Source organism: Hypanus sabinus, chromosome 9, assembly GCF_030144855.1.
Source record: "Hypanus sabinus isolate sHypSab1 chromosome 9, sHypSab1.hap1, whole genome shotgun sequence".
Lineage (NCBI taxonomy): Eukaryota > Metazoa > Chordata > Chondrichthyes > Myliobatiformes > Dasyatidae > Hypanus > Hypanus sabinus.
This window is the reverse complement of record NC_082714.1, coordinates 112,637,226-112,709,314: the sequence shown is the minus strand read 5'-3', so window position 1 is coordinate 112,709,314 and position 72,089 is coordinate 112,637,226.

Below are 72,089 nucleotides of genomic sequence, written 5' to 3'. Positions count from 1 at the left end.
TGAGTTTAGCAACATGAATAAGTCTAGGGTTCGGATACATAAACGGACAAGTTTGTACAAAGCTGAGAGAATAGCGCTTTCTGCACCCCTCCCCCAACCCCACCAACAGATGTGCAGAGCAGCTTGTCACGGAAGGAAGTTTTGAGGTTGAACAACACTTTTTGGGAAGGATCTGTGCCAATATTTGCAGGATAGGATGATCAATGTTTCTCAGTAAATGTACCATTTACTGTAATGTCAGCAGGTTCTGCTGCTTCCCTCTTGAACGATTTGATTTGACCTCTCAGATGAATCTCACCTGCTCTCTTCCTTTGTGTTTTTCAAAGAATATCATCAGCTGAATTGTTTTTCTCATCTTTACAGCCCTGTTTCAAATAATTTCAATAAAGTTCCTTTGAGAGCTGGGTTTTCATTGTGTCTTAAATTCCCAGTTCATTTCCCTCCCTCATCTTCCATAGGAATATTACGTTATCTCATAGATAATACACATAAAATTCTGAATCCATTAGTTCTGTTCAATTATGCATTTACTTAAAGTTACTCTGGGCATCATACTAAGGTAAAGAGTACCTTAAAAACCAACACAATGCCACCTCTCTTCTGACTGGGCACATCATGGTCTTGAGTCTTGCACTGAGCTTATCAATTTAAGGTAAACTCCCTTTTCTGTGGCTGTATCATCGTTTCAATGCATGGCATTTCAGCTTATCTCAGTACCATTTTGTTTCAACTGTCAGTATTTAAAGCAATTGTTACCTTGATAACAGCATCTCATCACAATCCTTTTCTGTGTCTTCTCCACCCTTGCCCTCCAGGCAGTTTGTCTTCCACCATTCCCAGTTCTGAACAAATGTCCGTGCCCTAAATGATGACTCTGTTTCTCTCCCTACGGATGTTGCCTGACCTCCTTATGGATGTTTCTAGCACCCTTGATCTTGTTTCTGAATTCCAGCTTGTTTACTTTTTGCTCTGAGGATTATTATTATTTTGACTAAATCCCCCTTGAGTTCACGTAGCTAGATATAATTCACCTCAAAGTATTGGTATTTTGTTTCTAGCAGCAGAAGGTAAAGCAGCTTGGGCAATTGGCACAAAATGCTGCAACTCAGCAAGTTTGGCAGCAACTGTGGAGGGGAACAAACGGGTGGCCTTTTGTGCTGAGACCCTTCATCAGGACTGGAAAGGAAGCAACTCGGGTTTGAAAAAGGATCAGGTGCTCTCCCGACGTACACGACAAATAAACTCTTCTCAGGCTTCCAGCCGGAACAAGTATCCACTATAACTGACGTTTCGATGACAAACTCTGTCAAAGATGGTAGTGTTTGTCATTGAAACATTGGTTACAATCAGTACCTGCACCCAGCTGGAAGCCTGAGAAGAATGTTTTCATCTTGGGTTTGTCCATATATTAAAATGAAGATTAATGAGCAGATACTACTACCTATAAATGACTATTATGAACTCTTGTCCTTGCCCTTGATAAAAACTCTTGTTTTTGAGCAAGGGAGTCATCTTCTTTAACCATTCGTTCCCTATGCTGCTGTAAGTGTCTCTACTTCAGATTGCCACTTCTCACAATCCAGTACACAAAGGGCATGTAGGATTTCGACCTGAAACACCAAAAAACTTGATTCAAGGTCTTGACTCGAAACATTGACAGTTCCTTTCCATCAGCAGATGCTGCCCGACCCATTGAGTTCCTCAGGTAGATCATTTGTTTCTATAAGACCGATGTTGCTCCCACAGCTGAGATCAGTGGGGATAGCCCCATCTAGTGGCTGGGAAAAGACAGAAATCGAGGGAAGCAGAATGAGGTGTGAAATAAAAACAGTAAAACTCACAACACACAGCTGGCCAGGAAGCTCCTGTAGAGAGAGAAGGACACAGATAATATTTTTCAGGCCAATGTCACAGCTTCAGAACTGTAACAAGCAGTAAGTCAGGAAATGCTGGACCATTTGAACACGTCTGTATACTTGGGTAGATCTGATGCTTGAAGGTGGAAACTCTTTTGAAATGCATGTTGTAAAAACACCGTAGGAGATACTTATAAAGGAGAGGGATGTGGCTGTGAAATAATTTTGGCCAGCACCTTATCAAAAACAAGATGGGACATATAAACCACTGAGGGTGCACAAAGTAAATGAAACAAATTGAATTCTATGGACCGAGGAGCCGAACCTGTTCAAATGAAACATTGCTGGAAGAGAACGACCACTGAATTAAATGGTAACTGAACAGTGTGACATAAGACAAAATATTGGCGATGACTGTTCCGTCCTGGGACTGAGAATCCCAGAGCAGACATAAATGGAAATCATTCACCTCCATGCCCATATCCTCAGATTCAGAAGTCATACAGTCATAGAGCACTACAGCTCAGAAATGGATGCATCTGCCATGGCGAGCTATTATCTTGCTCAGTCCCATCACTTGCACGGGGATCATAGGTCTTCATATCCCGGTCACCCATGTATTTATTCAAACTTCTCTTAAAAGCTGAAATCAAACCTACATCTACCATTTCTGCTGGTAGTTCATTCCACATTCTCCCCACTCTCCGAGTGAAAAAGATCCCCCTCATGTTCCCCTTAAGCACTTTACCTTTCAGCCTTAACCAATGTGGCTCTAGTCTCACTTAACCTCAGTGAAAAATGTCTACTTACATTTACCCTATCTATACACCTCATAATTTTTTATAACTCTATCAAATCTCCTCTCATTCTCCTATGCAGGAAATTATATCCTAACCTATTCAACATTTCTCCCAAGTCCTGGGAGCATCCTTGTAACTTCTCCCTGTATTCATTCAGTCTTTTTGATATCTTTATTATGGGTAAGCGTCTAGAACTTCACACAATACTCCAAATAATGTTCACCATCTCTTTGCATTAGCCATCCAAATAGTCCCCATATAACAATAATACTGCTATAGAGGATTGGCTGGTATAGTATTGAGTGGCAGAGAGACCTAAAGAGTCAAATTCCTGACCATTGCTGTTTTCTGTGTTTCGATGTTTACTACCATTCTGCTTCCCCACAGCCTTGTGTATTACTCCATTCCAAGTTTGCATTAAGTTTCCCCATTCACACTATTTTACCACCATTTCAAGAAATTTCAACCCCCACCCCTCCCAGTCATTGTCAACTTGTACATGAAAATCTTCTCATTGAAGTCTAGGATTGAAGTGGTGTTGCTAGGTAATACTTGCTTTGCTTCAGGTCCTACATTGGAAATTCCTACCATCATTATTTTTCTGCCTTGTTGAAAATACAGCTAAAAACTTACCTCTTTTCCCAACTGAGTAGGCACCTATCTTAGTGAGGACGTTGTTGAACTGACCCCACAGCTGTGGACTCACTTTCGGGGAATCTGCATGTTCTGTGTACTATTTGTTTGTTTTTTATTGAGTATTTGCACAATTTGTCCATATTGGGTGTTTGCCAGTTTTTGTAGTATGTGTTTTTTGTGGATCCTATTGTGCTTCTTTCTCAAGGTTATATATGGTATAGATACTTTGATGAAAGAGATCTTTGAACTTTGAACCTTGAACTTACATTATACTTCTTCTGCAGCGTCCTGTTAATGTTGGCCTGGAATGCCTAATCCTAGATGACTTCAGATACTAAGTGTCTCTGTTTGGTTCATACTTGGAGGCAGACTGTCTGGGAATACCAGGATTTCCCCAGAGAGTGGATTAATGGAACCTACTATGTTGTCCAAGAACCACTCCAGATAAATATGACCTAGGTTGTAATTTATTGATTGATTGAGATACAGCGTAGAGTAGGAGTAGTTTCTGTAGCAAGACAAAGGAGATGATAGTGGATTTCAGGAGACATCCACCTGTTATGTCCCCCCTCACAGTCCTCGGCAGCCCTGTGGCCACCGTGGAGAACTTCAGGTTCCTGGGAACCACCATCTCTCAGGATCTGAAGTGGGAGCAGAACATCAGCTCCATCCTGAAGAAGGCCCAGCAGCGGATGTACTTCCTGCGGCTCTTGAGGAAATATGGTCTGCCTCAGGAATTGCTGCTGCAGTTCTATACCGCAGTCATTGAGTCTGTCCTGTGCACCTCCATCACTGTGTGGTTTGGAGCCACCACCAAGCAGGATAGAACCAGACTACAGCGCACAGTGAGGACTGCCGAGCGCATCATTGGAGCCTCCCTGCCCTCTATTGTGGACCTGTACTCTTCCAGGTTGAAGAAGAGGGCAGAAGAAGAACATCATAAAGAACTCCTCCCATCCTGCGCATGGACTGTTTGAACTGCTTCCGTCTGGTAGGCGCTTCAGATCCCTCCAGACTAAGACTAATAGGCACTGGAGAAGTTTTTTCCCTACTGCGGTCACTTTGCTAAACAGTTAACTGCCGGTTAACTGTTGGCTAACTATTACTTGGATTGCACTACTTGTATGTATAATCTACATTTTCATTTATATTTATCATCTGTTATGAGCAGAGAGACAACATCTGCTGGAAGTAAATTCCTTGTATGTGCACAGGCACTTGGCGATTAAAGTCTGATTCTGATTCTGATTCCTGCCCTTTGAGCCACACCACATACCGATCTCCCGATTTAATCCTAGCCTTATCATGGGTCAGTTTATAATCACCAATTAGACTACCAACCGGTACATTTTTGGATTGAGGGAGGAAACCAGAGCACCCGGAGGAAACACATATGGTCACGGGAAAACATACAAACTCCTTTCAGACAGCAGTGGGGATTGAACCTGCATATCTTCTACTGTAAAGTGCTGCGCTAGCCACTATGTGTTGGTCTTGAGTGTAATTACAGCTGGAAATAGGAAGAGATAAAGCTTGTTCATTGTGGAAAAATTGCACATAACATGGGCAAGTTTTGCTGTATTGATATGGAGTACACCTCCAGGAAAAGTCGAACCCCTTGGAAAACAAGGTTAGACGAATCAGACTTCAATTTACTATCTCGTTGTCGTCATCTCCCAATATATTTTAAACACAATGGCAAAACTGGATAAAAAGACTGATCCTTTGCTTGACATCTTCTCTGAGGATCATCACCTTGTCATGATAGAGAGTTCCTGGGATCCCAAAAGCGATACTGTCTAGAGTTTAGCTCCAGGTAAGGTCGCCCGTGGTGGTATGGGCCAAGGGAGAGTTTACAGACAAGGGGCAATCCAGCCCAGAGCAAAACATGTGGATCCCAGATCGGCCTCTACAGCTTCCTGAGGACCCACCAATACACAACCCTCGGGAAAATATCATACTTCACTTGAGTGACAGCCTGACAGGAACTTCCAGTGAGACCAGCCCAGTCTCAATCTATCCCTCTGGGATGCTGTTTCTGTAGCTGGAAATGTTTCCTAGTGTGGTGAACTACATATACCTGTCTGGACACGCCCCTCTGCTGACTGCTCCTGTGGGTCCTCCCACAGACCCCTGTATAAAGATGGTTGGAGGCACTGCTCCCCCCTCAGTCTCCAGGATGTTGTGTGGTGGTTTCTTGCAGCTAATAAAAGCCTATCGTTCACCTCCCATCTCCGAGAGTTATTGATGGTGCATCACCTAGTAATTTACATTCATACACAACTCCTGCTTCAGCCAGCCCTTGGTAAAGGTCCAGGCATCTGTGAGTTGAGAAATATAGCTCAACAACACTCAGTAAAATGACTGCTGCTAATCACTTAGTCCTGAGAGAATCCACAGTCACTCTGCTCTGTAACTCCACTCTCCTCCACTCCTTATCCCTTCAGGGTTTAATATAACAGATGAAAGGGTAATGTCAGCATGCACATTCAATGATATTCCCCATATTTTACTTCTGTCTGAAACCAGGATTCGGAGTGAGAGAGGGAGCAGCCCATTTCTCTTATTAATGAAAGCAAATATAATGTAATAAGCATATATAAGGAAGCAATGAAATACAGCCACAAGGAAATATATAGTCCAAGTCCCTGAGTCCATCAATGTACTAGCCGTCTGCAGTTGAATCATCACAGCTTGTTTTCTGCCGTGCGAAAACCCGGGGGCAGCTCTGACTCCCACTTGGATGCTGCGCCACACCACTTCCAGCATTGCAGCGGAGTGCCCGACTCCACCACCTCCTCCAGAGTAGCTAGAAACAAGTGACGCTGTAGCCTGAGGCCTTGTCTTTGCCACGACCAAGGCCACACAGCTCCCCTTCTGTCTGCCCCCGCTATTCGTCAATAAACCACTGAATTGGACTGTAACATCGCACACCACCGATATTCACGTTTTCTTGTGATTACCGGAAAAGATGATCACTTGCTGTTAGATTGCACACCTCCTTTGTGCACCAATGCCTCTGTCGCAGCATCATGTTCCGCACCAAGTCTAACTTCAACAGTTTCTCCAGCAAAGAGCAAGACCTGCAGGACTTTAACTTCTTAATGTCCAACAGGACCTTGTGATCATAAAAAACATGTTTAAGAAGAGACAATAACACCTTTGGTTGATGCTATAGAAGCCATTGCATCTGAGCATGCCACCATCCTAACAGAAGGTGAGATAATAGGTTATGTGCTCCCTAATCTGCTGAGTATTCCCATTTTTTGCCACTTCTTTAAAATGATCTAGCTTCTCTAGATCAGGAAAAATTGGTTGCCACAAGAGTTGTGAGAAAGATCAAAAGATTTAGCTCCATTTTCCCATACGTGAAAACAGTTTTGGTTTCCGCTTCAAAATGAGCATCAGGAATTGTGCGTGTTCTCAGAACATGGTAACATGTGTATTTGTGCTTTTCCACTGACAGGAAATTAGAAGAACTTTGCAAAAATCTAGATAAAAGTTGTCACCACCATAAAGGGGAAGGGGGGAAAGAATGTTGAGATACTGAACTATGATCATTGTTGTGATTACATTGAGGACAAACAGCATAACTCAGTCTTTTAATGTGCATCCTGTGGTCAGTACACAGATGAAGAGTCCCTGAAAAAATCTCTTTAGTGCGTAGATCTGAATCTAATTTCCACTGAAAGGATCATTTTATGTTTTTACTGTAATGCACCAGATGTTTTCAGCCACAAATCATTACACCAAGAAAACTGCTAAAGCGCTGAGTTGTATTAAGTAACTTATCCCAATTCCAGCAATCATGAGCACACTACCACATTATTTTGATCCATATAGTCACAATAGCTCAGGCATTCTAAATATATCATATACCCTATATGCAATATTTATTGACTGGAGGGGCTACACTTTTCTCAGCAAGACATTTTAAATTTCCTGGAAAAAACGTTCTCCTTTTAATCATGCTTTGGCATTTTATCATTCCTCTTACAGAACTCTCCCTACTTCGTTATCATAATTTGGCTTATCTCTTTATATGTATGTATTGATGCATGGTAAGCATCTGGGAGGCGTTATGTTTTATAATTCCAAAAATTAGAAAGGAAGGAATGGGAGCCTGGGATAGTGTGTGTGCTCAGTTTTCCCTTTAGTAGGGTGTGCACACATGACATGGTGGATTAAAGGTGTATGCTATTCTCATACTTTTACATATAACCCATAATGAATTATGTAAGTAACAAAAAATGCTTAATCAAATAATATATTTACAATATTATTTTGACTATTATGAATATTAAATACACAGCACTTCTCCCTGCTTAGCTATAGACTCCAACTCACTATAGAATGCATCTCAACTTACATGCATATATTTCTTCCTCTTTCTTGCCTTTCCTGACAAGGGGTGGGGAGTGGGGGGGGGTCACTCTGCTTGACAGGTGAGACTTGTGGCTGTGAAGCAATCTGAGGTTTGGGGGCCTCCTCCGTGGTGGTTGTAGTGGTTGACTCTGGGACTGCAGGAAGTGGTTCTCGACACCTTTCTTCTCTTACAATTAACTCTGCTCTCCTCCAGTGATTCATATGTTAGCTCCAGATGACTTCAGGTACAGTTTCTACTGTGTAGGAGAGTGGCCCAATCTGTCATTAATCTTTCCAAGTACCCAAGTTTGATCACCTCTGCAGTTCCTCGCTAAGATTGTTTGTCCAGGAATGAAGCAACAAACCTCCTTAATTGAGGAGCCCTCAATCTGCCTCAGCTGTTTGTCCTGCATTGGGTTTGAAAAGATCCAAGTGTGACTGCAAGGGATGACCCAGGAACAGCATAACTGGTGAACTGTTGGTTGTGTAATGTGCTGCATTGTGATATGCAAGGGAGAAGTTGATGAGCTTCTGATTCAGTGGTGTGCTCTGCGGACATAACTTGCAGCTTATTCTTTAGACTCTGGCCAGAACTTTCTGTCAAGCCATTTGTAGCTGGGTGCTATGATGTAGATTATGTTCTAGAACACCAGTCCCTGAAAAGAGTCTTCTCAACACATCAACCATGTACGAGGCGATGGTGCATGTTATTGGGAACACTTCTGACACTTTATAGCTGCATCTACTACTACCAAGAAATGTATGTCCATGAATGGTCCAGCAAAGTCCATGTGAATGAACTGCCAGGTCAATGCAGGCCATTCCCTGGGATGAAGAGGCACTACTCTTAGCATCTGCTGGATGTGTTAGAATTCCAAATACTGCATGGCAAGCTGCTCGCTCTGCTTGTGTAACCCAAGCCACCAGACAAAGGTTCAAGCCAAAGCTTTCATTAGTTGACTGTCATGGAGTTCCGCCAACATTTTAGCTTTCAGCTCAGATGGTACAACTCTCAGTCCCTACACAAGGCAACCTTTGTCAAGGGCAAGTTCAGTTTGGCAAAAATGAGGGATTTGGAATTTCTGCTGCACTTTCCAGCCATTTTTGGTTGCAATGTAAACATGAGACAGCATGGGGTCTTTTCTGGTTTCACTTTAGATCATCTCTGCTGTAATGGTGAGATTTTTGATTTACATTAGAGAGAATACATCAAGAGGGGTGCCCTCTTTTGTAAATCCTTTGCCAAGGATAAACAGGACAATCCATTGACATTTCCATGATTAATTATCCTCTTTAATTTGATCTTTTAACCGTGTCCTCTGAAAAACAGAGCTCTTCTCTGCATTCATGCTGCTGCTGTTAGAGGAGTGTGTGGTTATGTGGATTGAAAATGGACGTGAGTGGTTGATGATCAGTTACAAGAGAAAACTCCTTCCCATACAAGTACTGGTTAAAATGTTTTACACCCTGAACCAGACTCAAGGCCTCTCTGTCAATCCGTGCCTAATTTTTCTCTGCAGCAGTAAGGGAATATGATGCAAAGGCTGGAAGTGTTCACTTCCATCACTCATAACATGAGACACAACAGCTCCTGTAGCATAAGGCAAGGCATCACAGGCAAGCTTCACTGGATGATGTTTATCAAATGGGTGAGAAGAGTTTCTGACATCACCATTCCCTTTGTCTTTTGAAAAGCCACATCACAGTGCTTTTTCCATTGCCATTTCTTCCCAATCTGTAGTAATCAGTTCAAGACTGGAGCACAGTAGCCAAGTTTGGCAGGAACCTGTTATGGTAATTGACAAATCACACAAAAGGACCACAACTATGGCATGTCCTTTGGCCTTGGGGCATCCGCCAATTTTGTATTTTCTAGGCACACTTTTGTAATTCTTGTGCGTGAATGGTGTGACCACGGCGAGTAATGCTTGGTTTAAAGCATATATGTCAAACTCAAGGCCCGTGGGCCAAATCCAGCCCGCGGTGGAATTATCTTTGGCCCGTGAGATAATATCTAATTATTATTAAAGCTGGCCCCAGTAATCGAAGCGCCTATGGCGTATGATATGGCTAATGCTGAGTTTATTCAGGTACCAGGTTTTCAGGGTTTTTAGTGTTTATTCAGCTTCCCTGGTTTATTTCCTGAATATCATTAATGAATAATTTTTTTCTCTATTAGAGCTGGCCCGCCGGTATATTGCATGCACCACTAATACTACAAATCCCACAATGCACTGCCAGTGCATTGCTCGTGCTTGCCTTACTCTCTCATCAGCATCCTTATGGCGCTAGTCACGTGTGGTCAACTTTCAGCTATCCCTCACCCCAAAAATGGCTGAACGAAAAGTGGACTTTGAAAACAGAGGTTTTCAAGGCAGGTGGGAGGCAGAGTATATGTTCGCAGATAGAAAGGGCAAACCTGTTTGTCTTGTGTGCGGAGACGGTGTGGTTGTAATTAAAGAATATAACGTAAGACGACACTATGAAACGAAACACCACGACAAATACAAGCACCTGGACAAGAAACAGAAGCCCGCGATGTGCGGTCAAATGAGTGGATTGGTGGGCAGGATCCGGGAGAAGATGCGGGAGGAAAACGGCACAGGTGAGCTGACAGCTTATCACTGCATCATACACCAGGAATTGTTGTGTGGCAAAGCCTTGAAAATGGAACATATAATGAGCACCATAACACGAGCAGTTAACTTCATAAGAGCCAAAGGTTTAAATCACAGCGAGTTCAAGTCATTTCTGGAGGAGTTGGGTTCAGAATATAATGATTTGCCCTATCACACAGAGGTGCGATGGTTAAGCCAAGGAAAAGTGCTGAAAAGATGTTTCGAGTTGCGTGAGGAGATCTGTCAGTTCATGGAAAGCAAAGGGAAAGACACAACAGAGCTCCGGGATAAAAAGTTGCTTTGTGAAATGGCGTTTCTGTGTAACGGTTATGTCTACATTTGTGTTTGCTAATGCTTGATTTCAAACGGTTTATTAATGGAAAAGGTATGGCTCCCAAAACAATCTTAGCCGAAACAGCATAGTTTCTTTCTCGTTGCCTACTTTCTTGTAATCTACGTCTGTAAGTTAATACCAATCATAAAAAGAATGCTTGCTAGGCAATCTGCTTCATAAAAAACAAAATTCGTAAAGTGAAACAATTTTAGATATAGCAGAGACTGAGACACATGAGAGCAGGTTGAAAAAATGAAGGCAACGAAAGCTGTGGGAGCACGCATGCACAACTGATCCGGCCCTGGACACCCTGGGTGTCCCTGGTGGCATCGGCCACCGCTGCAGCGGCCATACGAGGGGCCGTTTATGGTGCTCCGGAACAACGGGTCCACGTTCGTGCTGGACGTTGGGGGGAAAGAGGAGGTTTTCACGGTGGACCGCCTCAAACCGGCCCATGTGGACCTGGCGCAACCGGCCAAGTTTCCGGCACCTCGGCGCAGAGGCCGACCTCCCAAGCAGGTTCTGGCCCAGACTGTGGACATTGGGGGGTGTATCGCCGGTTCTGGGGGGGGGTTATGTGGCGACCCATTTCCTGGCACATCCGAACTGGCTCACAATTAGATAGCCTACGGGGGTTTGCGAGCACAGAGCTTTGGAGCCTCTGCGCCACGGGGGACAGGTCGAGAGAGGCTTAAAAGTGAGGCTGAGGATTTCGAATAAAGTTTTTCCTTCGACTGCAGTTACCGACTCCGTGTCGTAATTTTAGCGCTGCGTGTAGCACACCGCTACAATACTATAAATACATTAATAAAATATAATTCTAAATGCTTGTAGTAAAGTGCAGCATGGGTAAACAGTAAACAGGTCGCTGTCCTTGTAGAAAGACCTCAGTGGTGCTTGTGTATTCATTAGTCTCACAGCCTGCGTGAAGAAGCCGTCTCCAAGTCTGGCAGCCCTAGTCCTGATGTTTCTGTACCTTCTTCTGGACAGTAGTGAGTCAAAGAGATTGTCGGATGGGCGGTAGGGATCTTCAACAATTCTTCAGTCCTTCATCAGCAGTACTCCCAGTCAAAATCACCAACTGGAGGGGCAGGAGACCCCAGTGATCCCCTCGATAGCTATTACTGTCCTCTATATGACGATAAATACACTGTCACCACATACTATCTTGAGATTCATTTACAGTCAGTATGGGTTTGATTTTTTTTTTGAGGTGTTAATAAGAAAACTGCTGAGGGCTAGTGGTAAATACTGTTCACATGGGCTTCATTACAGCTTTAATCAAGCTAATCTAGAAAGTTAATGTGGTAAATATGGCTTACATGGGCTACACTACAGTTTTAGTCAAGCTAATCTAGAAAGTTAATGTGGTAAATGTGGCTTACATGGGCTTCACCAAGGCTTTAGACAAGCTAATCCAGAAAGTTAAAGCACAAGCGACCCTAGACATATTGACAAACTGGATGCAAAATTGCTTTGCTGATGGGACATGAATAAACTGCAACGGCTGTAGAGATGTTGCAGTACAGATAAACAACAGGGTGCTGGATTTAAACATTGTTGATTGTGAGGTCAATAGTACTTCTTATCACACTGGGGAACCATTATAACAGTCTTATATCAGTGGGATCGAAGCTGTCCTTGAGTCTGATGCTATGGGCTTTCACGCTTTTGTATCTTCTGCCCGATGAGAGGGGCAGAAGAGAAAATGCCCGAAGTGGCTGGGGTTTTTGATTATGCTGGCTTTTTCTCAGTCTGTCAGGAGCTCAGTGCTCACTCTATTAGATTCAGATGGTAGATGATCACAAATATCTGCAGTCCATTCAGTGAAGAGCTGCTCGCTGTGCCTTCTCAGCAGATTATGTATGTACTAGACAGTGTATGGAGAATCAGGTTTATTAGCATTGACATATGTCATGAAATTTGTTGTTCTATAGCAACAGCCTTGTGCAAAGTCATAAATTACTAAAGGTTACCAAAATAATAAATAGTGCAAAAGGGATGTAAAAAAGTTGAGTGCCTGAGTTCATGGAACATTCAGAAATCCAATGGTGGAGGGGAAGAAGGTGTTTCTATAGCATCAGTGTTGAGTTATATGTTCCTACAGTATACCTCCTCCCTGATGGTAGTGAAGAGAAGTGGACATGTCCCAGGTGGTGAGAGTCCTGAATGATGGGTGCTGCTTTACTTAAGGCATTATATCCTGAAGATGGCAGGGAGGGTTATGCCCGTGATGATGCTGGCTGAGTCTTTAATCTTCAGTGGCCCCTTGTGATCCTGTGTATTGGAAGCTCCATTCCAAGTTGCAATGCAACCAATCAGAATGCTGTCTGCTGTATATCTGTAGAAAATTGGAAGACTTCTTGGTGACATACCAAATCTCTTCAAATACCTAATGAAGCATAGCCATTGGCCTGCCTGCTTCATAATTGCATCAAAACGTTTGACCCTGGAAAAATTTTCTGAGATGTTGACACCCAGAAACTTGAACTTGAAGCTGCTCACTCTTTCCACGGCTGACCCCCTCCCCACCCACTGATGACTGGTGTGTGTTTTCCTGACTTCCCCTTCCTGAAGTCCACAATCACTTCCTTGATCTTACTGATTCTGAGTGAGAATTATTGTGACACTACTCAGACAGCTCATTTAATGTTAACTAATTAACCTACCAACCTGAATACCTTTGGGAAGTTCAAGGATACCCAGGTTAAACCCATATGGTCAGCGGGAGATTGTGCAAGTTGAGGATTAGGATAGAGTTGGATCAGTGTAACTATTAGGCAGCAGCTCTGCTGGCTATGAAACAGTGTCATCTACTACCTAGCTACCTTTCCAGCACAGAAACAAGGGAGGCCAGCACTGCTTGTGTATGGTCTCGAACTGAATCACTGACAGATCCTTTCGATCTACAGATTCTGCTTGACCAGTTGAATTCCTCCAGTAGACTGCTTGTTGTTCCAGGGATGTGTTGCGATAGTGTCAGAAGTTTTACTTCTCCTCTGGCTCTCTCATTGAGCTGAAAATTATTTCCAATCACTTCAGGCCAATCAGTTTATTGCAAGGTTTAGGATCATGAATGAAGGGTCATCCTTACTTATTCCATACGTATATAAGTATTAGGAAATTACTGTGGTATGTAGGCATTGCATGCAACAAAAATGACAACATTCAATGATTATGCAGAATGTACTGTAGAATTATATAATAATAAAGTTAGAAGTACAGATGTGGAATAAAGTATGTATACATACATAAATACCACCATGAATTTACAATATAAACTGCATTATTAAATGTGGTTTAAAATGTTGATGGTGAAGTGCAGTGACTGAGGTAATAGATAGAGGGAGGGAGGGAGGGTAACTAGAATGGTTGATCATATTAACTGCCTGGGATTATCATGGTCCATGAAACTGGGCAAGCATATCAGGTCATTAACACATCTCAGAGGTATGACTGTGTCCAAGGAAAATCAAATATACATGCCAAATTCTGACTTGTTTCTTCTTCTCAGCCTTTGGGAATGGTTTCCACTCCAATTCTACAAGTTCTGAAATGGTTTCTGAGGCCAGAGCAGGATCCACATAATCTTGCCTGGTTCTGGTAGGGAATGTTTAGTGGGATAAATGACTGGGTAGTTTGGAGGAGGGTGGAATTGGTAAGCAAACTTTGTCCTTATTACTGATCAGCATCCATGCACTCCCAATGAAGTCTTGAGGTTCTCAGCACCAACCTGGATAGTCTTCCATTCTGATTTGTCAGTCACCAGGGAATCCTACTAATTCCTGAGGATGTTTTATTTGTTGAAGGGAGATTTTAAAGGTCTTTTGCTCATTGTGTTCTGTACCCCAGTTAGAGCAGAGCATTTGCATCGGGACTCCAGGTTTGGAGATGCAGTGAGTGTAGCCTGCCCACTCCACTGGGGCTGGCCAAGTGTTATGAGGAGCTCAGTGTTAGCACAGAAGACAACACTGATATTAGTGCAGTTATGATCTTGTTAAGTTGGCATTGGAGGCATCTCCCTCGCACCCCTAAGTGCCTGCTCCCATTTCCCTGAAAGAAATAGGAGGACAGACACTACTGCTACCTCGGAAATAAAGGCAGAAAAACTTTGTGTTGCAATTGAGATCTTCATCTTTGAGCCCTCTTGCTCAGGGCACCAAAACCTGTGCTGAAACACTGGATTCATTGCTGAAATTTATCACCTGGTTCTACTGAGATGCCATGATACTATGTGCAAGAGCTGGGATGTCACATTTCAGCTATACAAAGCAATGGAGATAACCAAGTGCAGCAGCTGGAAATAGAAACAGTTTGGAGATACTAAGGATAAAGATGCAGACATAGGAGGTGGAGAAGGGCTTCCTCACTCACCTAACCCTATCCCTAATGCATGAGACACTGGAAAGGATTTACTGTAAGAGAATGCATCCTGGTTCTCAACGGCTGAAGTCACAGGTACAGACACAAAAGAGGACGAGAAGGATCTGTGGTGATTTTAAGGTTACTATCAACCCAATACTGAAAGTAGGTCAATACCTTCTGCCCAGGATAGAGGATATATTTGCAAAACTTTCTGGATAAAAACACTTCAGCAAAGTGAACCTAGCAGAAGCCTACTTACAAATGAAAGAGTCCAAAGTGTTTCCCACCATAAACACTCACAAAGGGCTTTATCGCTATAAAGGCTTTTTTGGAGAAGCTTCTGCATCTGCACTCTGTCAGAAACCTGTGGACCTGTGACCACAAGGCTGCCCAGCGCTCAGTTTTGCCTGGATGATATCATTGTTACTGGTGAGGATGACAAGAAACATATCCAAAATGTCAAGACTGTGTTAAAATGATTAGAAGACTATGGGCTTAGAGCACATCACAAGTGTGAACTCTTTAAACCAGGGGTGTCCAGGGATATCCAGGTGGCGATCAGGGCTTGGGCGCAAGATTCAGAGGTGGTGTCGGTGAGCGGGACCGCCTCTGGCCATCTCGTGAACCGGTCCACGATAGTCAGGAGGTGCCGTGCTCCACGCGACACTGGCAGGGGGCCCACGATATCCACATGAATGTGGTCGAAACGCCGGTGGGCGGGATGGAACTGCTGCGGTGGGGCTTTGGTGTGCCACTGCACCTTGGCCGTCTGGCAGTGCATGCACGTTTTGGCCCATTCACTGACCTGTTTGCGGAGTCCGTGCCAAACGAACCTGCTGGAAACCATCCGGACAGTTGTCCGGATGGAGGGATGCGCCAAATTATGAATGGAGTCGAAAACACGGCGCCGCCAGGCTGTCGGGACGACGGGACAGGGCTGGCCGGTGGTGACGTCACAGAGTAGTGTCCTCTCACCTGGGCCCACGGGGAGGTCCTGGAGCTGCAAACCGGAGACTGCGGTTCTGTAACTCGGAATCTCCTCATCCGCCTGCTGTGCCTCTGCCAGTGCCTCAAAGTCTACCCCTTGGGAAAGGGCATGAATGGTAGGGCGAGAGAGCACATCCGCCACAACATTGTCCTTACCCGAGACGTGCCGGACATCCGTCGTGTATTCAGAGATGTAGGACAGGTGGCGTTGCTGGCGGGACAACCAGGGGTCGGACGCTTTCGTAAACGCAAAGGTAAGCGGTTTGTGGTCCGTGAATGCGGTGAAGGGCCGACCTTCTAGGAAGTACCTGAAATGCCGGATTGCCAGGTAGAGCGCCAACAGTTCCCAGTCGAAAGCACTGTACTTGAGCTCGGGTGGCCGCAGGTGTTTGCTGAAAAACGCCAGGGGTTGCCAGCGACCTGCGATGAGTTGCTCCAGCACCCCACCGACTGCCGTGTTAGATGCGTCCACTGTGAGGGCGGTAGAGGCGTCCATTCTGGGATGTACTAGCATTGCGGCATTCGCCAAAGCTTCCTTCGTTTGAACGAAAGCGGCGGCGGACTCCTCGTCCCAGTTAATGTCCTTGCTCGGACCCAACATCAGGGCGAACAGGGGGTGTATGATCCGGGCAGCTGAAGGGAGGAAGCGGCGGTAGAAATTGACCATACCTACGAATTCCTGAAGGCCTTTGATCGTGGTGGGTCAGGGAAAGTGGCGGACCGCATCTACCTTAGCGGGCAGAGGGGTTGCCCCATCTTTAGTAATCCTGTGGCCCAGGAAGTCAATGGTATCGAGTCCGAACTGGCATTTGGCGGGGTTGATTGTAAGACCGTACTCACTCAGTCGGGCGCAGAGGTGACGGAGGTGGGACAGATGCTCCTGACGACTGCTGCTGGCTATGAGGATGTCATCCAAATAGATGAACGCGAAGTCCAGGTCCCGTCCCACCGCGTCCATTAACCACTGGAACGTCTGTGCGGCATTCTTCAGGCCGAACGGCATGCGGAGGAACTTGAAAAGGCAAAACAGGGTGATGAGAGCCGTTTTGGGGATGTCGTCAGGATGCATCGGGATTTGATGGTACCCTTGGACGAGGTCTACCTTGGAGAAGATCCATGCACCGTGCAAATGCCAGTTCGGACTCGATACCATTGACTTCACCAATTGTAGCGGTGTGCTACACGCAGCACTAAAATTACGACACGGAGTCGGTAACTGCAGTCGAAGGAAAAACTTTATTCAAAATCCTCAGCCTCACTTTTAAGCCTCTCTTGACCTGTCCCCCATGGCGCAGAGGCTCCAAAGCTCTGTGCTCGCAAACCCCCGTAGGCTATCTAATTGTGAGCCGGTTCGGATGTGCCAGGAAATGGGTCGCCACAGTATAATATTTTAGTTTACATGCTGCGTGGGCGCACTGTGATCCAGAGGAACATTGTTTCGTTTGGTTGTATATATGAATGCCAAAGACAATAAACTTGAATTGGAACTTCAACTTGATATACATAGTTTAATAGTAAAAGGACTTTGAACTTTGAATCCTCCTGCTTTTAATTTACCTTGTTCTACCCCAATGCATTGTGTAATGATTTGATCTGTATGAATGGTATGTAAAACAAGTATTTCTTCGTCTCTTGGTCACCATGGTCAATTGAATTCAATTCCTGATGACAATGCTGATAGTTCTGCAGTGAAGGGCTGCTTCATGGCAAGCAGCCAATACCATTGGCAGGCCTCAGATACATAAATGAACTCGTACAAGGGACTGCAGATCATGATGCCTGCCTGCATTTACTGTGTTTATAAGCATCAGAAAAGATGGTGTTAAATAAAGTAAATTTATTTATTATCAAAGTACATACATGTTAACATATACTATCTTGAGATTCATTTTCTATTTGGAATAAGAAGAAATACAATAGAATATATGAAAAGCTATAAATAACAAAGACTGACAAACATCCAATGTGCAAAAAAGGACAAATCATGTTATTAAATAAATAATTTTAATAAATAATCCTGAGAACACGAGTTGTAGAGTCTTTAGAAGTGAATCCATTGGTGTACAATCAGTTCAGTGTTGAGGATGGTGAAGTTATCCACCCTGATTCAGGAGTCTGATAGTTGAAGAGAAATAGTTGTTCCTGAACCAGGTGATGATAGACCCAAGGCTCTTGTACCTCCTGCCCAATGGCAGCAGTGAGAAAAGATCATGGCCTGGGTAATGGGGGTTAGATTACATGGGTTTTACATTAAATTCTTTCTTGTAGGTCACAAACCAAACCTAGCCTACCTATGCGATATGTTTGTCAAGAGAGAAGCCAGGAGAAAGTTTTAACCACAGAGTCCTTATTCACATCAATCAGTTAAATAAAATGCTGGTAAGTTTCCCAGGTACTGTACAATTGAGAATTAAATGTTTCTTCAAAATATGAACTAAATGTGCTGATGCCGTAGTCTGTTTCCCTGAGCTCACTTTTAGCATATGCTCTTAATTATACAATTTCTTCCAGAGGGGCTGAGGGTGTATCCTGCCATTTCCAAAGATGTGCTGGTTCCTAGTTAATCCACAAAACCCAGGGCCAGTGCCAGAGGTCAGCTGCACCTACCCAATGTCCCAGTAGCTATGTCCTCACTTCAGCTCACAGGCTGCTGAGGAGTCAAATACACATAGTAGGAAGATCACTCAAGAAAATAGAATTAAAGTAAAAGCTGAGATCTGACAAGATACTTGTCAGGTCACACTTGGAGTATTGTGATCAGTTCTGAGCTCCTGATCTAAGAAATTATGTACTGCCATTAGAGAAGATCGAGAGGAGATTCATTAGATTGATCCCAAGAATGAAAAGGTTAGCGTATGAAGAGCATCTGGTGGCTCTGGGCCTGTACCCATTGGAGTTTAGCAGAATGGTGGGGGGTGGGGATTTCATTTCAACCTGTCGAATATTGGAAGGGCTAGATAAAATGAAGATGAAATTACTTTCTACAGTGGGGGAGTCTAGGACCAGAGAGCACAGTCTCAGAATAGAACAGAGATGAGGGTGAACTTCTTTAGTCAGAGGATGGTAAATCTGTGTAATTCATTGCCACCAGACATCTGTGGAGGCCAAGTAATTGGGTATATTTAAAGTGCAGTTTGATAGGTTCTTGATTAGTAAGGATGTCAAAAGTTATGGGGAGCAAGCAGGAGAAGAGATTGAGAGAGATGGTAAATCAACCATAATGGAATGGCGGAGCTGACTCAGAGGACTGAGTGGCCTATTTCTGCTCCTATGTCCAATGGTCTTAAGGTCCAGGCAGAAAAAAATCCAAATTATATTGTGATATTCAGGATCTAAAATTGCACACATGTACATACAACATTTTATTATTTTTCTTATTCATTTCTGTAGACAGGTACGCATTAACACTTTCAGTTAACCTGGTACAGCTTCAGCATCTGAATTTCCCAGTTTAAAATCAGAAGATCTGAAATGAGCTGCCTGCAAGAAGATGAATCTCAAGGTAGTATGTAGTGACATATACATCCTTTGATAATAAATTGACTTTGACTTTGAAAGGGGTGGTGGCAGAGGAAAATCAGACAGAAGCATTCAAGAGGCTACTAGACAGGCACACGTTTGTGCAGGAAGTGGAAAGTAGTTGACATTGTGCAGACAGAGAGAATTAGTTCAGTTGATTGTGGGGTCAAAGGTTCAGAACGTTTGCTACACTGTTCTATGTTTTAGGTTCCCGCAGCAGCTCATGAGAAATCAAACATCACATTGGAAATGTCCATTTGCCTGTACGCTGTGATGAAAGGGATTGAGCAGCAGTTTCTTGTCTACAGTCGTCACGTATGGGCTACGTAATTGCAAATTCATGCAGATCTTTCCTGCTTGTTCCATTGATTGCAATGACTCTCCCAAAGGTGGACTCACCTCCACATAAGCAAGCTGCTAATATAAGCATTAATGGTCCTATTAGACCCAAGCACTATCAACAACACTATAATTCCTTTTGAGCTTCAGATTCCAACCATACTTTTAACCTGAGGCCCCATCTCCCTTAAATTATTTTATTGTTTCTTATCTTGTAAGTCACTTGCCTTTCTGCATTAGAAGTTTGCAAATAAAATAATGCACCTTTCACTCCACATCATCCAAAGAAAAGTACTGGTCATTGACTTCAGGAAGGTGAAGTGGTGCACATGCTCCTGTCAACGTCAATGGTGTTGAGGTTGAGAGGATTGAGAGTTTCAAGTTCCTAGGCGTGAACATCATAAGGTCCAACCATGTAGACATCAAGGACAAGAAAGCCCACCAATACCTCTACTTCCTCAGCAGAATAAAGAAATACGGCATGGCCTTGTCAACCTTTACCAATTTTAATCAATGTACCACAGAAAATATCCAATGTGCATGACCCCAGGAAATTGCAGAGTTATGAACACAGCTTGAGACATCACAGAAACAAGTCTCCCTTCTATTGACTCTGTCAATACTTCTCATTACCTCTATCAGACAGCCAACATAATCAAAGAGACCCCTCCTTTCCCAGAAATTCTCATTTTTTTGCTTCCTATTGGGCAGGAAATACAAAAGGCTGAAAGCATGTACCACAAGGCTTTAAGACAGCTTCTAACCTTCCATTATCAGGCTTCTGTAAGATAAGATGTTTTCTTGACCTGACAATCTACCTCGGTATGATCTTGCACTTAATTGTTTACCTGCACTGCACTTTCTCTGTAGCGTTTACACTTTATTCTGCATTGTTATTGTTTTACCTTGTTCTGCCTCAATGCACTGTGTAATGATCAGATCTGTGTGAATAGTATGTAAGGGAATCTGCTCACTGTATCACTGTATGTGACAATAATAACCTAAATCTAAAATAAACTAAATAAACTATTTATTTAATTGAGCAACTTATACCCATGGTTAACAATAGCTGTGTTTTGCAAATCATTATTCAATTTAGACCAATTCATGCAGGGAGTGATGAGCTAGATCTCAAGTTATAGTCCTTTCTAGCATCATAAGCACCTTGGGTCACACATCATGGAAACAGGCCCTTTGACCCAACTCATACATACTGACTAAGATGCCAGCCTATGTGATCTCCATTTGTCTGCATTTCACCCACATCCATCTAGACCTTTTGTATCCATTTACCTATCCAAATATCTTTTAAATCTTGTTTTGACACCTGCCTCAGCCACTTCCTCTAGCACTTCATTCCATATACTGCTCACTGTCAGGTGAAGATGTTCCTATTCTGGTCAACTCTCAGCTTAAACCTATGTCCTCTAGTTATTGGTTCTCTTTCACTGGGGGTGGGGGGCGGTAAATAGACCTGAGTATTCACCATACCTATGCAACTCATATTTTATACACAGTGATAGGGTCGAGTTACAACCATCATCCTATCTGCCAAAATAACCTGTCCATTAGTAATCCATTATAGGATCGACTATCAGTGATCTTGTTCTACTCTACAATCACAGTCATCAAGTATGGTCATGTACAAAACCACAAAAGCTGGCAAAAATCCCAAACATTTGTGATCAGTGTAAATAATCTCTGTGAGATTTTGATGGGAAATAAGGTTATCCATAATTAAAATACATGATCAGTATTGTAAAGGGACAATTAACACAATTGTTTTAGAGATAAATTTAGAAAATCTTCAGAGGAGTTGACTGTTGATAACAGTCCTCCAGCTAGAAAATTTGGATTTTGATTGTAAACTTCCACTGATGTTCAACATCATAAAATAATGGCACAGAAGTAAGCATTAAAAGTTTTAATATGTAAAGTACGCACATAGCGAAAACTTCAATTTCATCTGGATAAAGACCAGATGAAAGATCTTGACTCAGAAGGTGAAGAGCCCACTTCCCTCTCCAGATGTAGCCTGAACTGCTGAATTCCTCCAGCAGTTTTGTTTTTAAATGTTGCTCCAGATTCCAGCATCTGCAGTTCCTCATGTCTTTGTGAGCTGTTAGGACGGTCCTTTCTTCATTCTTAGGTGGATGCCATGATCCCATTTTAAAGCAATTCAGGCAGCTCTCCTCAATACTCTGGATAAGGTTAATCACTCACTTGTAATTGCACGTTGGGTTATGAGTTATTATGGGCATTGCAGTTGCTGGGCCAAGCTGAGCAAAACTCTTCCGGGCACTTCCCATAATCCTAGTGGTAAAATACTCTTGGAAAGAAGATCAGTGTTCATAAGCATAAAATGTCACAAGCAAAGGAACTGGACAGCAGATATTGTTTGTGTCATTGTTAGTCCCAAGTCGGAAGTCATGAAAAGGCAGTGAAAATATAACACACCTTAACAAAAATAATTTCAGCATTTTTAAAAGTAACCCATCTAGTGTCCTGTATTAGCAAACTCCCTGAGCATATGTATTTCATTTTAGCTGCCCCAGCATTGAGGACATCTTCTTAAGTTGAAGCCACATGGGAGGTTAGTTAGGAAGATCCAGTCGCTAGGTATACATGGTGAGGTAGTAAATTGGATTAGACATTGGCTCAATGGGAGAAGTCAGAGAGTGGTAGTGGAGAATTGCTTCTCTGAGTGGAGGCCTGTGACTAGTGGTGTGCCACAGGGATCAGTGCTGGGTCCATTGTTATTTGTCATCTATATCAATGATCTGGATGATAATGTGGTAAATTGGATCAGCATATTTGCTGATGATACAGAGGTTGGAGGTGTACTGGACAATGAGGAAGGTTTTCAAAACTTGCAGAGGGATTTGGACCAGCTGGAAAAATGGGCTAACAAATAGCAGATCGAGTTTAATGTAGACAAGTGTGAGGTATTGCACTTCAGAAGGACAAACCAAGGTAGAACATACAAGGTAAATGGTAGGGCACAGAGGAGTGCAGTAGAACAGAGGGATCTGGGAATACAGATACAAAATTCCCTAAAAGTGGCATCACAGGTGGATAGGGTCATAAAGAGAGCTTTTGGCACATTGGCCTTTATAAATCAAAGTACTGAGTGTAAGAGTTGGAATGTTATGGTGAGGTTGTATAAGACACTGATTAGGCCAAATTTTGGAGTATTGTGTGCAGTTTTGGTCATCTAATAACAGGAAGGATATTAATAAGTTTGAAAGAGTGCAGAGAAGGTTTACAAGTTTGTTGCCAGGACTTGAGAAACTGAGTTACAGAGAAAGGCTGAATAGGTTAGGACTTTATTCCCTGGAGCGCAGAAGAATGAGGGAAGATTTGATAGTGGTATATAAAATTATGATGGGTATAGATAGAGTGAATGCAAGCAGGCTTTTTCCACTGAGGCTAGGGGAGAGAAAAAAAACAAGAGGACATGGGTTAAGGGTGAAAAGAGAGAAATTTAAAGGGATCGTTAGGGGGAGCTTCTTCACACAGAGAGTGGTGGGAGAGTGGAATGAGCGGCCAGTTGAAGTGGTGAATGCAGGCTCCCTTTTAACATTTAAGAAAAACTTGGACAGCTACATGGATGTGAGGGGTATGGAGGGATATGGGCTTGGTAAAGGTCAGTGGGACTAGGCAGAGAAAAGGTTTGGCTTAGCCAAGAAGGGACAAAAGGCCTGTTTCTGTGCTGTAATGTTCTATGGTTCTAAGGGGTGGCATCTATCATTAAGGATCCACATCATACAGGGGATGCCTTCTTTTCATTATTACCATCAGGGAGGAGATATAAGAGCTTGAAGACTTACACACAGTATTTTAAGAATAGCTTCTTCCTCTTTACCATCAGATTTACGAACAGTGGTGGTGTCGTACCCCACCCCCTCTGTTCAGGGATGGGTTTTCCAGTTTGACAAAGGTGGCTTCTTTAACACCTCTTTCAAAACACTAATGACCTTCTCATTACCTCCACAATACTTAACAACCTTCATGTGATTGTTGTACCTTTAAACAACTCACAGAGTTTATAAGCTGGAAAACTACCCACCAGAACTGAAGAAGCCTCTCAGATGAGTGATGAAATGTCTTCTAGACAACACAGCAAGTCTAGTTGCCTTGATTTGCTACTGCTTGTTAACACTATTTCTCTTTTGCATTAATATTTATTTTAGTTTTCATTGTAACTTGTATCAAATTTTTGTGTGTTGCAATGTACTGTGGCCACAAAACAACAAATTTCATAAGATATGTCAGCAATAAACCTGATTCTGAGTGCAGGAAAGATACATCAGGTCAGGCAGCATCTGCAGGAAGAGAAACAGAGTTATCATTTGGGACATGGACACTTCATAGAACTGGGAATGTGGGAAGACAAACTGCAGGGATGCAGAGGGTAGAGAGAACAGAGAGAAGGTTATGATAGGGAGCTGCTATCAAAGTAACAATTACTTTAAATGCTGACAGTTGGAGCAAAATGATACAGAGACAAACGGAAACACCATGAATTAAAACAAAGATACAGCACATCTGTAGTAGAAATGGGAGTTTACCTGAAATTGTTAAACTCAGTGTTAAGTCTCAATTACTGTGATGTGCCCTGTCTGAAGATGAGGTAGGGTTCATCAGGAGAATGTTGGTCATTGTTTATAAGATAATTTTTGATTTGACGTGATGCCCAGAGTAAACGCTAAGTAAATGCATAATTTAACAGAGGTAATCAATTTGTGAATTGTACATGCATGCTGTATGTGGTAGCACAGGATTCCTATGGAGGGAACAATGAGAATGGACCAGTTACTTCACTGAGATGAACCAGATAGACTCAAAGGAACCTTATTGAAGCAATTTGAAACAGTGCTGTGATGATGTGAAAATCTTACAAATATTCCGATATTCTCACTAAAACACGAAAGCAGAGAGCAGAATGACTTGTCCTTCTTGCCACACATTGTACTGATCAGGTGTCGGTGGCAGACTTTTGTCTGAGAGCTCAGTTCAAGTTATCCAAGAGAGAAGCACCGCAACCTGCTGACATTAGTGACCGGTGCACTTACTGAGAAACATTCCAACATCCTATCCTGCAAATACTGGCACAGATACTTTCCAAAAGGTATTGTTCATCCTCAAAACTTCCTTCTGTGACAATTTGCTCTGCACATCTGCTAGTGGAAGGTAGGGGGGAGGTGTGCAGAAAGGGGAAAGTGCCATTCTTTAGGCTTTGTATAAGCTAGTCCATTTTACGTATCTGTGCCTTATTCATATTGCTCAACTCAAAGAGGTAATTGACTTCAACTAGATCTGAATCATTCGTCATTCTCAACACAGAGAAATGGGCCAAGAATCAAGATTGTTCATTGTCATTCTTCAGTCCACAAGTGCAAAAGAGAAGGAAATGATTGTTACTTCAGATCCGATGCAGCAATAAAAAACCTATAAGCATGAAGAACACAATAACAAATAAAATATATAAAAATATAGGAGCAATCCCATAAAACAATGCGCAACTAACTGTGAAATACATGGACTGATTGCATGTACATAAAGTAACACTAGGTGATGTGTATGTAGTGGTGGTAGGGCCGATTAATTTGTGGAGGTGTTGATCAGCTTGATGGCTTGGAGGAAGTAACTGCAGTGATCCTGATGTGATACTGCATAGTTTCTTCTGCAGGAGTGGGTGGGATGTGCAGTCCATGTGCAGGATGGGTGGGATCCTTCTTGATATTGCAGGCCTTTTTCCAGTACCTATATACAAATGACAAACTCCATGAGGGAAACTTTGATAGTTTCTGCTTCTACTTTGCTTACAGACACACATGTGAAACTTTGATATCCCGAAGGAGGTACAGTGTTATAAAATGTGTTCACCCTCCTTGGAAGTTTTCATGTTTTCTTGTTTTACAACATTGATTAATGGTAATTTAATTTGGCTTTCTTGGCACAAACGGGAAAATACTATTTTGTGTCAAAGTGAAAACAGATCTCTACAAAGTGATCTAAATTAATTACAAATATAAAACACAAATAATTGATTGCATAAATATTTACCCCCCCCCCTTTAATATGAAGCACCAAATTATTAATGGTGCAGACAATTGGTTTTAGAATAATTAGTTAAATGGAGATTTGTTTTTGGAGACCTGTGTCCAGTGAAAGTACTTCAATTGATGGTAGTAAAAATATACCTGCATCTGGAAAGTCCAACTGCTGGTGAGTCAGTATCCTGGTAAAAACTACACCATGAAGACAAAAGAACACTCCAAGCAACTCCACAAAAAGAATTTTGAAAAGCACATGTCAGGAGATAGATACAAAAACATTTCCAAGTCACTGAATATCCCTTGGAGAACAGTTAAATCAATCATTATGAAATAGAAAGAATATGCCACAGCTGTAAATCTGCCTAGAGCAGGCCATCCAGAAAAATTGAGTGAGTGACTGTGCAAGAAGGGGCCTAGTGAGGGAGGCTACTTAGAGACCTATGACAACTCTGGAGGAGTTAAAAGCTTCAGTGGCTGCGATGAAGGAGACTGCGCATGGAACAACTGTTGCCCGGGTGCTTCACCAGTCGCAGCTCTATGTGACAGTGGCAAAGCGAAAGCCAGTGTTGAAAAAAAAACTCTCATAAAATCTCCACTAGAGTTTGCCAGAAGGCATTTGGGAGATTCTGAAGTCAGCTGGAAGAAGGTTCTATGGTCTGATGATGCCAAAATTAGGGTTTTTTTGGCCATCAGAGTAAACACTATGTTTGGCATAAGCCAAACAGCACACACCATCAAAATCACACCTTCCCTACTGTAAAGCATGGTGGTGGCTGCATCGTGGTTTGGAATGTTTCACTGCAGCAGACCCTGGAAGGCTATGAAGGTAGAGAGTAAAATGAATGCGGTAAAATACAGGGAAATCCTGGAGGAAAAACTGATGCAGTCTTCAAGAGAACTGCGGCTTGAGAGAAGATTTCTTTTCCAGTAAGACAATGACCACAAGCCTGAAGCCAAAGTTTTGCAGGAATAGCTTAAAACAACAAAGTTAATGCGCTGAAATGGCCAATTCACAGTCCAGACCTCAATCCAATTGAGAATTTGTGGCTGGACTTGGAGTTTTGTTAAGAAGAAAGGAGGGATATTGCAGTGTCCAGATGTGCAAAGCTGTTAGAGACCTAACCACACAGACTCAAAGCTGTAATTACTGCCAAAGGTGCATCTACTAAGTATTGAATTGAATGGTGTGAGTACTCATGTAGTTAATTATTTTGTGTTTTATATTTGTAAATAATTTAGATCACTTTGTAGAGATCAGTTTTCACTTTGAAACAAAAGTATTTTTCTGTTGATCATGTCAAAAAGCCAAATTAAATCCCAAACACAAGAAATCTGCAGATGCTGGAAATTTCAAGCAATGCACATAAAATGCTGGAGGAACTCATCAGGCCAGCAGCATCTATGGAGAAAAGTGCAGTCGACGTTTCGGGCTGAGACCCTTCAGCAAATTAAATCCACTGTAATTCAATGTAAATATCTGCATGAAAATTAACCTCAAAGTATTATATGGTAACATATATGTACTTTGGTAATAAATTATCTTTGAACTTTCAACTTTTAAGAAAGGCTTTGTACCGTCTACTTTGGTTTTGTTTTCATGCTACTATCAGGCCCCTCTATGTTGCTAACAGTAGCCTTATCAGCCTGTGCAAGCATCTTCATAGATTTTTGAAGGTGCACACATAGCTTTTGCTGTCCCTGTAGCAGACTTACTTCTTCACTATATCCACTCAGTGGCCACTTTATTAGCTACACCTGTTCAACAATGCAAACACCTAATCAGCCAATCATGTGGCAGCACTTCAATGCCTAAAGCATGCTGACAGGGTCAATAGATCAGTTGCTGTTCAGAACAAACATCAGAATGGGGAAGAAACACGACTGTCACAGGCCGAATCAAAGGTGGTGATGAATCAGCATAGAGGAGGGAGACTGAAAATCTGGCTGAATGGTGTCATAACAACAACTCTTATTCAATGTCAGCAAGAACAAGGAGCTGATCATTGACTGCAGTAGGAGGAAACCAAAAGTCCATGGGCCAGTTGTTATCGGAGGATCAGAGGTGGAGAAGGTCAGCGACTTTAAATTCTCGGGGTTATTATTTTCGAGGAACTGTTCTGTGCCCAGCATGTAAGTGCAATTATGAAGAAACCACATCACCTCTACTTCCTTAGGAGTTTGTGAAGATTTGGCATGACATCTAAAATTTTGACATGCTTCTATAGATGTGTGGTAGAGGGTATAGTGACAGGTTGCATCACAGTCTGGTATGGAAACACCAATAACCTTGAATGAAACATCCCACAAAAAGTAGTCAATATGGCCCAGGCCATCGAGAGTACACCTTCACCATCATTGAGCACATTTACATGAAGTGCTGTTGTAGGAAAGCGGCATCCATCATCAGCAACCCTACCACCCAGGTCATGCTCTCTTCTCACTGCTACCATCAGGAAGAACATACAGGAGCCTCAGGACTCACACCACCAGATTCAGGAACAGTTATCACCCCTCAACCCTTAGTCTCATGAACCAAATTGGATAGCTTCACTCAACTTCACTTGCCCCATCATTGAAATGTTCCCACACTTATGGATTCACTTCCAAGGACTCTTCATCTCATGCTCTCGATATTTATTACTTGTTTATATATATATTTATTATTATTTCTCTCTTTTTGTATTTGCACAGTTTGTTGTCTTTTGCACACTGGTTGAATGCCATGTTGGTGCAATTTTCATTATGGTTATTACTCTATTATGGATTTAGAAAATGAATCTCAGGGTTTCATATGGTGACATGTGCTTTGATAATAAATTTACTTTGTAATTTGCTAATATATTTACTTTCAACTTTGAATTTTGAAATGTGGTCTAAGTGACTTTGACTATGGAATGATTGTTTGTGCCACAAGAGGTGGTTTGGGCATCTCAGTAACTGTGGAACTCCTGAGAAATCCATGCACAATGCACTCTAGAGTTTGCAGAGAATGGTGCAAGAAACAAATAAACATCCAGTGAATGACAGTTCTGTGGGCGAAAATGCCCTGTTAATGAGAGAGGTAAGAGGAGAATGACCAGACTAGTTCAAGCTGACAGGAAGGCGACAATAACTCAAATAATTTTATATGGAAGTGCAAATACCCTTGAACAAAAAGACCTACAAAAAGTAGTAGATACAGTCCAGACCATTATGAGTAAAGCTCTCTCCACCATCTATTTGGAACACGGTCGCAAGTAAGCAGCATCCATCATCAAGGATCCCTGGCATCCAGTCCACGCTCTCTTCTCACTGCTGCCATCAGCAGAAGGTACAGGAGCTTCAGGACCCACACCACCAGATTCCAGAACAGCTATTACACTTCATCCATCAAGCTCCTGAAACAATAGGGATAATGTCACACAACTTCACTCACCCCTTCACTGGACTGTCCCCAAAATCTATGAATTCACTTTACAAAACTCTTCATCTCATATTCTTGATATTTATTGTTTGTTTATTTATTATTATTTATTACTTGTTATTAGAGTTACAATATGAAATAGGCCCTTCTCAGCCCTTCAAGCTGTGCAGCAAGCAACCCCAGGAACCCCCTATCTACTCCTAATGTAATCATGGGACAACTCTCAATGAACAGTTATCCTAATAACCAGTACATCTTTGGACTGTGGGAGGAAACTCAGACATTGCACAGGGAGAATGTACAAGCTCCTTACAGAGAGCACTGGGATTGAAGTCCAAACTCCAATACCCTGAACTGTAACAGCCACTGTGCTACTCTGGCCTCTATTACTCTTTTCTTTTTAATCATTTTTTTTTTCTCCGCTCAAGCTGGTAAAACCTGAGGCATAGGCATAGCCAAACATGTTTGTTTATCAATTGCTAGGAACTTTTGAACTGTTCTAGTGGTGTTTAATATTGTGGCTTTCTGAAGATTTACATAGATATTACTGTGCAGACTGAATTATTTAATGCTATGTGTAGTGCCTTTGGGATGATACCAGTTGTAGATATTATTATCGGGACAATGTGTACCCTGTTCATGTTCCAAAGTCTTTCTATTTCCTCTTTTAATTCAGCAACTTTCTGGTGATTTTCTCTTAATGATTTCTGCAAGTTATGTGTGTTTGGAATGGCTATGTCTATTACTTAAGTTGTCTTGTTGCTTATTCTGAATTATTATATCTAGACGATTATTATGGATTGTCCTATCTGTAATAACGGATCAGTCATAATATAATTTGTGGTATTCTAACTTTAAAACTGGATCAGGCTTGTATTTATAGTAAGATGTGATTTAACATATGAGTTTGTACTTAAAAGCAAGCTTTTAATGAATGATGTTTGCCACTAGATTGTGTCTGTGCATGTAATCAGAACTGCTCTAGGATTATGTATTACATTGGATTGTTTCTGTGTTTTTCTTGGCACTTTCAACATTTATTATCTTGAATTTGTTGGCTTTTTTATTATGTATTTTGATATTTTTTGTGTTACCCACTTGGCCTTGTATTGCCACAAAGACCTCTTCTTATGGGAAGAGGTCTCCAACTCGGAGCCAGGCGTTTAATGCTTCCTCGTTGACATCTAGTCTGCTCAGATCGTGGGGATGTCTTCTATGCTCTTCCATTGGATAACTTTTTCCTCAATAGTGATAATTTCTTTATTTTTAGAAATATAGAAAACCTACAGCACAATACAGGCCCTTCGGCCCACAAAGCTGTGCCGAACATGTCCTTACTTTAGAAATTACTTGGGGTTACGTGTAGCCCTCTATTTGTCTAAGCTCCATGTATCTATCCAGGAGTCTCTTAAAAGACCCTATTATATCCACTGTCACCAGCAGCCCATTCCATACACTCACTACTCTGTGTGTTTTTTTTAATTTACTTAAATTTAACCCTGACATCTACTCTGTACCTACTTACAAGCACCTTAAAGCTGTGCCCTCTCATGTTAGCCATTTTTTCTGGGTTGTGCTCTCACTTAAGTTTAGCGGTGTGTACTCCTTATCAGAATTGCATATGTTTGTGTGGAGATGTGATTCCTGTTTTCGCTGATGGAGGTGTATCCTTAGAATTTTTATCTGACTATTGAGAAGATTTTTAAAATCTTTTATTCCTCTTTCCCCCTTCTGTCCTAGGTGTTGTTAATCTAAGCACATTTGAATGCACATAATGTTTTCTGAAATTTGTCAATTCAATTCTTATTTTTCTTTGTAAATTTCCCAGATCGGTTTCAGACCAAGATATTATGACATAATAAGACATTCATTTTGAATATTAATGTTATTATTATTTATTATCCTTTTTGTATTTGCACAGTTGTTTTTTTACACATTGGCAGTTTTTATGTCCTGTTGGGTGTGGTCTTTCATTGATTCTGTTGTGTTTCTTGTATTGACTGTGAATGTCCACAAGACAATGAACTTCAATCTTGTATGTGGTGACATATACGTGCTTGGATAATAAATTAACTTTGAACCATGTGTTACAGCTGTGGTGTGCAGGGAGCATCTCTGAACAGACAGCATATCGAATCCAGAACTGGATGGGCTGCAGCAGCAGAAGACCATGAACATACGCTCACTTTATTGGGTACAGGAGACACAAGTGGTTACTGAGTGTTGTTTAGCATGAACACTCTCGTTTTCTATATTTTAGTGGAATTTTTTTTTAATGGTTATTTGACAGCTTCTTATATCTTGGAATTTACCAAAATGTTTCCCACTTAGTGGATTACATTCAGAGCATAGTCAAGGTAGATACAGCAGTCATCTGTTATCAACATGATGCATGATGTTGGCAAAACGCCTGCTGTACAAGGTGCGGCCAAGTTAATTTCCTGCTGGACGGGTGCTATTTTACCAGAAAACAATCACTGTGGTGATCCATTTTGTGCTTAAAAGATGTTTGTGTAATCTTGCTCTGAAAAAATGTTTTAATCAGAGAATAAGCACAAGAATAAACTCACCAAGGCTGAAGGACTTCCTGAAGAGGCTGAAGAGATCTGAGCTATGCACGTCAGTGCTCACGACTTTCTACAGATGCACAGTAGAAAGCAAACTAACATGGCGCATCACTGTGTGGTATGGTGGACAGGAGGGCTCTACTACAGGTAGTTAAAACTGCTCAACATATCACCATCACCAGCCTACCTGCCATCAAGGAGTAGAGCTAATAGGACTTGATGTTTCAATCCCTATGATAAGTCGTCCCAGGTACACCCCCCTCAGTTCCATACCCTCCTGTCTTCATCTGAAGCCCAGTTGTTGTCTTGCCTTTTAATCCAAATCCAATTGCTGCTTTATTCTGCTGCATTAGACAAGGACGTGATTGCTCATTAGAGGGAGACACCCCTCACCCCCATCTTCTTCAATAGACTGGTCGTAGATGTAGCAGTGAATCCCCTGCATCCCACTTCTACAGGGAAAATCTTGGCTTTCCAAATAAATTGGAAAAAGCCTAGCCATATCATGAAGGATCCCACCCACCTTCCTCATGGACTGTTTGCTACACTTCCATCAGGGAAAAGGGTATGCAGCAGCTATGCCAGAACCACTAGACTCAAAAACTATTACTTCCCCTAAGCTATCAGGCTTCATCATCAGCTGTCTGCTCGAAGTTTTGATCGACTTTAACACCTCTGTTGTGAATGACGATTGATCTTGTGAGTAAAGAATTCAAACGTGCACAATTTACAAAGACCAGTATCCATTGCTGATGAGCCAACTCTCTATAAAAATAGTAGTTTTCTGTTCAGACTTCAGAACAGTATGAGTGACAGGATCATGCTGTTCTCCTTCTGGACAAATCACAGAAGAAAAGAGTGTTTGAATCATAAGAGAATATGTGGTCTGGGCTCATTTATTTTAATCATGCTATTTTCTTATCAGCAATGATGTAATTTTAAAATTTTGAATATACAAAATGATGTTACGTGATATTAGGTATACAGAATCATGACATGAAGATTAAGGTAAATTCAAGCAGGCTTTTTCCTCTCAGGTTGAGTTATAGTCAGGTAAAATTTCAGAAGTACATATTTGCAATGGTAGCACATCCCAGCTAGTTGAACCCGTGTGAATATTCTGGTGTTTGTTTCAAAAGCTTCTGTGTACACCAACAAGATACTCCTTTTGAATATACAATGAACCAGAAGATTAAGAGTCAAATCAGGAGGGCTAGAAAAAGGGACCCTTAGTTTCAGAGAAAGAGAAGGACTGCAGAGCAAAAATAGGTAGGAAGGTTCAAATGTGGGACTTGAGGAGTTTAAGAAATGCAAGAGAACTCTTAAGAAGTAAATCAGGAGGGCTAAAAGAAGGCATGAGTTTGCTCTAGCAGACAAGGTGGAGAAGAATCCCAAGGGCAGATAAATTATGTACAAAAGGTAAGCAAGGGTCAAAACTGGTGCTTGGAAGATCACAGCAGTAATCTATGCTTGGAGCCGATAGAGGAGATCTTAAAAGGATTTTTTGCATCTGAATTTATTCAGGACATGGAACAGAGTCTACAGATGTGAGGCAAAGCAGCAGCAAGGTCATGGGCCCCATACAGATTACAGAAGAGGAGGTGTTTGCTGTCTTGAGGCAAATTAAGGTTTAAATCCACAAGGCCTGACGAGGTGTTCCCTCAGACCTTGAGGAAAGCCAGTGCAGAAATTGCAGGGGTCCTAGCAGAGATATTTGAAACATCCTTAGCAACAGGTGAGGTTCCAGAGGATTGGAGGATAGTGCTTTTAAAAATTTATAACTTTTAGGGAATCATGCACAAAGGCTCCCAAGACCCTTTGTGTATCGGGTATTAGTATTTTCTCCATTTAAAAAAATCATCAACTCTTTCATTTCTTCTACCAAAGTGCATGACCATACACTACCCAACACTGTATTCCATCTACTATTTCTTTGCCCGTTCTCCAAATCTAAGTCCTCTGTAGCCTCTCTACTTCCTCAAAACTACCTGCCCTTCCACCTATCATCTGCAAACTTTGCAATGAAGCCATCAATTCCATCATCCAAATCACTGATATATATTGCAAGAAGATTTAGGGCCAACACAGACCACTGTGGTGCACCATTAGTCACCAGTAGCCACCCAGAAAAGGCATTCTTTATTCCCACTGTTTGCCTCCTGCCAGTCAGCTACTGCTTTATCCATGCTGGAATCTTTCCTGTGATACCATGGGCTCATAGTTTGTTAAGCAGCCTCATATGTAGCACCTTGTCAAAGGCCTTCTGAAAATCCCAGTACACAACAGCAACTGATTCTCCTTTGTCTATCTTGCTTGTTATTTCTTCGAAGAATTCCAGCAGATTTGTCAGGCAAGATTTTTCACTGAAGAATCCATCCTGACTATGGTCTATTTTATCATGTACCTCCAAGTACCTTGAGTCCTCATCCTCGATAATCGATCCCAACATCTTCCCAACCACTGAGGTCAGACTAACTGGCCTATAGTTTCCTTCTTTCTGTCTCTCCCTCTTCTTGAAGAGTAGGGTTAGGTTAGGACTATGAAAGGTTGAATAGATTAGGACATTATTCAATAGAACATAGAAAAACAAGGGGAGATTTGATAGAGATATACAGAATTATGAGTATAGATAGGGTAAATGCGAACAGGCTTTCTCCACTGAGTTTGTCTGAGACTACAATTAGAGATCTTGGATTAACTGTGAAAGGTGAAATGTTTAAGGGAAACATGAGGGGAAATTTCACCAGTGAAAGTATGGAACCAGCTGCCAGCAGAACCGGTGGATGCAGAGTCTATTTCAAAATTTAAGAGTAATTTGGATAGGTACATGAATGGGAGGTGTTTGAAAGGGTGAAAGGGTGTTTGAAAGGTCTGGGTGCATGTCAATGGGACTAGACAGATTAATGGTTCAGTAAGGAATAGATGGGCCAAAGAGCCTGTTTGTATGTGGTGGTGTTCTATGTCTATGATTCTATGACTAAAACAGATATAATAATAATAATAATAACAATAACAATAAAACTGTGTACTAATAGTAAAAACATTTATTTATTGTCTTCCCTGGTAGTTTCAGTAGGGCAGAATCATAATGTTCCACATCCAATGTTTGGTTTCAGGAGCCTTAAAGTACAAATTGGAAATTAAATTCTGTGCAGGTTTTATTTCCTGGTTGCTTTTAATTTCAGTTAATCACTAATTAATATTTACTGATCCATAATGTCATAACTCCAAAAAGATCCCCAAAACTAACTATCAAATCTATATTTCGTTTAATAGTTCAATGATGATATTTAACATGGTATTATAGATGCAGATAGAATATGCCATAGGAGCAGAATTATGTGAGTTAGCCCACTGAGTTTGCTCTGTCATTCTATCATGGCTGATGTATTATCTCTCTCAACCTCATTTTACCGCCTTGTCTCCATAACCTTTGACATCCTGATGAATCAAGAACCTATCAACCTCTGCTTTAAATATGCCCAATGATTTGACCACCACAGCCGCCTGTGGCCATGTATTCCATAGATTTATTCTCCTCTTGTGAGAGAAACTCCTCATCAGTTCTGTTCTAAATAGTTGTCCCTCTCTTCTAAGGCTGTACCCTCTGGCCCTAGACATCCACACTATTGGAAATACCCCACATCCACTCTATCTTGGCCTTTCAATATTTAATAGATTTCAATAAGCTCATCCTTATTCTACTAACCTTCAACAAGCACCAACCCAGAGCCATCAAACACGCCTCATATGTTAGCCCTTTCATTCCTGGAATCATTCTTGGGAGCCTCCTCTGGACCCTCTTCAATGCCAACACAACCTTTCTTGGATAAGGGCCTAAAACTGCTCACAATACACCATGTGCAGTCTGACTAATGCCATATAAAGCCTCAGCATTAATCCTTGCTTTCATAATCTAGTCCTCTTGAAGTGAATGTAAAATAGCATTTCCCTACCTTACCACTGACTCAACCTGTAAGTTAACCTTTAGGGAGTCCTGCACAAGGAGAGCACTGTTATATTTCCAGTCCTGATGAAAGGCCTCAGCCCAAACCGTAGCCTGTTTATTCCTATCAATGGATACCACTGCCTGACCTGCTGAGTTCCTCTAGCATTTTCTGTGTGTTACTCTGGACTTTTGGCATCTGCAGAATCTCCTGTGTTACATGGATATGTGTTTTTACAGGGTTCAACAATGTTAATGATTATTAAGCTAGGAAGGTGATTTTGTCTGTTCTTTAATTCACATTGTAAAGAGTAAAACAATTTAATCTTCAATATTCTCAAATTTCCAATTTAAATTGGAACTTTCTGACTTTGTTTTCAATAGCAAAAAGGAAGGGCAGTGCAGTGATGCAGCAGTTAGTACTGATCCCTTACTCCTCCGCAACCAGATTAGTTAAAAGGGTCACCTCAAGACTGGCAAAATCACATCTTTTCCACTGTGATAACAACTGTTCAATGCAGTGGATTTGTCAGTAACCTCCACTTTCACTCAGAGGAATGCAAAATAACTCCTGTGACACAAAAAGTAAATTCCTGATAAAACAATCTTTTACTGGCACTTACATGGATGAAATTGTTTAAAAGTTGGCCAGTTTATATGCACAAAGAAAAAGTGCAGTCTTAGTCAATACTTCAATGGAAATTTTGCAAATCATTCAATCTAGCAGCATCCAAAAGTCTACTCATGGTGGTTGGCTGAGAGGATGTGGGCTCGGATGAATGACATGGAAGATCACTTCAACATAACAGAACAGGAAAGATACAGTGGTTTTCTTACAATAGAAGAATTAGGTTACAACATAATGGAAGTAAGGACATTGTGGCCAATTACAAAATAAAGATTCTGCTACAAAAGCAGCTTTTGAAACCACATGGCACTTCTCCAGTGCAGCTACTACCTACTCTGCTGACATAATCTTCTTTCTATTTTTTATGCCTGCAGGCCATTAAAAGGCTTCAAATGTTTTAATTTAATTTAGTTTGACTAAAAAATGTGACTCTGAATGATAAAGTGCCAATCTCTATTAAGTCATATAGTGTGGATAATAATTCACAACATGTCACTGGATGATAAAGACATGTAACATGAAGCCACCTTGTTAGTTAGCATCACAGAGAAATTGTTCCAGTGCTGGGCCAATTCAGATTCAGATTTATTTATTTATTTATTACAGGTACATTGACATATACAATAAAATGCGTCATTTGTTATAGCAATCAACACACCCAAGCATGCCCACAAGTGTTGCTGAACATTCTGGCACCAACATTGCACGCCCACCATGCTTGGCTGAACAATACCTAAGCAATAACAGCAAAACAAGCTCTCTTCCTATCCATGTAGATAAGCAGTCCATGAAGCTAAGGACAGGCCATCTTCAGCTTACAGCCTCCAGTGGAATCAGGGATTCCGAGAAATTTGTCCTTCGACTCCCTCAGCAAATTTGCGGATATTCGCAGTTCAGGCCTCTGGCCATTGGGCCTCAACCTCTGGACGTCTTTGATTTCTAATCAACCTTTGGACTTCATTCACCAACCCAGGACTCGCTTATGATGATAAATGAGGCCCCAAACACCTTAAAACAATGCCCCCTCTTGTTAGCCATTTCAGCCCTGGTAAAAACCCTTTGGCCACCCACACGATAAATGCCCCTCATCATCTTATACACCTCTATCAGGTCACCTCTCACCCTCCGTCGCTTCAAGGAGAAAAGGCCAAGAACACTCAACTTATTTTCATAAGGTACGCCCTCCAATCCAGGCTACATCCTTGTAAATCTCCATTGCTCTCTCTCTTCCTGTGATGACGTGATGAGAAATAAACACAGAAAAGACAGTGCTTCAGCCAGCTATATCTCAGCATCTCATCTGGTGTTCGTTTGAATCCTAATACTCATGGGACTAGGCTCTCCCCCCTGTCTACCCGCTTTTACAATGGCCAGTTTTGGATTACCAAAAGCCATGTGAACCCCTTGACCAGGGAGGTTTGATAAATAACATAAGATGAGAATTGTTTATTTGGTGGTAAAATATTTTTGCTTCTAATTGAGAGATATTGATATCTATAACACAAAAGCTTTCTCTGGGATGCTTCTCCATTTTGCAGTGTTCAGTTTTTTGTTGTTTGCCTGTATCACTGTTGAACTTATGCAATCGAATAGACCCATTACAGCATTCAAAGAAATTATTGGCAATGGAGTTTTCAGTAGGAAGGGAGTGGGATGGGAGAGATCATAGAAAGAATGACTAATTGGAATGGATGAGATGGTTGAGCACAGATCAACTTCCACTTAGGATGGATCGATCTCAGAGGAAAGAAAAGTTATTGGATTTGATTTAAATATTGGTGTATTTTTGTCACAAATGTTAAGATAAAGAGATAAGCTTGTCTTGTATACTGTTCATATAAAACACAGCATTATACAGTGCATTGAGATACAATGGGTAAGGTGGTACCATAGTGATTAGCGTAACATTATACTGTGCCAGTACCCGGGTTCAATTCCCACTGTTATCTGTAAGGAGGTTATACATTCTCCCTCTGATCAGATGTGTTTCCTTCAGGTGCTCCAGTTTCCTCCCACAATCCAAAGGCACATGGGTCAGGGTTGGTAAATTGTGAGCATGCTATGTTGATGCTACAACCATGTTGACACTTGTGGGCTGCATCTAGCATATCCTTGGACTGCATTGGTTAATGACACAAAGCAACACATTTCACTGTAGGTTTCGATGTACGTGTGACAGATAAAACTAATCCTTTGAGAAAAAAGGGCAGACAGTATCATTTAGTATGCTATTACAGCTCAGGCCATTGGAGTTTGGAGTTCAATTCAAAGTATAAAGTAAATTTTATTATCACAGTGCATATATGTCAGGGACATTGTGTGTGATAACTCCCCACTCTTGAGTCAGTAGACACGTAGCACTGGAGGTATCACTATCTGCCAAAACTAACAACAAACAACATTTTAAGGGCAATATAGTGGCCAGCGTAGTGCTTTAAAGTGTCATTGATCAGGGTTCTCTAAGGAGTCAGAACATTCTCCCTGGACCACGTGGATTTCCTTCAGGTGCTCTGGTGCCCTCCAAGACTCAGAAGACCTAAGTTGTGGTTATGTTGTGTTGGCGCTGGAAGCATGGTGACATTTGTAAGCTGACCCCAGGACATCATCAGAGATTGTTGGTGGTTGACACATATGACACATTTCACTCTTGTTTTGATGTACATGTGACACATAAAGTTCAAAGTAAATTTATTATCAAAGTACATGCTGTATAAGTCACCATGTGCAACCCTGAGATTCATTTTCTTGTTGGCATACTCAATAAATCTATTATAGAATAATAACCATAATAGAATCAATGAAAAACTGCATCAACCTGGGCATTCAACCAATCTGCAAAAGACAACAAATTCTGCAAATACAAACGTTTGTACAAAAAAGAAAGAAACAATAGTAACAAATAAATAAACAATAAATATTGAGAACATGAGATGAAGAGTCCTTGAAAGTGAGTTCTTGGTTGTGGGAACATTACAATGATGGGATAAGTGAATTTGAGCAATATTATCCACTTTGATCCAAGAACCTGATGGTTGAGTTAGCCCTTTGGTTCGAGAACCTGATGGTTGAGTGTTAATAACTGTTCTTGAGCCTTGTGGTGCGTCTTGAATCTCCTAACAGTGAGAAGAGAGCCTGGATGGATGGGGCCGTGATGATGGATACTGCTTCCCTGCAACAACGCTTCGTGGAGATTTGCTCAATAGTGGGTCGCATATAAATTAAATAAGGCACACACCCAGGAGGTGGCTTTAACTGGTGTATTCAAATTGCAACATGAGAGAGAGGAGAACAATATGCACGAATAAGCAACAAATCAATATATAGTGAAAAGGGGAATCATTGTTCTAAAGGAAATCAATCCATACATTACACGTCCTCCCCCTTTAGATTAATGCAACATGAAGCTGTATAGGTACAAAACATTTAATTTCCCTTTCGTAAACCCATATTCCAAATAAACATGCTTTTACAATGAATGTCCATAACTAACTTCACTATACTAAAGATTCAATCTTTTGGGTGGTGCCCTATTACTTTCAGGATATCAGCTCCATACCTGTGGAGTGGTATCCAGTTTGGTAGCTGTCTTGTCTAAGGACAACATTCTCGGTTTCCGGTGTCCTGTTGCTGTCAGTGATATGATTATCACTGACAGGTAGGTCCAGTGGCTGTTATGTGTCCATCTTGTTGGATACACTCAACTCAGGTGTGTACTTCAGTTGAGCATTCAGTATCTAGATGAGATGGCATCTGCAAGTCTGATCTCCAACATCCATTGAGTACATTAGTGATCCAATTCTTGTAGCTATCTACCAGGTACCCACTTGTCTTTTCAGTAATCATGCACTAGGACTTCCTGTCCAATCTCGAAGTTCCTTGCTGATTCATTCGGCAACTGGTTGAACTATTTATTCTGCACTTCCCTCTGCAGGTCTGGTTTCAGGAGGACTACTCATGAACAGTACTGTAGGTGGTCGATTTGTCATCACGTGAACAGAGTTCTGATACAAAAAAAAAGAAAGGAAATTATCCACCTTGTGCTGTGGAGAAATTTCCTCATAGTACATAGTTTTAATAGATTTCTTGAAGGTTTGGATAAACCTTTGAGCTAAACCATTCATTCCTGGGTGGGTGAGAAGCTGACTTGAAATGTCTAATGCCATTTTTCTTCATGAACAGTTGGAATTCTTCTGACGTGTATTGGTGTATTGTGGTCCATTGTCACTTGCAATTTGTTCTGGTAAGCTAGTTCTGGTGAAGACTGTCCTCTGAGCAGAGAGAGTCTTTGCTGAGGTGGCTGACTTCATCGGTATAACCTCTAGCCACTTTGAATGAACATTCACAACAATCAGAAACATGAATGGCCCAGCAAAGTTAATATGTACTCTTTGCCATGGTAACAACAGCCATTCCCACGTGTGTAACAGTGCCTGTAGGGGAGCATTTTGAATTTTTGGCATCCCAAACAGGTTTTGGCTAAGCCTTCAATCTGTTTATCTATTTCCAGCCACTACTCATAGATCTGGGCAAGACTCTTCATCTTGACTGTACCCAAGTGTCCTTCTGATTCTCTAACACTCTGGTGCGCGGTTTAGAAAGAACCACAATATGAGATCCACATATCTGCATTCTTCAACGTACCGACAGTTGGTCTCGCCTCACTGAGGACTTTGGAATCATAGGGTTACCATGAGGTGGTCATCCTTGCATGGTGATTTCTTAGTCTTTTGACAATGTTTCCTTGTTTCTCTTTGTATTTCAGCATTTGTTACAGGTAAATGGTCCCCCAGTGCTGTGTGGAACACCTCTGTTGGGTCACAGTATGAATTATTTTCTTTTTTAGTTGCCAATAGTGAAAGACATGACAAGCCATCAGTGTTGCTGTGTTATTTGGTACCTTTGAACTCTGTGTCAAAAGAGTGGACTCCTGGGAACAGTGTTCAACGTTGTAACCAGGTGGCAGTCATCATTGGAATTCACTTCCTGGGATTGAAAATAGACACAAGTGGCTGGTGATCTGTCATTAGCATAAACTTTTGTTCATAGAGGTTGTGCTGGAATTTATTTATTGCCCATACTAGCATAAGGCCTCTTGGTCAATCTGTGCATAGTTATGTACTCTCAACAGTGATCTTGAAGCAAATACAATCAGATGGACAGATCCATTTTTCATAATGTGTGACAAAACAACTCCAATGCCATAAGGGGCTCCATTGCATGTCAGTCTGATGGGCAAAGATGGGTCAAAATAGGTGAGCAGTTCATCAGATGTTATTAGCCCCTTTGTTTCATTGAATGCTCTTTCACATCTTTCTGACCACTCCCACTTAGCTCCTGTCTGCAACAATTCATTCAATGGATGCAGCACTGTAGCAGAAACAGATGGTTTCTAGTTTACAAGGCCCAAGTATGGCCTGAGTTGTGACACATTTTCCAGTCTAGGTGCCTGTAGCACTGCTTCAATCTTCTCTTGTGACTTACGTAAGCCATGTTTGTCATTGACATGTGCACAATATGAGATTTCATTCTTGAAAAACTCACATTTCTCTCTCTTTGTGCACAGACCATACTCACTCAGCCTGGTAAACACTTTACCAAGCTTCTGGAGGTGCTCATCATCATTTTTTGCCCGTCACAATGATGTCATCAATGTAACTTTCTGTTCCTACGATATCTTGGAGCGCTTGATCCGTTGCTCTTTGCTAAAGTGCTGGAGCTAATGCAATGTGATGCACCATCAATAACTCACTCTGAGACGTAAGGCGAGATATCGGCTTTTATTGACTGAAGAAGGAACCAGAAGTGAGTGACCATCATATTACATCCTGGAGAATGAGGCAGAGGATCAGACCTCGATCGCCTTTATACAGGGGCCTGTGGGAGGAGCCACAGGAGCAATCAGCAGGGGGCGTGTCCAGACAGGCACATAGTTCACCACACAATGCCAAAGATGAGACAATTATACTGGCACAGTCCCTTGTGAGTGTTGATTGTGAGGAACTTTCTGCTTGACTCCTCAGTCTCCATTTACAGATAGGCTTGTGACATGCCAATCTTTGAACACCTCTCCCTGCCTGCCAAAGATGCAAAGACATCTTCTATTCATGGCGAGAGATACTGGATAGTATGCAGCACCAGAATGATGCTCACTTTGAAATATATGCTAATGGTTCCAGCCGTCCCTTTCTTGATCGCCAGGACAACGGGCAAAACCCAATTGCTCCACTCAACCTTGGAGAGAATTCCAGATGCTTTCAAGTTCAGAAGTTCGGCATCCACTTCAAGATGTCATGTGTAAGCACTGGCAGTGCTTTATGGAATCTTGGTGTTGCTTTCTCATTCAATCCACATGTTGGTAATTCTGGACTTCATGCCTTTGAGTTTACAAATCCCCTTCTCAAACACGTTCTCATTAGCAACGAGAAGCTGTGCCAGTGTCTGATTAGTGCTACCATTTGGGATATAGTTGCCTGCTAATGTCACACTGAAAGCATTGTTTGCATGCCAGCCTGGTTGGATTATTCTCAACAATGTATGTCTGAGAAATGCAAGCCCTTCACTTTTCAACACATAAAGCTCTAACTGCTGTGTTTGGCCTCCATTCATCACATTCACTTTCTGTTTGCCTTGTGAGGTGCTTTTCACCTTTGTAGATCTTAAGCATCATTCAGGTATTCTCTAATAGCATCTTAGAAAACAGTCTGTTATAGTCAGCCTCTGAAATTATAGACAAAGCTCTCCCTGTATCCAGCTCCATTTTCAGTTTTCCACCAGACATGTCTTTTGTGATCTAGATAATTTTGCGATCTGCTTGAGTGATACTATACAGTTCTAGGCATGACGGCTCTCCTTTGTCAGACTCTATGTTGTCTGATTCTGTTTTGCATTTAGTCACTTCATTCATTTGCTTAGTGTCTGCCTTGCGCACTCTCTCTATGTGACCTTCTGCAAACTTTTTTCTTTGAACCAACAGTCATTTGCATCATGGGAGGATTTGCCACAATGAAAACATTTTTGGCTTTTTATGCCATTCAGGGACATTTTGTGCACTTCACATTCTAACCTCCTGCATCGTTTGCTGCAGTCTCTGATGATATTGCAATAGTTAATGCCTATTCTAAGGTTCTCTTTCTGTCAGTAGCCTCGTTTGAGTGCTTTGACTAAGCATGCCACTTACGCACCCGACCCTTAATGCATCAGAAAGTCCATCTCTGAAGTCACAGTACTGGGAAAGTTTGTGCATTTCTGAAACGTATTCAGTAATGCTTTCATCTTTTGACTGCATCATTAGGTTCACGCAGCTTGACGCGTACTCCCTACCCTGCATCGTGGATATGGTCAATCAGATAGCTCAGTACAAGGTGTACTCAACCATAGATCTAAAATCCGCTTATCACCAGCTCCCCATCTGCCCAGAGGACTGCCCCTACACTGCCTTCGAGGCGGGTGGCAGGCTCTATCACTTCCTGCGCGTCCCCTTCAGTGTCACGAATGGTGTCTCTGTCTTCCAGAGAGAAATGGACCGGATGGTGGACCAGTACCAACTGCAGGCCACATTTCCATATCTGGATAACATCACCATCAGCGGTCACGACTGGCAGGATCACAACGCCAACCTCCAACAATTTTTCCAAGTGGCCAAAGCTCTGAACCTTACCTATAACAGGGACAAGTGTGTGTTCAGAACCACCCGACTCGCTATCCTTGGGAATGTTGTGGACAATGGGGTCATTGGCCCTGATCCCGACTGTATGCACCCCCTGTTAGAACTCCCTCTTCCCACCACCCTCAGAGCCCTCAGAGCTTGGGCTTCTTTTCCTATTACGCCCAATGGGTCCCTCATTACACAGACAAGGCCCGCCCCCTGGTCAAGTCCACCACATTTCCCCTCTCAGCCAAGGCCCGCGCGGCCTTCAGCCGCATTAAAGGGGACATTGCCAAAGCAACGATGCATGCGGTGGACGAGACCATTCCCTTCCAAGTAGAGAGTGACGCCTCCGACTTCACACTGGCTGCTACCCTCAATCAGGCAGGCAGACCAGTAGCATTCTTTTCTTGTACCCTTCAAGGCCCTGAAATTCAGCACTCCGTGGTGGAGAAAGAAGCCCAGGCCATAGTGGAAGCTATTAGGTCTGGAGGCACTATCTCACCAGCAAAAGGTTCACCTTGCTGACTGACCAGCGCTCAGTTGCGTTCATGTTTAGCAATCAACAGCGGGGCAAAATCAAAAGTGATAAAATTTTGTGGTGGAGAATCAAGCTCTCCACCTACAACTATGATATCCTGTACCGGCCTGGAAGGCTCAATGAGCCGCTGAGGCCCTATCCCGGGGAGCGTGTGCCAGCGCACAGCTCGACCAGCTATATACCCTCCATGCAGATCTTTGCCACCCGGGGATCACCCGATTTTACCATTTTTGAAAGCCTGCCTTACTCCCTTGAGGACATCAGGACGATGACCAGGGACTGCCAGGTCTGCGCTGAGAGCAAACTGCACTTCTACCGTCCTGAAAAGGCGCAACTTATCAAGGCCACCCGCCCATTTGAGCGACTGAGTGTTGATTTTAAGGGCCCCCTTCCCTCCACTGACCGCAATGTCTACTTTCTCAACATAGTCGACGAGTACTCACAGTTCCCCTTTGCCATCCCTGCCCCGATACCACAACTATGTCCGTCATAAAAGCCCTGTGCCAGCTCTTCATTCTGTTCAGATATCCCTGCTATATTCACAGTGATAGAGGGTCCTCCTTTATGAGTGACGAGCTGTGCCAGTACCTGCAGGCTAGGGGCATTGCTACTAGTAGGACCAGGAGTTATAATCCCCGGGAAAATGGACAGGTGAAGAGGGAGAATGCCACAGTGTGGAAGGCCACACTTTTAGCCCTTAAGTCAAAGGGGTTGCCAGTCTCTCACTGGCAGGAGGTTCTCCCCGAGGCACTCCACTCTATCCACTCCCTGTTATGCATGTCCACCAATGCCACCCCTCATGAGCGACTTTTTTCTTTTCCCAGGAAGTCTGACACTGTGACCACCCTACCGGCTTGGCTGACATCCCCAGGGCCGGTGCTGCTCTGGAGACATGCGAGGAGCAATAAATACTCCCCTCTGGTCGAGAGGGTTCACCCCCTACATGCAAACCCCCAGTATGCCTACATGGTCTTACCTGATGGGTGGGAGGACACGGTCTCCGTCCACGACCTGGCGCCCGCAGGAGCAGCAGACCACTACTCCAAACACTCCACAGTAACTATGAACCCTGTATCCACGTATACCCACCTGACACCGCACACACCAAGCCCTACACAGACTCCTCACGACACTCCCATATCGGGCGCCTCACACACGCATGAGGGATTACTGATGTCTAATGGGCTGACACCTCAAGTCAGGCCGGAGCCAGCACAACCACCGTCTCTGGTGCCATCACCACCGGCACCTGTGCAATCACAGCCGGTGCTACGTAGATCGCAGTGACAGATTCGACCTCCCAATAGACTTAACCTGTAAATTTACTTGAAAGAAACTTCGCCCCATGGGGACTGTCTTTTAAAACGAGGGGGGGGGGGTGAATGTGGTGAACTACATATACCTGTCTGGACACGCCCCCCCCCCCCCCCCGCTGACTGCTCCTGTGGGTCCTCCCACAGACCCCTGTACAAAGGTGATTGGAGGCACTGCTCCCCCCTCAGTCTCCAGGATGCTGTTCTCTTGCTGCTGACAGTGCTTTCTTCCAGCTAATAAAAGCTTATCTCGCCTCATGTCTCTGAGAGGTATTGATGGTGCATCAGATTGGTCCTTTTGTAGGAGCTAAATCTTTCAGCTATTACCAGCAGTTTAGGGCTTAAGTGATTCTATAAGACTCTAAAAAATTTGTCAAATGTCTTGCTTGCTGGCTTTTCAGGGGTTACTAGGTTGTATGAGAGACTGTATGTCCTAGGACCCATTAAGCTAAAAAGCATGGGGGCTTTCTTTTGTTTCTCCATGTTGTTTGCGTTACCATGCAGTTCCACTCTCTTTGGTATAGAATGCCCAGCCTACATCAGCACTATCAAATTCATCATCTTTTCCAGCTGAAGCCATTGCCATGTTATTTTCATTTTAATTTTGCTAGTTGCATTTTCAACTGTACTATGCAGGCAGTTACTCAGTACCACCTTGTTAGTGCCCATGACGGCCTTAATACTGTTTAACTCTCCCATAACTGTCGGCACAGTTGGTGATATTCTCTGACATTCAACTTTGTACTCATTGCCAATTTGTTGTGTCTGTACAACTACGTATCAATTAAATAAAGACATGCATGCGGGAGATGGCTTTAACTGGTGCATTCACATTGGGAGAGGGGAGAGAGGGAAGGGGGAGAGAGAGAGAGAGAGAGAGATCAATGTGTAGTTCGAAGGAAAGTCATTGCTCTAAAAGAAATAGATCCACATATCACAGTGGATTCACTACTTTTTATAGGATTTTTCATTCAAGGTGTGGTAAACTACGTGTATACCTGTCTGGACATGCCCTTCTACTGACTGCTCCTGTGGCTCCTTCCACAGGCCCCTGTATAAAGGTGATTGGAGGCACTGCTCCTCCCTCAGTCTCCGAGATGCTGTGCTCCGTTTTGCTGCTAATAAAAGCCTATCATTCACCTCCCGTCTCCGAGAGCTATTGATGGTGCATCACAAGGGTACTAGTGTTTCCATACCAGGCTGTGATGCAGCCAGTCAATATACTCTCCATCACACATCTAATAGAATTTTGTCAAAGTTTTAGATGTCAAGCTGCATCATCACAAACTTCTAAGGAAGTAGAGACACAGCTTCCTCCACTAGGAGGCAGTCAAGAAGAGCTTTACACAGATTCAGCTACCCCTGTTACCACCAATTCAGTCAGTACTGGAGCTAGAGTCCCCTCCCAAAATTGTCAATGTTTGCCAATGGATTCTGACCCACGGGCCTGTGGTCTCTACAGAGATCATATAGGCCTCCGCAAATAGGCCTTCACTGTGGTGAAAGTCATGCACGCTGACATCTGTCAGAAGTAAGGCACCTCCAGAAGGTGTGCCTCACTAAAAAATGTGCCATGAGAAAACAGCAGAATTCAACTTTCAACTCCATGCAAGGAGACAGCTGGAGTGAAGAAGTGGGCACTACTTTACAAGGCCATGACATGGGCCAATGAAACCAGCCTCCTTGCTTGGTTACACTGACAGTGGACAACCAGCTTCTGGAATATGAGCTGGATACAGGGTCATAATTCACTTGGTGAGTGAATTATCGTAACATCAGATTCCAGAATTATGGCTGATGAACTCAGTATTCCGCAGTGATACTGGGGATAGCGTGGACATGCATGATGTCTTTACAGCAGAGGTGTACACCAGGAAGACCTGTTCCTCTTACCCAATCATGTGGTCAGGTGACACCATTGGCATAACTTATTGGACAGAAATTGAATTTTAAAAATGCCATCGGAGCTGTTCTGTATCAACTGTTTTGAAAGGAATTCTCTATTACAAAAACACCAGTGGGTTTTCTAATCGGATGCTTTGGTTCAGAGGAAGCTGAAGTTTAAGGAGAACTGCCTGCCGAAGCCCCACCCAGTGCCGTGTACAGCGGGGCCAGAGGTAGAAGAAGAATTTCGCTGTTTACAGAGAGCATATCTCCTACAGCTGGCCATCCAGGAGCGAACTTGTAACACAAAACAAATACAGGTTACGTACTCCAGGCTGCAGACACTTGGTGCCAGAGACAAAGTCTACAGCGTGTTTTGCAGGAAGAAAACTGGCCACCGTCTATCATCCACAATTGTCACAGTCAAGTAGCAGAACCTGAAGTGACAGACAAATGAATTGTCCAACAACATTTGGATCATATATACCAGTGACATAATGGCAGACCCAGGCAATCTCTGCTGTTGAAGCCAGAGACCCAGCAAATGAGCCAAAAGGAGAAAGATGTTTCATCAAGGAGATGTACAGACCACTGCCCTTGACATTAGTTAATCAGGAAGGCACAGAGGGACAAACTGCCCCTCTCTAGTGGTCCAGAAGAGTGTGCCAGCCAGTCGACCACTACCAGGCGGGTTAGACTTTGCAACATTTTGCTCAGTTTGCCTTACATATTACTTTCATTTGCGGTCCCCATCTATCAGGAGAGGGACGTCCACATCAGATTGATTGTGGGAATGTGGTGAATGACTGATCCATCATGCAGAGAATCAATTGGGCCTTCACGTGTGGGAATCACTCTCTTCTGAGTGCAGGCTTTCGAGTGGGCATGTTTTCATCACAGTGAGCACAATTCATTGCCCCCACACAGTAAGTTGCCTAGTATGTACCATTACTTACATGATTAAGTAAAAATGTTTAATCAGGCAACTCCATTATAGTTCTTGCCCCACGCATTTGTAACACCTTTAGAATGTTTATTTATTGTTGAGCCAGATTCCAATATTATTTTGGATAGTGCCTCGATAACAAATTTGCAGCAATGGAAAATCCCATAATATCAAATTATCCATGATCTTTCTGTCACAAGGTACACTTTTCAAAGAACATAGAATACAGAAGAGGCCATTTGGCCCACAATACTGTGCTGAAACAGCTAAAAAGCATATCAAAGACACCAGAAACACCCTGATTTCCTTGGCTGCTTAAGTCTAGAGAAGACAACCTCTGGCCCTGTCAAACTTGTGAGACTGAGGCGCGCTCGATCCCACTCCAAACCTTGGTTTGTGTGGATGCTCTGTCATGTGCTACCCTGTTGCAAATTAATGCCATGAAATAACAGACAGGTCATTGTATATGATTAAAGGAATTATATTTATGAATCTTAAGTAAAGGGTAACTAACAAAAAGAAAGGGGCCCATTCTAACTAAACAGTCAAATGTACCACAAGTTGGAGCTCATCTTGAACTTCTCTGTCACTCACACGCTGGGCCTTCGGTCAACGTGAAAGCCCACACACGTTGTGAACGTCACTCGCAATGCATCTCAAACAAACAAGTCTCCCACCAACACACACAAAATGCTGGTGGAACACAGCAGGCCAAGCAGCATCTATAAGGAGAAGCACAGTCGATGTTTTGGGCCGAGACCCTTTGTCAGGACTAACTGAAAGGAAAGATAGTGAGAGATTCTCAGCTTGCTCCTGCCCCACTGAAAGTTTCTACCTCCTACCCAAGATCCACAAACCTACCTGTCCAGGTAGACCTATTGTCTCAGCTTGCTCCTGCCCCACTGAATTCATTTCTGCATACCTTGACACAGTCTTATCCCCCACTTGTTCAATCTTTTCCCACCTATATTCGTGACTCTTCTCACACTTTGAATTTTTTCAATGATTTTAAGTTCCCTGGCCCCCACCATCTTATTTTCACCATGGACGTCCAATCCCTATATACCTCCATCCCCCACCCAGACGGTCTTAAAACTCTTCGCTTCTTTTTGGATTCCAGACATAACCAATTCGCCTCTACCACCACTCTCCTCCATCTAGCAGAATTAGTTCTTACTCTCAATAATTTCTCTTGTGACTCCTCCCACTTCCTCCAAACCAAGGGTGTAGCCATGGGCACCCGTATGGGTCCCAGTTATGCCTGCCTTTTTGTTGGCTTTGGAACATGTCCAAGCCTATACGTGTATCCGTCCTCCTCTTTTCCTTCACTACATTGACGACTGCATTGGCGCTGCCTCCTGCACACATGGTGAGCTCGTCGACTTCATTAACTTTGCCTCCAACTTTACCAGGTCCATTTCTGACACCTCCCTCCCCTTTCTTGATCTTTCTGTCTCCATCTCTGGAGACGGCTTATCTTCTGATATTTACTATCAACCTACAGACTCTCACAGCTACCTGGACTATTCCTCTTCCCACCCTGTCTCTGGCAAAAATGCTATCCCCTTCTCACAATTCCTCTGTCTCTGCTGCATCTGCTCTCAGAATGAGGCTTTTCATTCCAGGACGAAGAAAATGTCTTCCTTTTTTAAACAAAGGGGTTTCCCTTCTTACACTATCAACTCTGCTCTCAAACGCATCTCTCCCATTTCCCGCACATCTGCCTGCCACCCCACTCGGGATAGGGTTCCCCTTGTCCTCACCTACCACCCCACCAGCCTCTGGGTCCAACGTATAATTCTCCGTAACTTCCGCCACCTCCAACGGGATCCCACTACCAAGCACATCTTTCCCTCCCCCACCTTTCTGCTTTCCTCAGGGATTGCTCCCTATGTGACTCCCTTGTCTACTCGTCCCCCCCATCCCTTCCCACCAATCTCCCTCCTGGCACTTATCCTTGTAAGTGGAACAAGTGCTACACCTGCCCTTACACTTCCTCCCTCACCACCATTCAGGGCCCCAAACAGTCCTTGCAGGTGAGGCGACACTTCACCTGTGAGTCAGCTGGTGTGGTATACTGCGTCCGGTGCTCCCGGTGTGGTTTTTTATATATTGCTGAGACCCGACGCAGACTGGGACACCATTTCGCTGAACACCTACGCTTGGTCCGCCAGAGAAAGCAGGATCTCCCAGTGGCCACACATTTTAATTCCATATCCCATTCCCATTTTGATATGTCTATCCATGGCCTCCTCTACTGTCAAAATGAATCCAAACTCAGGTTGGAGGAACAACACCTTATATACCGGCTGGGTAGCCTCCAACCTGATGGCATGAACATTGATTTCTCTAACTTCCGTTAATGCCCCTCCTCCCCTTCTTACCCTATCCCTGACATACTTAGTTGTTCGTTTTTTTTCTCTCTCTCTGCCCATCATTAGAAGTTTTTTTCTGTTTCTTAGTTTTATATGTTTTCCTGTCATGGGATGGCTGTGTAAATATGCTGTACTGTATCTGCTCTATGATATGCTGTGCTGCTTTGTAAAATAAGAATAAATAATAAAAATTTGAATTACAAAAAAAGGTTGCAACATAACCTCCTGACTTTTGAACTCAGTGCCTCAACTAATAAAATCAAGCAGCCATATGCCTCCTCAACCATCTTACTGACTTGAGTAACCATTTTCAAGGAGCAATGAGCTTGGATCTCGAGGTCTCTCTGTTCAGCAAAACTGTTAAGGATCTTGCATTTTCCCTACCGAGGTGCAACACCTCACAGTTATCTAGGTTAAACTCCATCTTCCATTTATCTACCAATATCTTCAACTGATTTATATCATACTGTATTCTTTGCTAGTCTTCTCCACTATCCACAGCTCCATCAATCTTGGTACCATGTACAAATTTACTAACCTACCCATTTAAATTTTCATCCAGATGATTTATATACATCACAAACAGCAGGGGTCCAGCACAGATCCCTTCATAACTCAACTAATTACAGACCTCCAACTCAAATAAGCCCCTTCAACCACTGCCTTCTGTCCTCCATGTGCAAACCAGTTCTGAATCCAAACAGCAAAATTTGCTGCAGATCCCATGCATCTTAATTTTGTGGATTAGCCTCCCATGAGGGATTTTGTCAAATGCCTTACCAAAATCCATATAGATAACATCCACAACCCTTCCCTCATCAATCTCTCTCTTCACCTCGTCAAAAAACTCAATCAAGTTGGTAAGACAGGACTTGCTATGCACAAGAAAATCCTGGCTCTTCCTAATTAGGCCATGGCATTCCTAATGCTCATACATCCTAAGAGTTTTCTCCAGCAATTTCCTTACAGCTGATGTGAAACTCACCAGTCTTTAGGTCCCAGGATATTCCTTTGCTCTTTCTTAAATAGAGGTATAACATCAGCTACTCGCCAGTCCCCTGGGATCTTAACTGTGGCTAAAGAGGACAAAAAGATACTGTTCAAGGGCCCAGCAATCTCATCTCTTACCTCCTTCAATAACCTGAGGTAAATCTCATCAGGTCCTGGGGACATAGCCACTTTAATACTCCTTAGGAGGCCCAACACTTTCTCCACCTTGACCTCTAAATGCCCTAACGTATTTCTGTACTCAGTACTTATCTCCCTGTCCTCCATATCCTTTTCCTTGGTAAATATTGAAGCAAAGTATCTGTATCTAAGCAAATGTTACACTCTTTATCCTTTAGTAGTCCCACCCTCTCCCCAGTTATCCTCTTACTTTGATGTATGTATAGAATGCCTTGAAATTCACCTTAATCCTACTTGCCAAGGACCCTCTGGCTTTCCTAATTCCCTTCTTTAGTTCTTTTCCGGCTTCTTTATACTCCTTATGTGCTTCATTTGATCCTGACATCCAAAGCTTTCCTTACTTTTCCTTTTTCTCCTTGACTAAATTCATCCTATTTTTATCTATAGCTATCTCGAAAGATAGAGTTGTGGTCACTGTTGTCTACTGAAAGGTCAGTCACCTGGCCAAACTCATTCCCCCAGCATAAGATCCAGTATGGCCTCTCAGCTTATTGGACTGTCCACATACTGATTCAAGAAACCTTCTTGGATACACTTAACAAATTTTGCCCCATCTAAACCCCTTACACTAAGAAGGTCCCAGGATATATATCAGGGAAGTTGAAATCCCCCATGGCAACAACCCTATTATTTTTACACATTCCCCTAATCTGATTACATATCTGCTCCTCAATGTCCCGGTGGCTACTGTGGGGTCTGTAATACAATCCCATCAGTGTGACTGCACCCTTCGTCTTCCTGAGTTCCATCCAAATGGACCCAGTGTCTACCCCCTCCACGTCTCCTCTGACTGCACCTGTGATATTATCCCAGATCAGTAGTACAACTCCACCCCCTCCTTTACCTCCTCCTCTATCTTTGAAAACTTGACACAATAATTACCAATTCGTGCCCCTCTCTCAACCAAGTTTCAGTAACGGCTACAGCTTCATAGTTCCATATGTGACCCATGCTCTAATTCATCACCCTTATCCATGATACCCCTAGCATTAAAATATACACGCACAATATATCCCTGGAAACTTCACTTCCATTTTTTGGAAAAAATGTCCTTCATTTACCATTCCATCCACACATTTATTTACATCACAACATAGTGTACTCATTAAGACACCACAGACAGCTATTTTATCACATTGTAATCTACTTCATTTGAAGAATGTTCACAATGTTAAATGATGAAAAAATACCCACAAGAATGCTTCAATTTTGTTTATTTTCTTCTTGATGAACTGATTCTGGGTAGAAGCAGGAATTCACGACCCAGCGGTAATAATTTTCAGATTGAATGACTGCAACTTCCGTGCCCAGCCTTTGTGTTGTGTTAGGTTGACGTGCTTCCTCCCAGCCACTGAACCATTGCAAAGAAACCCAGGTGCAAGTCTACACCCATATGTGTAGGGATGAACCCCTGTAGTGTTCAGCCAGCTAAATCCAAACAGCTTAGTACCTCTGAACATCCTAAACTCCGTGTATCTGGCTCCGAGTACTCCAACACAGTGACATTCTGATAATCCAAATTCTGCTTGTGCAGAGATCCTGAAAGCTTTGCTCACTCATTATGTGAGCTATGGGGTTTAAAGTGGGAGTGGGATGTGTGCCCAAAGCCGTAGTCTGGAATGTGGCTGGGGTCTGGACAGTGTGCTGGGTTTGTAGTGAGAGCTGAGGTCAGGGTCTGCATCTCCAGGCGTTTGAAGCCAGAGCAGGGGATACTGGGGTTCTTCCTGCTCCCTCTGCACTCACCTGATTTACTGTAAAGTATTCTTTAAATGGGTATGAAGAGGATGTTGCCTGGCTGAGAAATGATTGGACAAATTGGATTGTTCTCTCTGATGGGCAACCAGACAGAAGTATATAAAATTATGAGGAGTGTAAGTATAGTTGTTATAATCTTTCTCCCAGGCTGGAGTTGTCAAATATTAGAGGGCATCGCTTTAAGGTGAGAGGGTGGAAATTTAAATAAGATGTGTGGAGCAAATCTTTTCACACAGAGTCGTGGTTGCCTGGGTAGTGTTGCCAGGGGAGTTGGTGGAAACAGATGCAAAAGTAACATGTGAGGGCACATGAACAGGCAGGGAATGGAGGGATCTGGACTAGGGACAGCCAGGTACAATTAGTTAGATTGGTAACATGGTCCTCACAGATATTGTGAGCTGAACCACCGGTTCCCATGCCGTACTTTAATAGATTTTAATACATTTTCTAGTAACTCATGGTCATGGTCATGGTCATACTTCTCAGCCAGTATCACCATCGCTTTCCCAAGGATGCTGGATTTTGGGAATTTTCCATTCATAACCAGAGCCAAATGAGAAACAATTCCAATCCCTGCAGAATTAAGTGTTCCTGACTATATATAGGGTCTGTCTGCAGTACATGCCGGCCCTACCACAAGGGTTTAAATCCATCATAAGCCTTGATGTGTTGAAGCTATCTCAACCAGAAAGAGGAAACAGTGGACCCCACAGCAGGTTCAGAGCTAGAAAAGTTTTTGGACTAATATCAAGCATTCAGGAAATAATAGCAGATAATCAAAAGGAGTTTACAATATACCATGGAGCAGCTGGTTGCAAAATTATCTCTCAAGGGATTAAAGGACAAGCGTCTTTCCACAGATATAAAACTGAATAAAGAGCAGGAAGCAGGGACTGGGGGATGAAAGGCATTTGACAAAGAGGAGGCAAATGTTCAGTAATAATTCCTGTGGTTCAGTGTTGAGACCTCAAAACAATTTGTTTTCATCATGAACTGAATTTAAGGTGACTGCAGATGGCCTGAGATAGGAAGTGAAATAAACAATCAGAAACTGTAGACTTCAGCAGGACATGGACATGGATTATGGAAATAGGCCAACACTGGTAGATAATTTTAATAGGGAAAAGGTGAGGCTTTGTATTTCAGCATGCAGAGTGGGAAAGCCTACTGAACTAAATTGTACGATGTTCTAGAGTGAGCAGGACAATGAGACTTTTGTGATTGCCCTCAAATGCTTGAAAGCTTGAGAAAATGAAGGCTGCTTTAAGCAGGATAGTAAAAATGGGATAGAATGCAAAACAGGTGAGTTTTGCCAAAACCCTAAGTTTGATTTTCAGTTAGAGCATAGTGTTCAGTTACAAAGGCAACATTTTCGGAAAAATGTGGAAATCTAAGGTCAGGTGCAGGTAATGTTCTCCAGAATGGTATCAGGGATGAAACAAGTGAAATCTGTAGGTTTAGAATGTTGATGGACAGGGGAGATGCACTAAAGGTAAGGAGTGAAAGGAGGAGAGTAATCTAACTGAATTTCTGGATGAAAGTGTAGATGGGTGGGTTAGTAAGTTTCCAGATGAAATGGAGATTAGTGGCATTGTGGATAGCATAGATGACTGGCAAGGAATACAGTGGGATATAAATCATTTGCAAATATTGGTGGATAAAGGGCAGATGCAACTTAACCCAGCCAAACGAGAAGTGTTACACCTCGGTTGGTCAAATGTAAAGAAACCGTGCACTCTGATTGAGATAGAGCAAGGTATTTAACAGTGCTAATGAGCACAACCCAGGTCCAGCTCTCTGTATGTGGCTACACAGGTTGATAGGGTGGTTGAGGAGGCACATGGAAGGTTTGCTTTTATTAGTCGAGGCATTAAGTTCAAAAGTCTGGAGGTTACGTTGCAGATTTATCAAACTCTGGTTGTTAGACCACATCTGGAGTATTGTGTACAATTCTAGTTGCCCACAAAAGGAAGGATGTTGAGGCTTTGAGGAGGGCGAAGAAGAGGTCTACTAGGTTGCTCCCTGAATTAGATGGCATATGTTATAACAAGAGGTTGGTGAACCTTGTCATGTTTTATCTGGAGCAGCAGAGGCTGGGGAGAGAATCTAAAAGAGGTTTATAAGATTATGAAAAGCATAGATAGAGTTGGCAGATAGTATCTTTTTCCCAGGATTGAAATGTCTAATACCAGGTGGCAGCATTTAAGGTGAGGATGGGCAATTTTAAAGAAGATGGGAGAGGTAATTCTTTTTGTTTGTTCTTTTTTACATAGAGAGTGTTGGGTGCCTGGAATAGATTGCCTAGTGTGGTGGAGTGGCAGATATATTAGGGACTTTTAGGAGACGTTTAGACAGGCACATGAATATGATGAAAATTGAGAGATATGGACGTTGTGTAGGCATTAGAGATAGTTTAGTTGGCCATTATGTTACTAATTTATTTGGTTTGGCACAACATGCTGGGCATGTTCCTGTGTTGTACTATTCTATGTTGTACATGTAATAGTTTCACCAAAGACCTACCCGAGGTCTGATGGGCCAAATGGCCACTTCTGTGCTGACCTTCCTGGTCTATAATTCAGAAAAAACTGGGAAAGAGCACAACTGATGATAAATTCCTCAGTTTCTGCTGGGCTTAAAGTGTCATCCTTGTTGCTTGGCAGCTTTCATCGATAAGTTTAGGTTGATGTAATGTATGGATCTATTTCTTTTAGAGCAATGACACCCTCACCGTTAGCATTATGTATTGATCTGCTGTCAGTGCATGCACTGTTGTCCCCTCTCTCGTTGCAATGTGAATACACCAGTTAAAGCCATCTCCCCTGTGTGTGCTTTTATGTAATATATATGTAGTTGTGAACAGACACAACAAATTGGTGAATGAGTATGAAGCTGAATGTCAGAGAAAAATCACAAACAGCACCAACAGTTATGGGATGAAACAACGACACTTAAAGAGCAGGAGAAGAATCTGTGAGTCACAGTGAAAGGCCCTAAACTGCTGGTATAGCTGTGAAATTTAGATTTTATAAAAGGAACCAGTCAAAAGATGAAAGTGTTTCTGAATACATTGCAGAACTGAACAAACTTTCCCAGTACTGTGACTTTAAAGATGGACTTTCTGACGCATTGAGGGTTCGGTTTGTATATGGTATGTATAGTGAAAGCACTCAAATGAGATTACTGACAGAAAGAGACCTAACCTTAGAACAGGCATTGACCATCACAAAATCATTAAAGTCTGCAGCAAAGGATGCAGCAGAACTACAGAAAAGAAGGTTAGAATGTGAAATGCACAAAGTGTCCCTGAATGGTGTGAAAAGCCAAAGATGTAATCGATGTGGCAAATCCTCCCATGATGCAAATGACTGCTGGTTGAAAGAAAAAGTCTGCGGAGAGTGTCACAGACCAGGTCACAGGGAGAGTGTTCAAGGCAGACAAAAAGTACAACTGAGAGAAAAGTCTCAAACACAAAACTAAGCAAATGCATAAAGTTACTGAATATAAAACAGAATTGGACAATGTAGAGTCTGAGAGAGGTGCACTGTCATCCCTAGAAGAGTATAGTAAAATTGAAGCAGATCACCAAATCATCTGGATCACAATAGATGTGTCCAGTGTAAAACTGAGAATGGAGCTGGATACAGGGTCAGCTTTTCTAGAAGCTGACTACAACAGACTGTTTTCCAAGATACCATTAGAGAAGAGCTCAGTGATGCTCAGGACTTACATGGGTGAAAAAGTGTCTTCCAAATGCAAACTGAAAGCAAATGTGATGTATGGAGGCCAAATACAAGACCATAAGATATAAGAGCAGAACTAGGCCATCTGGCCCATCGAGTCTGCTCTGCCATTCAATCATGGCTGATCCTTTTTTTCCCTCCTCAACCCCAGTTCTCAGCCTTCTCCCCATAGCCTTTGTGCCGTGTCCAATCAAGAATCTATCAATCTCTGCCTTAAATATACTCAATGACCTGGCCTCCACAGCTGCATAAGGTAACAAATTCCACAAGTTCACCGCATTTGGCTAAAATTTCTCCACATCTCTGTTTTGAACGGGCACCCCTTTATTCTTAGGCTGTGCCCTCTTTTCCTAGACTTTCCCACCACGGGAAACATTCTTTCCAAATCTACTCTGTCTACGCCTTTCAACATTCAAAAGGTTTCAATAAAATCTCCCCTCATCCTTCTGAATTCCAGCGAGTACAGACCCAGAGCCATCAAATGTTCCTCGTATGATAACCCTTTCATTCCTAGAATCATCCTTGTGAACCTCCTCTGGACCCTCTCCAATGCCAGCACATCTTTTCTAAGATGAGGGGCCCAAAAATGTTCACAATATTCAAAGTGAGGCCTCACCAGTGCCTTATAAAGCCACAGCATCACATCTTTGCTCTCATATTCTTTATGTATTGGAAAGTGGAGGGTCATCACTTTTTGGGCATGAATGATTGAGAAAAATCTAACTAGACTGTCAAAATCAGTCAAAGCTCTCAGTGTGACATCAACAGGAAACAAGAGCCAAATGGTAAGACTGTAACATTAATGAGATGTTTGAAAAGGGGATTGGTAAACTATAAGGCATGAAGGCCAGAATTGAACTGGCCAGAGAGAAACTCTCTCAGTCATGGATAGATTATTTGTTCTGGGTACTGGAGATGGTGACGAATCCTGAGGGGGAAGCAGTTGGAACAGGTACCATGGCACCATGGAATCACTCAGTGATCAGGAACTGAGTATTTAGTATTTAGTGGGGTGGACAAGGACATCTGTGGCTGCTGAGTTTTGCAGCCAGGATTGTTTGTTGCCTTTGTAGTGTGAGGGTCGAGGATGCTTCGGAGTGGCAACAAGGCATCCCAGAGGTGGAGGGTGAACAGCCAACTCTCCTGGTGCATTTCAGCACCAATACTTCAAAGATGAAGTCCCACAAACTGGCTCAGAATGTTTGTGCAAAGCAAGTTGGATAACTGGCTCAAAAAGTGCAATAGAGACAAAGGCAGAACGTGGTCATGGAAGGATTGTCTTCTGGATGTAAGTCAGTGACCAGTGGTGTACTTCAGGGATCAATGCTGGTCCCTTGTTGGTGATCTTCATTAATATATTGGGTATGAATGTATCAGCTCACACGGTTTGGGCTGGAGTGAAATATTATCAATTCTGAAATGTCCTAACACTACAACACTTGGAAGAGAAGATAAACAATGAGGCAGATCATAGAGCATTACAGGAGGAGACTGACAGGTGATGAAATGATGATAAATTTTATATAAAGTAGAAATAAATATGAAGATTAATTTTCAGAAATTCAACTATGGACTGTGAAAGATCTTTAAAGCAGTGTGCAGTCACAATAATGCCCGTAAAATTACTTCCGGACATATGGGCTTCGTCACTTGTTAGACTGTAAAATCCACAAAATGACCAAAAACCTAATAATATAAATTGTTTAGACTGCCGCTGTGTGCACACCATATTATGCATTTCTGCGGACTATGTTGTTATTCATGAGTTCCTTCATTGTGTTTGGCCAAAGACCAAACGTCTGGGAATCTACATCCTGCGGGGAGCTGGAGGTCAAAGAGGATGGCCTGTCCTGGAGTTAGAGGATTGTGTACATGTGTGCATATTTGCTATTGTTGCTTAGTTGTTTGGTATGTTCAGTGTTGTTTGGCCAAGCATGGCGAGCGTGCTGTGTTGGCGTATGTTGGGATATGTGTGGCGACACTCGCGGCTGACCCCAGCACGTCCATGGGTGTGTAGGTTGTTAATGCAAATCATGACTTTTACACTTCGTGTTTCATTGTACACATGATAAGTAAGTCCATAAGGCCATCAGACATAGGAACCAAATTAGGCCATTCAGCCCATTAAGTATACCTCACTATTTGATCATGACTGATGTTTTATCTCTTGAATCCCCATTCTTCTGCCTTCTCCCTTTAAATATACCCAATGACTTGACTTCTGCAGCTGTCTCTGACCATGAATTCCACAGATTCATCAAGGTCAGGCAAAAGAAATTCCTCCTCATCTCTGTTCTAAAAGGATGTCCTTCTATTCTGAGGCTCTGTCCTCCCTTACATTGACAGAGAATATTTCAGTGGATACACTGTCTCCATAGATGGAGGCAGAAATGAAGCAAGAGGAGAGAAGTGTCAGAGATGGACCTGGCAAATTTGAAGGCAGGGAGGAATTTGGAGGTAAAGTTGATGAACTTGACAAGCTCAGCGTGGATGCTAGAAACAGCACCAATGCAGTCATCAATGTAGCGCAGAAATACTCCAGCAATAAAAAGAATCACCACCTTCGGAAGTTTTCATTTTTTTTATTGTTTTACAACATTGAGTCACAGTGGATTTAATTTGGCTTTTTTTATTAGTTTTTTAATACATTTTACAAATTAAAAAAACCCCAAATCACAATGAGGAACATTAATACAGTGCAAAATTAAGCATACAATGACAATATGATACAGAGAAAGAGAATTTAAAAAAGCACCCAAATTGAAGACAAGTAAACTTAGTATCCTCCCCAAGCCCCACAACACAAAAAAAAACTCCAGACCAACCACAACACAATATAGAGAATATAAATCAGGACAATCAAACTCCGAAACTGTGAATACACTTAGCAACAGAGGATAGTAATGCCTACTACCAGAAAAAAAGAGCTGAAAGCAAGGGACCGAAAAGAAAAAAAAACCCTAGTCAAGAGGAATGTTATGAAAGTACTCGATAAAAGGTCCCCAGAACTTATGGAACTTTAGGTCTGAATTAAGAACTGAATAATGAATTTTTTTGAGGTCCAAGCAGGCCATAATGTTGTTAAGCCATTGAGCATGAGTGGGTGGGGCAACATCTCTCCATCTGAGGAGGATCAAGCGTCTAGCCAGGAGAGAGGCAAAGGATAATATTTGGCATTTGGTCGGACTCAGACATAAATCTGTCTCGCCCCAAAACCGAACAGAGCAATTAAGGGGTTTGGTTCTAGGTGCTGATTCAGAATATACGATAACGTAGTGAAGACATCTTTCCAAAATTTCTCCAAGCTAGGACAGAACCAGTACATATGAATGAGAGAGGCCTCGCCCCTCTTACATTTATCACAGAGCGGACTAATGTCAGGGTAGAATCGAGATAGTTTAGATTTAGACAAATGGGCTCTATGAACAATCTTAAACTGTAAAAGGCAATGGCGAGCACAAAGAGAAGTTGAATTAACCGATTTGAGAATCGAGTCCCAGCTCTCATCAGATAAGGAGGTATTTAAATCATGCTCCCGTGCCATTTTAATTTTTTCCACAGGGGCCCGTCGTAAGGCTGCTAATTTATCTTGGATAATTGATATTAAACCTTTACCTAGTGGAAAGAAATAAGTCCATAGCATTTTTTGCAGGCATTTCAGGAAAGTTAGGAATTAAAGGAGCAATAAAGTGTCTAATTTGGAGATATCTAAAAAAAATGAGCATTGGGCAGATTGAACTTAACAGAGAGCTGCTGAAAAGAAGCGAAGCGATTACCAATGAAGAGATCTTCAAAACGTCTAAGGCCCTTCCTATACCAAACCTGGAATGCTGAATCGTACGTGGTAGGTAAAAAAAGGTGATTATGAAAGACAGGACTGGAAACGGAAAAACCATGGAAACCATAGCATTTCCTAAACTGAGCCCATATACGTAAAGTATGTCTAACAAGAGGATTAGCTATTGATCTGGACAGACTGCTAGGGAGTGCAGAGCCAAGAAGTGCAGAGATAGATAATTCTTTAGTGGAGCTCAACTCCATTGCCACCCAATTAGGGCACTTGGGTTAGCCATGAAAGAAAGACCAAAAGGTAGCACAACGTATATTAGCTGCCCAATAATATAAACAAAAGTTAGGTAAAGCCACGCCACCCTCTTTTTTAGATTTTTGGAGATGGATTTTTTTAATTCTCGAGCACTTATTCTTCCACAAATATGACAAAATAATAGAGTCTAAGGAATCAAAAAAAGATTTAGGAATAAAAATTGGGATAGATTGAAATAAGTATAAAAATTTGGGGAGAACATACATTTTAACAACATTAATACGACCTACCAAAGAGATAGATAGAGGTGACCATTGTACCAGACTCTGTTTTATAGTATATGAAAGATTGGCAAAGTTTTCACAAAAGAGATCTTTAAGCTTCCTTGTGACTGTAATTCCAAGATAAGTAAATTGATTATGGACTACTTTAAAAGGGAGATCACGAAATGTTAATTCTTGTGCTTCTTTATTAATTGGGAAAAATTCACTCTTATGTAAATCAAGTTTATAGCCAGAGATCTGGCTAAACTGGTCAAGAAGTGAAAGCATTAGAGGTAAGGATGTAGACGGATTTGAGAGAAAGAGTAATAAGTCATCAGCATAAAGAGAAACTTTATGCTCAACACCCCCTCTCCAAATCCCGGTCAATTCAGGACAATTTCGAAATGCTATCGCCAAAGGTTCTATAGCCAAATCAAAGAGAAAGGTACTTAAGGGGTATCCCTGACGGGTGCCACATTTGAGATTAAATACCTGGGATTTCTGAAAATTAGTTTAGACAGAAGCAGTAGGACACAGATACAGCAATTTGATCCAAGAGATGAAACTTTGACCGTGGTCAAATTTTTCTAAGACTGCAAAAAGGTAGTTCCACTCTATACGATCAAATGCTTTCTCCACATTGAGGGAAGTAACACATTCAGGAATCCCAGTTGGAGGTGAGTATAAGATATTAAATAAATGCCGAATGTTAAAAAAAGGGAGATGGTTTTTAATAAAACCTGATTGATCATCAGAGATAATGGAGGGAATAACAGTTTCTAATCTATGAGCCAAAACTTTATCTAAGATCTTTACATCAACATTGAGCAAAGAAATCGGCCTATACAAGGAACACTCTGTTGGGTCTTTGCCCTTTTTTAATAGAAGAATAATAGATGCTTCATTGAAAGAGGGTGGCAATTTGCCGTAATTAAACGAATCAGATAATACTGAAAGTAACTGAGGAGAAAGAAGTGAAGAGAATGGTTTATAAAATTCTACAGGGAACCCATCAGGTCCAGGAGATTTCCCTGAGGACAATGCAGAAATTGCAAAAGATATTTCTTCTGATGATATAGGCGCATTAAGTTTGGCTTTAGAATCAGATGAAAGTGAAGGAATATTCAGATTCTTAAAAAATTGATCAGCAGAGATATTGTCATTTGAAGATTCAGAGGAATAAAGCTGAGAATAAAAATTTTTAAATGCGTCATTAATTTCTAAATGATCCGATGTAAAGTCTCCGTTCTCCTTCCGGATCTTTGTAATATGTTGTTTGGCTTTGGAACGCCTCAGCTGATTGGCTAGAAATTTACCAGACTTATCCCCATGAATGTAAAAGCAACTCTTACTTTCGAGAAGTTGGCGTTCGACAGGTTGAGTAGACAGAAGATTAAATTTAGTTTGGAGTTCAACACTCTTCTTGTATAGTTCAGGGTTCTTAGTTTGAGCATATAGTTGATCCAATTCTTTAATCTAGTTAATGAGGTCTAATCGATCTGCACAGGATCTTCTGTTGAGATTTGCTGTGTAAGAGATTATTTGACCCCTCAGATATGCTTTCATGGCATCCCAGACAATCTGGGATGACACTTCAGGTGATGTATTAGTGTTAAAATAAAAGGTTATCTGATCCTTAATAAATTTTAAAAAATCATCATCCAATAATAAAGTTGAATCAAACCGCCAGTGTTTATTCCTCTGAGGGAGACCAGGAAAGTTCAGCGAGAGAGTAATTGGGGCATGGTCAGAAATCAGTATAATCTGATAGTCACAAGAGTAGGCAAATGGAATAATTTGGTTATCGAGTAAGAAATAGTCAATTCTAGTGAAGGTATGGTGAACATGTGAAAAAAAAGAATAATCTCTCTCAGTAGGATGAAGAAAACGCCATATATCAGAGATACCAAAATTAGAAAGAAACGATTGGATAGCCAAGGCAGATTTAGTAGCTGATCTGGTAACAGAGGACGATCGATCCAGATTAGGATCTAACCAACAGTTGAAGTCACCACCCAGTATAAGAGAGTATGAGTTTAAGTCTGGTAGTGAGGAAAAAAAACGTTCAAAAAAGTTAACATCATCAAAGTTGGGGGCATACAGATTTGCTAGTACAACTTTAGTGTTGTATAGTTTACCAGAAACAATAATAAAATGGCTATTTGTATCAGATATTTTATTATGGAGTTCAAAAGGAATATTTGAGTTAATAAGAATGGAGACTCCCCTAGTTTTAGCGGCAAAGGATGAATGAAAATGCTGACCCGCCCACTTTGACAGAAACCGGGAGTTATCAAGACAACGAATATGAGTTTCTTGAAGGAAAGCAATGTCAGCTTTGAGTTGTTTAATATGTGAGAATACCTTCCTCCTTTTAACAGGGTGATTCAATCCCTTTACATTCCAGCTCACGAATTTAAGTGCACTAGCCATTATCAATTACTAATGCATAAAAGGCAGCAGGCATATAAAAAGTCAAGCAATACGATAGCAGTCTGGGAGCAGAAATGTAAGCATAGATTCATGAAATCAAAACATAAACATGTCCTGAGCAATAAAGACAAACAATAAATACAGTGAGTGATGTTGGAACTGGAGAACCCACCCCATCCATACAACCCAAAACTAGATGGCTACCAAAAAAAGCAGCTAGCTCTACCAAAAAAATTAACCCAAATATAACTTCCAGATCTGTGTCATTAACAGCAGTTCCGTATAAATACTCTAGCAAATAGTAACTAGGTTATGCACTAGAAAACATAACTACAAATTGGAACATCTTCTGCAGAAATATAAAACTTAATACAGAGAAAATCAGAAGAAAACCAAAACTAACCTACCCGCGAAAAATTATGGAAGAATAAAGTAAGAGAAAGGGGAGAAAAAAAAGGGAGGAAGGGGAAAATTATAGATTCAAGAAGAGTACTTAGCAACCATTTACAGAGAGGAAAAAAATCAAAGATTAAAAGAAAAGGTGAAAAAAAAATAATAAATAAAAAAATAAAAAATAATCAGCAGTTAAACTGTGAACCAACAAACAGGGAGGCCTTCAAAAAAGACTTCAAACCTCCAAAACAAGTTAGAGTCAATTGTAGAACTCTATAGATAAAGTTATACAAGAATAAAATAGATTACACAAGTACTATTTAAACGTCCATAGGGAAACATTAAGCACAGAATGTCTATTTTAAAAAGACACACCAAATCCAGGGAGAAATTGTCAACAGCCCTTAGAGTTTCAATAAATAGTATCTGAGTGATTCAAGTAAAGTCTGAGTCTGGGAAAAGTAATTTTACTATGAGAAGTACTTATCCACCATTTTAGGAGGTCCGATCGGGTTCCGAAGATGGCTGGATAGCCGGAAGACTCGCAACAAATGCCTCAGCCTCCTTCACTGACTTAAACCACTTATATTTTCCAGTATTAAGCATGATTCGTAAATCGGCAGGAGTGCGAAGAGAGGGTTTAAAACCATGATCAAAAAGCACTTTCATTACGCCTTTAAACTCAGCGCGCATCTTTAAGGTCTGGGGTGCAAAATCTTCCACAAAGCGAATGAATGTATTTTGGAAAGTAAAAGTACCTCTGCGATGTGCCTCTGTAATCAGACAGTATTTTACCTGGTATTGAAAATTACCGGTCGCGGGCGGGAGCCCAGAATTCCGGGTGGATCGTAGACTCGGTGTGCCCTTTCGAGCTCGGGCATACTCGGAAGCAAATCTTTCCCGAATATCTCACAGAGAAACTCGGTGAAAAACTTCATGGTTGATCCCTGTTCGGTGGCCTCTGGCAACCCAAGAATTCTAAGGTTGCAACGTCTGCTCCAATTTTCGAGATTGACCAGTTTAGAAAGGAGTTTATTATTTTTTTCTTCTAGGCTGGAACAGAGAGTCCCCAAGTATCAAACACGACTTTCTAAATTTTCAGAAGTCGAATCGATGCGAGATAAGTGTTCAGCATGTTCGTCCACTCTATCGTTGATTCGATCCAGTTTGGCTTCCAACTGTTTGAAAGCGGTTCTAAATTCCTTTAAAATATCGTCGCGGTGTTGTTCCAATGCAGCGAGGGTCTCAGAAGGCAGAACTGGAATTTCCTTTCTCCCAGTTTTAGAACTTTTGCTAGACATTGTAAGGTAGATGTGTTCACAGGCAAGTAAAAGAAACCAAATAAAGTTCCTAATTAAGGTTTAAAAAATGGAGACATTTAGTGCAAAGATAGTGAAAATAACGGAACAAAAGTTCGGAGCAGCTAAGCAATCGCCATCTTACCGGAAGTCCCAACTTGGCTTTTTTTGACACTGATTAACTGAAAAAAAAATACTCTGCTGTGTCAAACTGAAGACAGAACTCTACAAAGTGATCTAAATTAATTACAGACATAAAACACAAAATAATTAATTGCCTAATTATTCACCCCCTTTAATATGACACACCAAATCATCACTGGTGCAGTCAATTGGTTTTAGTAGCCACATAATTAGTTAAATGGAGATCACTGTCTGCAGTGAAGCCGTTTTAAATGATAGTAGTGAAAATACACCTGGAAGGTCCAACTGCTGGTGAGACAGTATCCTGGCAATAACCACACCACAAAGACAAAAATACACTCCAAGCAACTCTGTGAAGAGGTTATTGAAAAGCACAAGTCAGGAGAATTTCCAAGTCACTGAATGTCCCTTGAAATACTATTGAGTCAATCATCAAGAGATTAAAAGAATATGGCTCAGCTGAAAACCTACCTAGAGCAGGCCATCCTCAAAAACTGAGTGACCATGCAAGAACAGGACTAGTGAGGGAGGCCACCAAGAGACCTATGACAGCTCTGGAGGAGTTACAAGCTTCAGTGGCTGAGATTGGAGAGACTACGCATACAACAACTGTTGCTTCATCAGCTTCAGCATTATGGGAGTGTGGCAAAGGGAAAGCTGCTGTTGAAAAATACTCACATGAAATCTTGGCTAGAGTTTGCCAGAAGGCATGTGGGAGACTCTGAAGTCAGATGGAAGAAGGTTCTATGGTCAGCTTTTTGGTCATCAGACTAAATGCTATTTTTGGCATAAGCCAAACACCACACATCATCAAAAACACACCATCCCCACCGTGAAGCATGGTGGCAGCTTGTGCAGCTAAAAGGCTTGTACAGGTAGAGGGTAAAATGAATGCAGTAAAATACAGGGAAATCCTGGAGGAAAACCTGATGCAGCCTGCTCTGTGACTTACTGTGACTTGGGAAAAGATTTGTTTTCCAACAAGACATTGCCCCCAAGCAGAAAGCCAAAGCTACACAGGAATGGCTTAAAAACAATATCCTGGAGTGGCCAAATCAACATCCAGATCCCAATTTGTGGCTGAATTTGAAAACGGTTGTTGACTTATGATCCCATGCAATCTGACATAGCTTGAGTAGTTTTGTAAAGCAGAATGAGGAAAAATTGCAATGTCCAGACGTGCAAAGCTGATAGAGACCTACCCACACAGACTCAAGACTGTAATTGCTGCCAAAGGTGCATCAACTGAATACTGACATGAAAGGGTGAATACTTATGCAATCAAATATTTAGTGTCTTATATTTGGATTTAATTGAGATCACTTTGTAAGTAGAGATCTGTTTTCACTTTGACAAAAAAAGTCTTTTTCTGTTGATCAGTGTCAAAATAAGCCAAATTAAATTCACTGTGATTCAATGTGTAAAATAATAAAACCTGTAAACTTCTAAAAGGGGAGGGGTGAATACTTTCTACAGGCACTGTAAACTGAATTTTTATCTGAATATGAAGGAGTACTGCTTATTTTCCTTTGCCATTATAAGAGGTGGTATCTGTCCAGAATTTTGGCTTACAAAACAATTGACACTCAACATACCTGGACTGTGATGCTGAGCAGATGGGTTCTGAATCTCATTGCTTTTCCTGTCAGCTCAAGCTCAGCTTGTGCAATAAATAAATGATGCAATATTCTTAACACAACATTGGAGAGGAAACATCAACTTCTCTATCTTCTACTTATTGGGAAGGTGTTGGTTACAAATCCAAACCACAAAATATCAAACAGTACACCATATGCAATTAAACGATTGAACTTTATACATCCTAATCTAACTGCAGGGTTAGTAAAGAAAATAAAAAGAAAAAAAGGGCCTATTTTAATGAAAGAGTCTAATGTGCACATTGGAGCTCACAGATTTGTCCACTCATTCCCCATTGACCTCTGAACGTCGCTGACCTTAGGACCCTCGTTCCTAGTCCACTCCGTCCGGCAGTCTACCAACTGTTTCCCTCGCGTCTTCTCTCTTCATCTCTCGCTGACAAAAGACTGCAAAATCTCTGCTCCCAGACCCACAAGAAGGAACAACACGCCTCCCATTGGATAGCACACATTGCAAAGTCCCCATTGTCTCTAGTCATAGCCCAAATATTGCTGCAACAGAGAAACCATTACCTCAGCAGTGAAACCTTACAGAAACCATTACCTCAGCAGTGAAACCTTACAACATGGAATTTAGTCATGTCCTCATGATGTTGAGATAATTCACCAAAACACAAAGTCCAATCCAGCTGTAAAAGACAGTGACATGGCTCCCCAAAACAGTAGGGGTCACAATCAGTTCCCCTGGTGTTAGATAGACCAGCCTATCCAGTGGTGTTCTAATTCTCTGAGACCTCTCTACCCCCTCACCTAACTCTTCAGGTTAAGACACTACTGGGGATACTCCTGGTCTTCCTGTCGAGGTCTCCCCTGACCTATCACTCATTTCCCACCTCCCATCCCATGGCCAAGCCCCGCTTCATCTCTTACAGGGTCCCACTGCCACCCAGGCTGTCCACAGATAGCAAGCCCCTCATTTCACCTGACTCAGCGGGAGAGGGATGGGAGTTTCTTCCTCAGTCAATGGGGAGTTAGCAAAAGGCTAACCACACATCCACGTCCTTTTTTTTTATAAAAAGAGGTAGAGAGAAATGGGGGAATTATAGACCAGTTAGTCTGACATCGGTGGTGGGGAAAATGCTAGAGTCGGTTATCAAAGATGTGATAACAGCACATTTGGAAAGAAGTGAAATCACTGGACAAAGTCAGCATGGATTTGTGAAAGGAAAATCATGTCTGACCAATCTTATAGAATTTTTTGAAGATGTAACTAGTAGAGTGGATAGGGGAGAGCCAGTGGATGTGGTATATTTAGATTTTCAAAAGGCTTTTGACAAGGTCCCACACAGGAGATTAGTGTGCAAACTAAAAGCACATGGTATTGAGGGTATGGTATTGTTGTGGATAGAGAATTGGTTGGCAGACAGGAAGCAAAGAGTGGGAGTAAACGGGACCTTTTCAGAATGGCAGGCAGTGACTAGTGGGGTACCACAAGGCTCAGTGCTGGGACCCCAGTTGTTTACAATATATATTAATGATTTAGACAAGGGAATTAAATGCAGCATCTCCAAGTTTGCGGATGACACGAAGCTGGGTGGCGGTGTTAGCTGTGAGGGGGATGCTAAGAGGATGCAGGGTGACTTGAATAGGTTAGGTGAGTGGGCAAATTCATGGCAGATGCAATTTAATCAGGATAAATGTGAGGTTATCCACTTTGGTTGCAAGAACAGGAAAACAGATTATTATCTGAACGGTGGCCGATTAGGAAAAGGAGATGCAACGAGACCTGGGTGTCATTGTACACCAGTCATTGAAGGTGGGCATGCAGGTACAGCAGGCAGTGAAAAAGGCAAATGGTATGTTGGCATTCATAGCAAAAGGATTTGAGTACAGGAGCAGGGAGGTTCTACTGCAGTTGTACAAGGCCTTGGTGAGACCACACCTAGAATACTGTGGGCAGTTTTGGTCCCCTAATCTGAGGAAAGACATTGTTGCCATAGAGGGAGTACAGAGAAGGTTCACCAGATTGATTCCTGGGATGGCAGGACTTTCATGTGAAAAAAGATTGGATCGACTAGGCTTATACTCACTGGAATTTAGACGATTGAGGGGGGATCTTATTGAAACTTATAAAATTCTAAAGGGATTAGACAGGCTAGATGCAGGAAGATTGTTTCTGATGTTGGGAAAGTCCAGAATGAGGGGTCACAGCTTAAGGATAAAGGGGAAGCCTTTTGGGACCGAGATGAGGAAAAACTTCTTCACATAGAGAGTGGTGAATCTGTGGAATTCTCTGCCACAGGAAACAGTTGAGGCCGGTTCACTGGCCATATTTAAGAGGAAGTTAGATATGGCCCTTGTGGCTAAAGGGATCAGGGGTATGGAGAGAAAGCAGGTACAGGGTTCTGATTTGGATGATCAGCCATGATCATACTGAATGGTGGTGCAGGTTCGAAGGGCCGAATGGCCTACTCCTACACCTATTTTCTATGTTTCTATGTCCTCATCCTCCAAATCAATATCCCTCTCAGGGGTGGGGGCTGGCCTAACCTCGCCTGCTGGGGGCCCTACGTCACCCTGCGCTTCTGCAGAGTCCTCTTAACAGGTGTAGTCTCCAAGCTGGGCTCTGGGTTTACCTGCACCTCTTGTCCCAGGGGCAGCAGGTGGTTCCGATGGAGAATCTTGCCAGGTCCGTTCCCATCCTCTGGTTTCACCTGGAAAACTGGTAGGTTTGCATTTGACTCTCCACCACATAGGGCTTAACTGCCCATTTATGCTTTCCAGGTAGCCCTAAATTCCTTATGAGGACCCGGTCTCCCAGCAGGAGTTGGGAAAACCTCACCTTTTGATCATGCCTCCTCTTATTTCCTCGATTCTGCTTGGCAGCCGCGACCCCACCTAATTCATAAACGCTTTTCAGCTCTCTTCTCATGTCAGCCACATATTTCAGAGAAGTCTTCGGTGGGAAGTCACCCTCATCAGTCCCAAACCAAAGGTCAATGTACGACCTTGCCTCATACCCAGACCCCAGATAATATGATGAATACAGTATTCTGTAGCTTCATTTTATGTACAGATGTAACTGTGAACTAGATGCTTCTTGCTGATTTCCAGAATCCTGAGCAAGGCCCTGATTAAACCTCTTAGACTGGGGATCAGCCTGTGGGTGATAGGGCGCGGTCCTTGGCTTCTCAACTCCAAGCATGCCCAGTATCTCATGGATGAGTCTGCTCTCAAAGTCCTGTCCCTGGTCACTATGTTTCCACCTGCGAAGGCCACAATAAATAAAATACTTCTCCCATAACATTTTTGCCACTGTCAATGCCCTCTGGCCCTTGGTAGGAAAAGCCTGAGCACGTCTGGCATAGTGGTCCATGATGACTAAGACATTCGCCATGTTTCTATCATCGAGTTCTTCGGACAGGAAAACCAAACACACCTGGTCCAGAGGCCCAGTACTCTGCAAATGGGACAAGGGAGCTGCTCGAGTTGGCGGTGTCTTCTGCCGTATGTAGTGAAAGCATGACTTGCAGTATTCTTCGACCTCTGACTTCATCTGGGGCCAGTAAAACTGGTCTCTGAGCAATCCATAGGTCTTTTCCACCCCCAAGTGTCTGGAATCATCGTGAAGTAACTTCAACGCAATCCTCCGATGCTTCTCCGGCAGAACCAGCTGGCAACGGCAAGGTCGGTCCGAGAGTGACATGACCCGGTGTAAGATCAGGTTCCACAACTCCAGCCAAGACCATTTTCTCAGTAATGGAGGCACCGACTTGTACTTTTGTCTTCTCCACCTGAGCCATGTCTCTCTATTCTACCGCTAACCAAATGATACCGATGCCCGGATCATCTCGCTGAGCAGCAGCCACTTCCCCAGAACTCAATTCTGGCAGCTGATTTGTCTTCAGAGCCGTCAGGTTACAGTAAACTTGTGGAATGGCGCCATCAGAAGCCCCCGATTGATCCACTGTTTGATCCTGTCCCTCCTTTTCCTCTATATTCAAGGTGATGGCAAACTGACACATGGCCTTCACTCCTGGGGTAGGAACGCTCTCCCACTCCTCGTCCCTGTCCAGCCCCTCATGCACCTGTCAGAACAA